Below are 61,405 nucleotides of genomic sequence, written 5' to 3'. Positions count from 1 at the left end.
TTGTATGTCTATGCAACATGTGCCCTTTTGAAATATATATAGGTTTCTTAAAAGGTTATGTAAGAAACCCTAATCGACCTGAAGGTAGTATTGTTGAAGGATATACTTTTGAAGATGTGACTGAGTTCTGCACAGGTAGTAATATCATAACATATATAATATATTATAGTAACATATACTAGTTTTTTTTAAAAAAAAAACTTACAATGTAATAACTAGTTTATTCACAGGTTATTTGGATATTGTCAAAAATATTAGTGTTTCTCAATCTCATCACTCGGGTAAACTTGAAGGGAAATGAGGTGTTGGTATGAAAACAATCCTCACAAACCATGATGATTTAAAACTTGAACATTTTGAGGTCCTAAAACACATGGCTTGTATTGCTCCATGCAAGGGAACAATACGGTCAACAGACTATGATAAGAGCGAAATACAGTATGAAAAGAAGCGTAACAAAGAGTTTGTTGATTGGATTGAACCTAAGGTAACCACATATTATGGGCAAACAAATGTTGATAAAACTATGAAAATCTTGGGGCAGGGTCTAGATGCTAGAGTAAAATTTTATCAAGGGTACAACTTTAAGGGTTATATGTTTTACACAAAAGATCAATACGCAAAAAGTACAATGCAGAATAGTGGAGTTACAATGATAGCATCAAGGACGGAGTTTGATAAGAATAATCATTCTACAAGGATAAGAATCACCAAGGATTCTTATTACAGTGTCATACAAGAAATTTGGGAATTGAATTACCATTCCTTTGAGATACCTATGTTCAAATGTAAGTGGGTGAATAACCATACAGGTGTTACAATTGACAAAAATGGTTTTACACAAGTCGACCTCACAGCTAGGGCTGGCATATCGTGTCAACCCGACCTGTTAAGACCCGAACACGATAAGACACGAACCCAAAACAGGTAAACACGAACACAACACGAAATCTTATCGTGTCAGATTTTCCAAACACGAACACGAACCTGATAATAAACTGGTTACACGAAACGACCAGTTAAGTTAAGACACGAAAAATTTACCAACGTATCATACAACATGTTAAGACACGAACACAACATATTAAGACATGAACACAACCTGTTATACGTATTTGATATTTATCCATTAACAAGTCTTAACATGTATTGTATAATGGTCTTAAGTCTTAACATGTCATAATATGTCTGACATGATCTGGTAAGACACGAACACGATAAGACACGAACACGAAATAGGTAAACACGAACACGACACAAAATTAAACAAGTTTTATCGTGTCAACCTGTTACAGACACGAAACCTGTTAAGGTTAAACACGAATCATGTTATCTTCGTGTAGGTTCGTGTCGTGTTATCGTGTTCATGTCAGAACTGCCAGCCCTACTCACAACAAATGGATATGCATCCAAACCATTCATCCTCGCAAAACTCGTAGTTAATTAGGAAGAGATTTGGCAAATTATTTTGAGCATTTGTTAGTCTATTAAACTCTATTTATTTTATATAATTTTGTGAAAATAATTGAAATAGTAATAATAACAATAATAATAATATGTAGTTATGATCGATAAAATCAAAGCTCCCACCAATACCAGTTAGTCGTCCTCTGAATCGCTTGATTCATCACATTCTTGTACCTTTTGACCACCATTGTCTTCACTTTCCACAACTTTAAGTCTTGCTTCTTCTTTTGCATTTTCTAGAGACTTGATCAACTCGTTCAAGCAACTCTCAGCATCTTCTTCAGCCGACTTTGGCATCAAACATTCCGCAACATCAGCCGGGGTCATCCTCGTCTCCTCCAACATCCGGTCGATGGTAGCAAACAAGTCATGTGATTCAAGATCCAAGTAGTTCTTTGCAAGAACCTTAAACGTTTCAAAACAACAGTATGACATCTCGATATGTTTATCCATCCTTCCTCTTCGAATGAGAGCCGGATCAAGCTTTTCGACATGATTCGTGGTGAATATGATCAATCTCTCACTTCCACAAGCTGACCATAATCCATCAATGAAGTTTAAAAGCCCAGACAAAGTCACTTCAGTTTTCTTTTTGTTTTTATCCTTTTCCTTTTTGCGAATCGGGTCCTTTTGATCCGGTTTCTTATCTTCCTTTTTCTTCTTTCTCTGACCCGTGAGATCTAGTGAACAATCGATGTCCTCGATCACGATTATGGACTTACTTGATGTGTCGATGAGCAGCTTCCTCAAATCCGTGTTATCATTCACTGAAGTTAGTTCAAGATCATAGATATCGTAATCAAGAAGGTTAGCCATGGCCGCGATCATGCTAGACTTCCCGGTTCCTGGTGGACCATAAAGAAGATATCCTCGTTTCCACGACTTGCCCACCTTGAAAGAATTAAGAACACAAAACGAAACGATACTGGTGAATAATATTTTGTGTACTGAATAACTGATCTATAAATAATGTAAAGATAATGATAAAGCTAACATATATAAATATATGTACTTAAACATAACTATTAGGTAAAATAATAATAACTATAGTAGATAATAAACTTGGCTAACACACCTTCTTATAGTAGTCTTTTGACTTGCTGAACGTCAACAGATCGTTCAAAATCTCCTTCTTCTTGTTCGGATCCATCGCAAGCGTATCAAAGGTAGACGGGTGCTCGAACATGATGTGACTCCACATGGTCCTCTTGTTCCCATACCAATTCTCACTTTTGCTATTGGTATAAAGCTTACGTTGTCTAGTTTTTGTAGCAATGGCGTTACCTTCATCAAGCACATGCTGAACATAATCTCCAACAACAATATCCCGGTGCTTTCGATGCGAAGTTAGCTTATAATAACGCTTCTCATCATCCGCATGATACGAAAAGATGGCCCGTTGTTGAGGGATGCTTTTGGTCGATGTCCATGGCCGGCCCTGGGGGTGGGCGGGGAGGACCACCGGCCAGGGCCCGATATTTCGACACTACTAGAAAATTGTGGATTTCCTACCAAAATTACCGACTAAAAAAATTTAGTCGGAAATTTCCGACCGCTTACCGACAAACTTCCGACTAGAATAAAAGTCAAAGATTAGCAACCAATTTCCGACCGCTTACCGACAAAGAAAATAGTCGTCGGAAATTTGAAGGAAAGTTCCGACTAAATTCCGACAAAAAAAACCTATAAAAAAAAAGAAAAACATTGGTTGGAAAGTAGTCGGAAATTTCCGACAATTTTCCGATTAAAACCTTTATTTTTTTTACTTAATTATATTGAGCTATGTATACGCATGTGAATGTATTTGCTTGTGTCTATGTACATGTAGATGTAGGTGTATGTATATGACTCGGAGTATACACACACATATATATCTATATATAATTATAGAATATTAAAAGACAAGTTTAAGTAATTAGTCTTGATAGCGTACACGCACGTATGAATGTGTATAATACGTATAAGTTGGTAAAGTAAGAGCTTTTCATATATAACTAAGGTGTACAAAATACGTAATGAAAAAACCATGTTAGAAGGTTGAAAAAACGAAAAAACGGATACGGATGTCGGAAAATGGTCGGAAATTTCCGACCACTTACCGACGAAACATAACATTTGGTCGGAAATTTGTCGGTAATTTCCGATAAATTTCCGACTAAAACATTTATTTTTTTCATATTTAATTATGCGGTGGTGTATATCTATATATATATATAAACGTATTTCTTGTCTCTATATGTATGTGTGTATAAGTATGTAGTTGTATCAGTGCATACACACGTACATATACATATATACACACTTATACAATAGGAAAAGCTGCGTTTAAGTAATGGGTCCCGACATCGTACACGCACGTATGAGTGATTATAATTATACGTATAAGTTGGTAAAGTAAGAGCTTTTCATGTATAACTAAGGTGTACAAAATACGTAATGAAAAAACCATGTTAGAATGTTGAAAAACCGAAAATACGGATATGGGTGTCGGAAAATGGTCGGAAATTTCCAACCACTTACCGACGAAACATAACATTTGGTCGGAAAGTTATCGGAAATTTCCGACAAATTTCCGACTAAAAACATTTATTTTTTCATATTTAATTATGCGGTGGTGTGTATATATATATATATATATATATATAAACGTATTTCTTGTCTCTATATGTATGTGTATGTGTGTCTAAGTATGTAGTTGTATCGGTGCATACACACACATACATATACACACACTTATAAAATAGGAAAAGCTTCGTTTAAGTAATGAGTCCTAACAGCGTACACGCACATATGAGTGGTTATAATTATACGTATAAGTTGGTAGAGTAAGAGCTTTTCATGTATAACTAAAGTGTACAAAATACGTAATGAAAAAAACCATGTTAGAATGTTGAAAAACCGAAAAAACGGATATGGGTGTCGGAAAATGGTCGGAAAATTTCCGACTAAAACATTTATTTTTTTCATATTTAATTATGCGGTGGTGTATATCTATATATATATAAACGTATTTCTTGTCTCTATATGTATGTGTATGTGTGTATAAGTATGTAGTTGTATCGGTGCATAGACACACATACATATACATATATACACACTTATACAATAGTAAAAGCCTAGTTTACGTAATGGGTCCCGATAGCGTACACGCACGTATGACCGGGTATAATTATACGTATAAGTTGGTAAAGTAAGAGCTTTTCATGTATAACTAAGGTGTACAAAATACGTAACGAAAAAACCATGTTAGAAGGCTGAAAAACCGAAAAAACGGATATGGGTGTCGGAAAATGGTCGGAAATTTCCGACCACTTACCGACGAAATATAACATTTGGTCGGAAAGTTGTCGGTAATTTCCGACCAATTTCCGACTAAAACATCTATTTTTTCATATTTAATTATGCGGAGGTGTATATTTATATATAAATGTGTTTCTTGTCTCTATATGTATGTGTATGTGTGTATTAGTATGTAGTTGTCTCAGCATACGTATACATACATATATATATATACACACACACACACACGCTTATACAATAGTAAAAGCCTAGTTTAAGTAATGGGTCCCGATAGCGTACACGCACGTATGACTGGGTATAATTATACGTATAAGTTGGTAAAGTAAGAGCTTTTCATGTATAACTAAGGTGTACAAAATACGTAACGAAAAAACCATGTTAGAAGGCTGAAAAATCGAAAAAACGGATATGGGTGTCGGAAAATGGTTGGAAATTTCCGACCACTTACCGACGAAACATAACATTTGGTCGGAAAGTTGTCGATAATTTCCGACCAATTTCCGACTAAAACATCTATTTTTTTCATATTTAATTATGCGGAGGCGTATATTTATATATAAATGTGTTTCTTGTCTCTATATGTATGTGTATGTGTGTATTAGTATGTAGTTATCTCAGCATACGTATACATACATACATACATATATATATGTATATACACACACACACGCACGCTTATACAATAGTAAAAGCCTAGTTTAAGTAATGGGTCCCGATAGCGTACACGCACGTATGACTGGGTATAATTATACGTATAAGTTGGTTAAGTAAGAGCTTTGTATGTATAACTAAGGTGTACAAAATACGTAACGAAAAAACCATGTTAGAAGGCTGAAAAATCGAAAAAACGGATATGGGTGTCGGAAAATGGTCGGAAATTTCCGACCACTTACCGACGAAACATAACATTTGGTCGGAAAGTTGTCGGTAATTTCCGACCAATTTCCGACTAAAACATCTATTTTTTTCATATTTAATTATGCGGAGGTGTATATTTATATATAAATGTGTTTCTTGTCTCTATATGTAAATGTGTTTCTTGTTTCTAAACCCACAAACTTTGTCTTAGATTCGTATCGTGTTTTCGGGTTGTGTCAGAAATTCACACATCTAACGAGAAAGAACAGGTTCGTTTACATGACACACACCAACTTACCCACTCAAACCCTATCTATTTAATCAACCTTATCTCTTCCCCTTATTCATCTCCACAAAATTCAAAACCCTAGCCCCCATTTAGTTTTCCCTCAACACACACAATCTGGACATCTAGAGAAAGCTTGAGAGTTGAAAGAAAGAGAGAGAGGCAAGATGCAGTGATGACGTCCGGCCGGCCACCTGGTCACGACGGCGCTGCGGTTGTGGTTTTCCGGTGATGTTTTAGTGGCAGAAGGGTTGTGTGGGTGCGACCGGGGTTTAAGGTGACAACGGGATGGGTGGTAAGGAGCAGGGGAGGCAACTGTGTGGTACTCAGCGGCTCGCGGAGGAGCGACGGCGGCGGTGCCGCCAAACTCGAGGGGATGCACGACCACTGCAGTGGCGGTATTTGGTGCGGTGGTGGATTGAAAACCGATTTGATATCTAAACGCACAAGGTTGGACACCGATTTGAAGAAACCCTAACCTAATTGCAGGTTTGTTGGTATATATGTTCTTGATCTTGTTTAAATTATGCTATAGAATCTGTTATTTTTTTGATCTTGTTTTCTACATTGGAAGTTAATGTTGGTACTTGGATTTGTGGTCTATTTGATAGGAGTTTTAGAATTGTTGTTTTGGTTAGGCGTTTTGGAATAGTTTTAGAATTGTTGTTTTGGTTAGGGTTACATGGATTTGCGATTTATTTGGTGGAGGTTTTAGAATTGGTGTTTGGTTAGGGGTTTTAGAATGGGTCCCTAACTTTCTCATGTAGATAGGAACTACAGGCCACCCTCACCCTCTTATCGACCACTTGATCTAAAGCAAAACTATGTTGCTGCTGCAGGTTTAGAACTTGATATAAAAGTAGTAGGTGAAAAATAATAGTTACTACGTCGAAACCAAACAACATTTTTCTTCTCCTAAAATTAATTATTTTTCTTCTCATTATATATATTGTTTTCTTGATATTTAAAACTAATAGTAATAGTAATTCCACATGAAAGATAGAAAATTATATAAACAAGTTAATTGGTCAACAGTCAACACACGAAGCTAGTTTACATTTCAATATTGTTTTTAAACCTTAATACTTAATTGTAATATTATCGACGCAATAAGTTGTGAATGTAAAAGTTTTCAACATGTCTTTGTGATTGTTCTTGATTCTATTTCTATTAGAAGTGGTGATATTAAAAAGTGATTTTGCATCTCTTATCAAAATAACTTTCAAAACATCGAATTGAGACACAATACCGTACTGATTGAGTTTTCTAACATAGTAGGTATATATGTTTGACAAATATTTGTTAAGTATATATTTGTCATCAGTCAAAATTATATAATGGTTAGTTCTTGATCATATCAAATGTTAAGAATACAAACAATAAGAAATTGGTAATTTGTAGCTTAACTATATTCGGATATAACTAAACGAAGAAACGGTAAAATAAAGGGGTTTCAATGATGATAGATTTGCCAAAAGTGTATCAACGTAAGTGGGAACCGTTGGTAACGAACATATTGACATATCACCGATATAATTTTGAACAAGATTACCAATGGGAGTTACCTCTTCCTCGGTTCCGGTTTTTATTTTGCTCTTTGATTTTGCAATACATGATTATGTGATTCGTTTTATGTGTTGCGTGATGACGTTTAGTTTTTTTAGCGACAATCTCTCGTGATGACGTTTAGTTTTTTTACTAAGACAATGCAGACAGTCTCAAGTTACTGTTAAGTTGTGTTGTTTCTTTTGTTTCAGTTTGGAGACAAGGAGGCATGTTTCAAGGATGACTATTACTCCAAGGAGGAGTTAAATACATCATCTATCTGGTGGGTTAATTACACTTCATTTATGTTTAGTTTCTGTAATATTCTAATGATACGTGGCTTATGATGACATTATCATTGCAGTTCTTTAAAACACTTTCTTGTCATCATAGATGCAATGTGATAATTCTTATTTCTTGACCAGGTGAAGGTGTCCACTGAATTTGAATATGTAGGAGGTATAATATTATCATATTATTAAGGCTATATACAGTAATTTTTATTTAGAAGGTTGAGTGTAATCTAATTATGTGGTCAATAAAAAGGAAAATCGATAAAATGCTCTTTTTCGTTTTACATTATATCAATTAGAAAGTAATCGTGACAAATCATTTTTTTTAAATAAAAGTCATCCTTAGATCCTACAGATAGGTTTGTTAATTATATAATTGGATTAACATATTATGTCAAACGGGTTGCATCGCATGGCTTTCCTACTAGTGTGTATATATATAGCTTTTTTACTAATATTATGTATGCTGTTTAGGTGTGGAACTTGCAATTCCAAGTAGAAAAGTTAAATAAATGATTCAAAGAGGCGCAACAAGCTCACACGGAAGTGTTGCAAAACCGAGTCGAAGAGCTGCAACACAAATGAGAGAAGATATGAAACGACAAATAATCGAGTTGATGAAGCAGTTTGGTAATCCTAGCAATCCTCCACCATAGTTTAGTTTTGTTTGTTGTCTTTTGCGGTTGAACTTGTAATTTAATAACCGTGGCATATTTTGTTGTTGAACCTACAATTTGACAACCGTTTTGTATTTTGTGTATGAACTTTCAGTTCTATAATCGTGTCGCATTTAGGATTTTTATTGGATTTTTTTCTGTATTTTTAGTAGAAAAAATCTGGATCTTTTAGTTTTTTTTATTAAAAAGTTTTTAGTCGGAAATTGGTAGGAAGAGAAATTAGAAAATCTGGTCGGAAAACCGTGGAAAGGTTATGGTCGGAAAACAGTAGGAACATGTTTGTCGGAAAACAGTAGGTACACGGTGGTCGGAAAGCTGTAGGAACCATTTGGTCGGACAAACAGTAGGAACATGTTTGTCGGAAAACAGTAGGTACACGGTGGTCGGAAAGCTGTAGGAACCTTTTGGTCGGAAAATAGTAGGAAAATGGTGGTCGGAAAACAGTAGGAAAACGGCGGTCGGAAAGTTGTAGGAAAATTATGGTCGGAACTTTGTCGGAAATAGTAACTTCTTTTTTTTTTGTCGGAAATTTGTCGCCAATTTAGTCGGATACTTGTCGGAAATCTTTTCCTACAAGGCTTTTTCCGACAAACCTATTTTTGTCGGAAACTGGTCGGAAACGCCGTTTTCCGACAGTTTTCCGACAAAAACCTTGGTCGGAAGCAAGGCAGTTTTTTAGTAGTGCGAGGGGCACGTTTTTTTTAAGGAAAAAACCGATATGTATATGTAAAATATTTGTTTTAATAGGGTACACCCATACAAACACCAACATAGCCCCCTTAAAAAACTATTCTTATGATTTATATTAGTTATTAACCCCTTTGGCATTAGGTTTAGACCTTTAGGAGCCCAATACTCAATTTCGTTAAGGCCTAAGGACACATTTTTTCGAGCTCGAACAGGGTACACAAATTCTCAAGGCCGGCCCTGTCGATGTCCACCACATCTTGATGCCTTTGAACTCATCTATGACCTCTTCATAGTCGTCCATGCTTACGGATTTGCAGTCCTTGATCACGTTGGCCTTGAGCCGTTTAGCGCAGTTGGATGAGTTGGTGCTGAGGTAGCGTTCGATGGCCATGTAGGCCTGGCTTCGCTCGAACTCGTCTCCTTGGTGTTCATGGAAAGTGATGGTGATATAAGGGTAGAAATAGGTTACACGTCTTTGGAAGTATTTTTCTATGTGGTTACCAAGATCTTCTGGAAACCATTGCTTGAATATAGCCCAAATGAACATAGCACTAGCCATCACAGACCCCAACTGAGTCATATGATCCCCCATCGTCATCTTCTTCCCGAACGTATGACACTTATGTACTTATAAAAAGACCTTTGTAAGTTACACTTCAACCTTATTTTGGTTGGGTGATACAATACTAGACTCTAACAAGATCTGTAGCTTGTAGAATGTTATATTTGAACTTTGTTGAGTTCGAAAAATACATGTAATAGATTTCTTTATATAGAGAGGAGTCAACCGACAATGATCTCTAGATCAAGTGGTGGAAGTCTTGCATTTCTCTTGAGAGATGCAGGTTCGACTCCCACTTGGTGCAGAGTGAGGCACTGGTGGGCAATAATAGGAGACCCAAAGAAACCTGGGTTGGATCCTTGAGCTAAACGGGTTTTACCGGTAATTTCACCGTCGTGCCTATGGGCGGATGGGTTACTGGGTTTTCTCCGGAATTGGTGGTGGACTCGGGTTACTCTCGGAGTACTCCGTTTGTCTAGTGGGTGCCCCGAGAGTTCTCGAGATTGATTCTGTTGGCCGTTAAAAAAAAGAGAGGAGTCAACCGGTCAAGCAAAAGGGTCAACTGTGTAGGATCCAAGCAGGGCCCTTCCAACCTTTCTAAAGGCTCTAAGCAAATTATAAAGGTCGGCCCTGTTCGAATTGGTATAAAGAAAACATTGGAAATCTTAATCGCAGGCATAATATTAAAATTCAAAGATTATGTATCAATTAGGGTTTTAGGGCAAACGGTGATTTCTCCCCAATAATTTCTCTTAATTTAACCTCAAATTTTATATAGATATTATTATAGATAAAAATAGCCGCTAACCATTGCGGCACCAATAATTTCTCCAGTGTTAATCTTGCCCGTTGAACATGCCAGGGCCGAAAGACACGGGCACTAAAAAAGGCCCGGGCAAGCTCGGGCCAAACATAGTATATATAAAAAATTTCGATCGAAATGCGGAAAATTAGCATTACGCCCGTAAAACTTGCCCGGGCCGTGGCCCTGCCACGGCTCTTCTAAGAACCGCCCCTGAATTTCTCCTAATTTAACCTCAAATTTCTCCCTAGTCAGTCAGCGACAACATTGAGCGGAGTTAGCATATGCGACGTTATAGTTAGCTATAATGACAATGTCGGCCTAAATTACTTACGAATTACATATTGCTTGAAGTTGGAATTGATTCTCTTTTATTTTAAATTTAGTTTTTCAATTGAGCATTGAAATAAATATTGTTACTAATTAACTCTATAACATTTGTCAACTTGTATGTACAGTAACAGCCTGCTGATTTTCATTTAATTATATTCCTTATCCTTTTACAACTCATTAGGCGTACAGTACAGGTGCAACTATGACATCAGGCAGTTTCACCACCGGAGTCACCTTCGGCAGCCCATCAAAGCCGGCACCACGACAACCATAGCAGCGGTCTCGCCGTCAAACGGCGAGGCATAACATCGGCGGTTTTTCGCTCCAATGGCGTCCTTCTTTTTCGATGTAGGTTTTCCAGCGACTTTGATTTTGATTTCGCTGGATGATACGATATTTCGATGGTTTCCGGCAACTGACAACAGTGGCAGGGAGCCTGTAGTTGGTCGGCTGCCGACCAGAGGAGAGGGTTCCGTATAAGAAAGGAAATAACGAAGAACTTTGTCCGGAGAGAGGCAGACGAGGGATATGTTCGATTCGATTATTTTCGGATGAGTAGAAGGATGCTTGATTCCGCGGCGTTTTCTGCGGACAGTTGTTGAACGAAGAGATTAAATCACAGGCCCATTACAAAGGATTCCTTCCTGACTTTTATTTGTGAGATAGCAAGTGCTTAAAAAAAGATCCAGTAATTAAATTCCTTGGCTGATTTGTAGAAATGGATAGAGATACTTTGAACTTGAATAGGTGATAGAAGGATGAACTAGAGAAGATGAAGGTAAAATTAATACTGATAGATGTACAGTATCACCAGGTGAAAACTTTCCCCCCTTTACTTTTCCTTTTTCCCACGTCTTATTTTTTCCTAATAGCCACGTTGCATACCTAATTTGTGGAAGCTAGGTATAGCTATGACACCTTGCTTCTCCTTCATCGTTCCTTTACTTGAGACTTTTGCTACACTTTGTCCATACTGCCAAAGGTTACGCGAACGACTGCTGCTTACAGGTTGGTCTCCCTTTGATTTTCAATATCTGTTTTCCCCTTGATTATATTTTATGAAATTTGGCTCTTATTTCTCTTGGATTTGTTCCTTCCCCCTTTGATTTTAAGGAGATTTCTCTTGGCTTTACTTGGTCTTAATCTTATACGGTGTAACTGTGGTTTCACAGGAGTGTTTGGGGTTATTTCTAAGGGAATCAGCTGTTAATGTTTTCAGGTAAATGCAACTACCTTTATTCCAATCAGTACATGTTTTGTTTCTTTATTTTCCCATATGATTTATACCAGTAAATATGCTTTCCCAAGGTTTTTTTTGTTGTAGGTTATTGTAATACCAATATGTGAGACAAATCATACCTATTTTTCATATAATAGCATTTTCCTTTAATTAGTAAAGTTAAATTTTACTTTATTGGAAACACTTTTTTTTTCTCCATGGAAAACAAACTACCTATTGTTAACAAGAGAAGAGGTCGTGCCGAAATGATTTCCGATGTTTGCTGTGGATCTCTTTTGCCTTTCACAGATAATATAGAACAGTTACACTCCTAATCTAATAAGCGTTTATCTGTTATTGCTAAAAGATCATGTGCTATGCCTTCTAATAACCACGCATCTACTTCTTCGATTACACCAACAGAGTTGTTAGCTACTACCTCTATGTATTTAGATATCGGTGACTGTAAATATTCCTGTGAATATTGTGGCGCGCGCTTCTGGTATGACGAGCGTCTTAATTGCCCCGTTAATCAAAGGCCTCGATACAACCAGTGTTGTAAGGGCGGTAGTATTACGTTAAAACATCCAACGGAACCTCCTGGTGCTATAAAGTGTCTCTTTCAAACTCATGAATTCCTTGATAACATTCGCGCCTACAATTCCATGTTTGCAATGACATCTTTCGGGGCAAAAATTGACGACTCTATAAATTTAGGTACTGGCCCGTATGTTTTTAAGGTTAGCGGTCAAGTGTGTCATCGACTAGGTGGATTTTGACCGCCTCCTGACACCCCTCCCCGTTTTCTGCAAATGTATATTTTTGACACTAAACACGAGCTTTCAAACAGGCTTCGTTTTTTTGGCGAGCATGGGATGTCCTGTTTAAATTCAGAAATTGTTACGACACTGCTACGCACACTTGACGAAAACAATAAATTAGTCAAACTTTTCCGTACCGCTAGAGATATTTTCCTATCAGTTGATGTTCCTACCTTCACGATCCATTTATATAACACTGCAAATGAGGTCAATTATGACGTGCCAACAGTTGATGCTATCGGTGCCATTGTGTTCGCGGATCAGCCTAGGTCATCTACCTTCGATATAGTTATTCATGCGAAGGCTACTGCTCCTGAACGAGTGAGTAAATTACATCCTCTATACATGGCATTGCAATATCCTTTGTTGTTTATATATGGTGAGCAAGGGTGGACTCCTAAGCTTCACTTCGCCGGTCAACGACATCTTACTATGGATATGTATTATAGATACCTGCTCCATGATCGTCTTAATTTATACACCCTTTTGCTTAGAGGTGGTCGTTTGTTTCAGCAATTTTTAGTTGATGCATACATATGTATTGAACAAAACAGATTAGACTATATATTATCACATCAAGACCTTTTCCGAACTGAGTTTTTGCAAGGAATTCATGACGCATTGTTACGTGGTGACACGAGCGGTCATGATATTGGAAAAAGAACTATTTTGCCTTCGTCGTTTACTGGTGGCCCACGCTATATGTATAAACATTATCAAGATGCTTTAGCCATTTGCCACGTTCATGGAAACCCCCAATTTTTTATAACATTCACTTGCAACGTTAAATGGCCTAAAATTCAAAGGTTTCTAACTGACACACCATGTACTAAGGCCCAAGATCGACCTGACATCATTGCTAGAGTTTTCCAGATTAAGGTTGACGCTTTTATTAAATATCTCAGATCGGGTGTTCCTTTCGGTGAGGTAGCTGCAGGTACTTTCGTTCATGTTCTTTGTAACGCCCTAAACGTACCTTCGCTTCTGTAATGATTTTTCTTCCCGTTCTGTGTCATCTTTTTTCAGATTTGTATACGATAGAATTTCAAAAAAGAGGACTTCCCCATTGTCATACTCTTCTATGGGTGAAGCCGTTTTACAAAATCAAAGTTCCGGCCGACGTCGACATCTATATTTCTGCTCAAATTCCTGATCCAGCATTAGTACCTACTCTTCATAAGATTGTTACTGACCTCATGCTCATGGACCATGTGGCTTACCAAAACCAAATGCTTCTTGCATAGTTAACGGGTGTTGTTCAAAACGGTTTCCCAAAAACTATGAACTCTCTACCCGATTTGACAAAGATGGTTACGTACATTACAAACGGGAAATGAATGGCTTCTCTATCTTAAAAAATGGTATCACTATGGATGATGCATCTGTTGTTCCTTACAATAAAGATCTTTTACTTCGCTTTATGGCACATTTCAACGTTGAATATTGCGGTTGGAGTATGCTCATCAAGTATTTGTTTAAATATATATCTAAGGGTGTCGATCGTATTCGCTTCACAATCACAAAAGCGCCTTCTTCTTCTTCCGAAACCGAACGCCCGTCGTCGTCTTCTATTGATGAAGTAAAAAACTTTGTCGACGGTCGTTTTGTTTGTCCACACGAGGCCGTTTGGAGAATATTTGAATTCCCAATTCATAGTAGAAATCCATCTGTCTTAGTACTTGTTGTTCATTTAGAGAACATGCAAAACATCAGCTTCAAGGATTCCCAACGGTTAGAAAGCGTGCTGCACAATCCTGCTGCTAGGCAAACAACTTTGACGGAATGGTTACACAATAACCAGGTAGATGAAAAAGGCCGACATCTTCAATACGTTGACTACGTCTCTGAATATAGATGGGATCTCTCTGGAAAATGCATCCTGGATTCGTAGGTCTTCAAACAAAACACCTGCAATAGGGAGACTTGCTTATGTTCACCCTTCAAGTGGCGACACTTTCTACTTACGTATGTTATTAGGACACCAAAGAGGTTGCCAAACATTTGCTGATATACGTACCGTTGGTGGCGTATTATTTCCCACATATCGTGCAACATGTGACAAATTAGGCTTGCTTGAAAATGATGACGAATGGACATACACGTTCACCGAAGCATCTACCTGGGCCACTTCCAAAGAGTTGAGATCCTTATTTACGCACATGTTATTGTTTTGCGAAATATCAAATCCGTTAGCTATGTGGCAACAACATTGGCATGCAATGAGTGACGACGTCTCACTTACTTTTGAACGTACAACGGGTTTATCTGCTACTAACATCAGCGCAGCAGGTCTGGAACAATACATCTTATTCGAAATTGAAATTCTTCTTAATTCTAATGCCAGCTCATCATCGCTTCGTACCTACGGACTACCAATGCCACGTTCTGACTTGCTTTCTGTTATAACAAACCGTCTTTTAATGGAAGAGAAGAATTATGAGTTACAAAAATTGGCCTCCGACCATGAGCTTCTCAAAAATGCGCTCAACGCAGAACAGTTAGGCGTCTACAATTTAGTTATTACATCGTTTGAAGAAAAAAAAACAGCTTCTTCTTTTTGTCTACGGACACGGAGATACCGGTAAAACATACCTATGGACCACCCTTATTTGTGCTTTAAGAGCATCGGGAAAAATAGTTTTAGCGGTTGCCGCCTCCGGGATTGCTTCGTTGCTATTACCATCTGGTAGAACTGCACATTCAAGATTCAAGATTCCTTTGAATTTAACAGATGACTCAATTTGCTTTGTAAAAAAAAATACTCACCTTGCTAGGCTACTAACTGAAACCTCTCTTATAATTTGGGACGAGGCTCCCATGAATGATCGTAGATGCTTCGAGTCGCTTGATAAGACCCTTAAAGATATACTTGACAATCAGTCAAAGCCCTTTGGCGGAAAATCAGTATTGTTAGGCGGAGATTTTAGACAAACGCTTCCTATCAAGCCTAAGGCTTTAAAGTCTGAGATTATTAACTCATCTCTTCCTAAGTCAAACCTGTGGGTACATTTCAAGCTCCTAAGATTGACAGAAAATATGCGCTTGCATCGTCCTAACTTAACTAACCAAGAACGAGATGATATCGCATGATTTTCTTCTTGGCTACTTGATTTAGGTGATGGTAAACTTGGCATACCTGCTACAGATGGTGAAACAGATGTGAAAAATATTGAAAACCTATCACAATTTTTGCTACCCTCCACTGAAAAGTCTCTACCTGCTCTTATTAAGTTTTTTATGATGATGACACGCTTAAAAATCCGACAATTGCAAACCTCTCCGACAGAGCCATCATTTGCCCCAAAAATAAAACTGCGGACGAGATTAACAACTTTGTTCTTACAATGTCTGAGGGCGCTACTATAACCTACCTGAGTTCCGATTCAATCGTTCCTTATCCAAATGATAAAAGTGACCTAGAGCTTCTTTATCCGCTTGAGTACCTAAACTCTTTGACCTTTACCGGCTTGCCACCTCATTCTTAAATTCTAAAGGTCAACGTCCCAGTTATATTGCTAAGAAACATTAATCAAATGGCAGGTCTTTGTAACGGAATGAGACTATTAGTTACCCGATTATTGCCAAAGGTTATAGAGGCGCGAATTATAACTGGAACTGCTACTGGCCACTGTGTTTACGTACCTAGCATAACATTTGTTCATAATGATAATAATTTACCTTTTGTTTTTAAAAGAAAGCAATTCCCAGTAAAAATCTGCTATGCCATGACTATAAATAAAAGTCAAGGTCAATCGTTACATAAACTCGGCGTTTATTTACCTAACCCAGTTTTCAGCCATGGTCAACTATATGTCGCTTTCTCACGTGTAACTTCCCCTCACGCTTTAAAAGTCCTCATAATACCACGGGAAGAGAATCCTCCTACACAAACAAAAAATATCGTTTTTTCTACCTTTTTACACGATATACACTTACGTGAGGTATACATAGGGCTACAACTGCATATATGTGTGTAGAATACCATGATAAAAATGACTATTACAAATATAAATATACGAACCGTCTTTCCCCATCTATATATATACACACTCACCCACACACACATACATACATATATATAAACATACATTATATGTTGTCCATTTTACAAATGTGCTTACACATACATTAAGCATGCCTTACGAATTTCTGCTCAATGCAAATGCACTTCTCAGTTACCGTATTTGACAACAGGAAGCCAGACATGACATCTAGAGCTATTTCCACCATTACACATGGGGATTCAGCAGAGCCCATTGAGGTTAGAATAGTAAGAAAATGGATATCGCATGCTTTCAAGCTGATGCGCGGTAAGAGATAGATTTTTCTGGTGTAATGCGGATTTTAGGTAAATAAGTTTCAGGACCCGGCACAAAAACTCTCTATCAATATCGTAATCGGATGTGATCCTTGCTACGAAGACCTCTGCTATCTCTATCAAATCAACATCAAAGAAGGAAGTAGACTCTTGACCAATTCATTTTATTTTGATCTTAGAAGCAATCGTAGCCAGAGAGTCAGCATGACTTTTCTTGGACCGATTCGATCTTCTTCAAGTAAGAGAAGGAAGGGTTACCGGCTCATTGAGCACCTCTGGGCCTTGCTTTTTCGCTCCGTTCTCTTACTCATTATCCGAAAGAAATTGAACCGAACAGGAAGTGTTTTTACTGCACTGCCTTTCTTCTCTTATTCTATTTCTAGTTTGATCGAGAGCGGTACACTTCTCCCCAATATGAGATAGGTTGCAGCTATAGTAAAAAATCTAACTGGGACAATCTAGTTTAAACCATGACCATCTATCTTTTTATCGTTATATATATAGCAGGACCTAAATCGGCAGAAATGGGTGACGATGTTCATTTGAGTTTGTGGAGGACGAACGTCGGGAGAGAGTGAGTGGGTCAGAGGCGGTGTGCTGGTGGTTTTGTTGCTCCCAAATGAACGATGGGGATACGAAGATTTTACTTGACCAGAGATCATGCTCGGTTGTGTCGGTCTTTCCTGGTAGCGGTGGCGGTTGGTTGTAATGTTATATTGTGGGTAGAGCCGTAGAGAGAGCAAGAAATAAGATTCATCCCTTTAACTTTGAGGCCTGCAAAATAAATGCTTATGTTCTCGACGCAGAAGTAATGAATAAAATCGAAGAAAAGTAAAGGAAAATAACCATTTGTAAAAAAACTAAATACATTTGGTTGTTCAGAAAAAATAACCCTACATATATGACTATATATTTTGCTTATCAAAATTTATTAATTTTGATTTTTAACTATATTTTTTCTATTTCTAATGATCAATTTTAATTTCAAACTGAATACAATATTTATCTACAGATGAACATCAACAGAAGACACCAAAATCTCTCGCCCCATAAAAGGAAACAACGATCTCATTTTGGATGAAGCGACATTATAAAGTACAACCTTTTGTAAACGCAGCAACTGTTTTGTAAATAGTTGTGGTAGACACAAGGCAACTTCTTTTGCGTATCCACTGTAAAATAGCAATCTTAGGTGGTTGTCTTAGACAACGTCACTTTTTTTTGGGTTTCCACTGTAAATACCCTGATAATGCTTATTACTTTCAACAGCTGATAGTGTCATATTACGTGAAACAACTCATTTGATTGCATGCGCCCCACTTTCTATACCGATTGGTACCTTGACGGAACAACTTGATAGCGACTGCTTTTCCGCAGCGTAGCGCGGGTTTCTTTTCTAGTACAATAACAATACACATTATATATAAAGACTTTTTAAAAAAGTTTGAGCCCTTACTTTTTTAGGCCCTCCGTGGATCCAAGTTAAGGTTCTGCGAAAGTTCCTACATTTGGTCGACATAAATGCGGCTGGTACGCTGTCTACACATGAACCAATGCCCTTCAACATGTGCGTCTATGTCTACACGTGAAGCTTATGCGTGAACCAAGATACATCATGGAGATCTAGAAATAAATTTTATTTAATAACATTTAAATAATTAACCCATTTCTTCTACCATCTTATTTAAAAGAAATGAGTAAATTACAAAAATCGTCCTTTATGTATGTTATTTATTGCAAATTGGGTCCTTTGTTTTCAGTAATTACAGAAAACGTACTCAATGTTTGCAAACCCTTGCAAATTATGTCATATTTGACCTTGTAGACCCCACATAACGGTATTTAATCATATTTCTCTAATTACTCCCCTGCAAAACCCTAACCAACAAAACACTAACAACTCCTCATCATCCTCATCATCTACCAAATCCCCCAATCTCAAAACCCTAGACCTAGACCTCCTCCTCACTTTCAATCCCCGTCCACCGGATCAATTGGCAGCTAAAACCGACATACCAGACATGAATTACGATGCGAAAGCCACAAAATTATACAATCAGGATGATGCATATGCTTACACGGAAGCTCTTTCGTCTCATCATCAATCACAAACTGATCCTTACAAACCACATAAATAACAATCAGATCAATCTTAAGCAACGCCGCCGTGATCTTCACCGACGGTATAGCTTCAACCGCGGATTTTGCCACCGGCGAGTGGAGGCAAGAGGTGGTAGCCACGGCGGACGGACTGTGAACGTAATCGGAGTGAAAAGGATGGTTAATTACATGGTGAAAGTACGGATTATCGAGCGTATTGGCCGGTAGTTTTGTTAGGGTTTGTGCGAGAAAATTGAAGGGGTTTTGGGGTTATTGTCGGTAAGTAGCGTTTCCGACGGTGGATTTGGGGTTATTTTCGGTGATGATGATGAAGAAGACGATGAGGCGGAAATTAGGGTTTTGTTAGGGTTTGTGTGAGAAAATTGAAGGGGTTTTGAAGAGAAGTGGGATCTTCGGTTCGAAAGAGATGATTGAGGGTCTGGTGGGGGTGAGGTAGGTAGGGTTTTGGAGTATTAGGGTTTGGGAAGCCATTAGAGATCCAAAAGCAGCTGAGGAAGAAGAAGGCCATTGGTGAGAAATAGAGAAATAGGGTAAAATGACCAAAATAACCTCATGTAGGTTTCACTTGGTCAGATTTAACCATAAAAACTAACTGAGTTAAGGCTAAAGGACATAATTTGCAAGAGTTTGTAAACATCGAGTACTTTGTCTGTAATTACTGAAGACAAAGGACACAGTTTGAAATAAGTGACATACATAAAGGACGATTTTTGTAATTTACTCAAAGGGAATTAAACTAGATAAAAAAAAACCCTCACAAAATGTCATTAAACATGGGGAAATTTTTCTTTGTGATACAGTAACGTATATTTATTATATATAAAAGAGTTAAATGTCATTTTAGTCTTCGTGGTTTGAGTCATTTTGCTAGTTTAGTCCAAATATTTCATTATTTTTCATCTCCAAAAAGGTTTTACCGTTGCCATTTTAGTCCATGGGTTAACTTCATCTATTTTTTTTGTTAACGAGAAGCGTAATTCAGTCATTTTATATGTAATTCTGTGAACTAGAAGGACAATTCGGCCATATAAAATAAAATGAACGAATTGTCTTTCTCGTTAACATAAATATGGTTAAGTTCATGTATAAAGTGCATTATCGTACAAACATACGAAAGGCATGAAAAAGCCAAAAAACGTGGTGACATTTTTGTAATTATTTGCTCGTAGGGTAATTATCAAAATTACTCTAAAAATGATCTTATATAGTAATTTTGATCTTGTATGGTAATTATCAAAATTACTCTACAAGTGTATCAAAATTACTCTGCAAGTTTATCAAACAACATATAATTCAAAATTACTCTACAAAATTATTTGTTTTATAATAAATTATGTATTAAAGAAATGTTATTTTATAAGATATAAAATTAGGATGCATAATAATAAGAATAAAAATGTTGGTATACATAAATAAATGTAAACTCTATATGAAATGTGAGCGTGTGTGTATAAATAAAAGTTAGTTGCGATAAAAGTAAAAGTTAAATGCATAATTAAATATTAGATTGTTAGTAGTTCTGTAGTTATGAAATATGTATAATAAAATGTTATTTTGTACTTAGTTTTTGTTTTCAAAGTAAATTATAAAGTTAATGAAATGCTTACATTGCTTATGATGGATATCCTTGTCCTTAAGGTCTTTCTTGCTTAGAATATAACGTGTTATAATATAACAAGAATTAACACAAGATTAGTGCTGAAACTTTAAGAACTTTAGAAAAATTATAAGAGTAAGAAGTAGAGAATTGTATAACTTATGAAAGTGTATACATGAGATGCATTTTCTCTTCTACCTTAAGCTAGTATTTATACTACAAAAAAATAACTATTTGGTAGGCAAGGTTAACTATTTTATGGACAAGTAGTACGATACATTATCCATAAGTTTGACAAAGAGTTCATCTACTTGTTTAGTAGATCTAGAAGTAAATACTAATTTACATGGTAAACTTTATATAATATTCATAACAAAATTCAATTATTGATGTAGATAAAACAAGTAGACTCTTTTAGTCAACTCTTTAAGCTGTTGTATTCTTTTATTCTTGTGAAAATTAAGGAATGATATAGAAGATGACAAAATGTTTTTCTCTGTGATCATCTTAGTTGGCATAGGATCTCTAAATAGTCTTTCTTTTTGCATATTATAATGATACTAACTTTTTTTTATATTGCTGCTCTAGAACTCTAAATAGTCTTTCTTTTTGCATATTATAATGATACTAATTTTTTTATATTGTTGCTCTAGATCTCTAAATAGTCTTTCTTTTTGCATATTATAATGATACTAATTTTTTTATATTGCTGCTCTAGATATCTAAATATTCCTCATGCAAGTGCCTACCTTTGAGAGAGAATGCACAACCTTTCTTTGTAACCGTAACAAAAGAAAGACTTTCAGTTTCAAATGATGAATTTAGGAAGTGAAATATCTGTAATACCTCGCAAAATCATGTCCAATATAGTAATGACACGTGTCATAAACCCTAAATGTGTAATGAATTGTTTATGAGGGACTAAAGTTGACAAACAAAGAAAAGATGTGTGTGGAAGGGCCAAAAGTGTCAACATGTGAAAACTATGCTTTTCATTAACCTTTCACGATGTTGGTATTCTTAAACGAATAAATTATGGAACGTATGAAGCCGTTTGTGAAAGAATTTAAAGTTTACAAGACAAAGGGGTTAAACGTGTCAACAGGTTAATTTTTACGGCTGAGTGACCTTTTAACGATCTCGAGGCTTTTTAATGTATAATTATACTTTCAAGAATAAGTATCAATGAATTCACGAGGTTTCGATATCATTATGTGTTGATTACGCTAACTTTCTTAAATAAGGGATTAAAAAGCGTCAACAAGGTGAAACTAGTGTTTTTCGGTGATCGTTTAATGAAACCGGACCTAACGGTGTTTGATTATATCCTCAAGATCATCCATATACTAACTAGAGGGGTTAATTGTGCCTAAAAAGAAAGTTGTTATGCTTAAAAAGGTACAAGGACCAATTCTGCCATGTTTGAAACTTGAAAATCTGGTCCCTTATAGGGTCGCGCTGCGAGACCTCGAGCCTTGTTTGCCGTCGCGCGACGCGACGGCCTAATGTCAACAGAATGATCTGCACAGGTGCAGGTTTGCATGTATTCTTCTCCAATCCAAGCTCCATACTCACATAAATTCGAATTCTATGGAGTTTGATGGTTTCTAAAACCACTAAGGACACATGTACTCATCAGAAAACATCAATTAACAGCTGTGATGATCTGAAGATGCTCTCATACACTATAGATAGAGCAATTGAGGCAACCACAATACTTGCTCCTTTCAAATATTTCACTCTCATCACTTGCTCAAGCTTTTGGAGCATTCTCTAGAGCATCCTGATCTTAAAAGAAGCTCTCTAAGTTCAAACTTTCGTGCTAAGGACCCTTGTAAGTGTTCTTAGCTCCTGTAGTTCAGTTTTTATGAGAATAAGGACCGAAAGTCAAAGTTAGCGTAATTCTGCTTTGACTTTTAATTTAATCATTAACGGTCCAGCCATGGTTCTAATCAAATGTGGCTATGTGTTGGTAATTAAGTAGGTGTTAATCCCTCAAAAGGGCACCTCCTAATTATCACGTTTACTTAGTCAATTGTCGGGTCAAAGTAATGAACAGAAAAGTCAAACGAATCAGTTTTTAATAAAAATTCATATCTGATAATGTAGAAGCTATAGAATACGTTTTATCACTTTAATAACTTGGTAAATATTATAAGAACATGTTTAGACATGTTTAACCCGACAATTATGAGTTTAGGCTCGGTTCGCAACCAAAAGTCGCAAAAGTTGACTTTTGCTTTTACTTTCAGTTCTGACCCGAACTAGCTTAGTATCTTTATGCCTTAAGGTTCCTTTGTGACCATATTATATGTTAGTATAATCCTCTGAGGTTATACTACATGGTCCCTTAGTAATCAGAGTTCATTTACATGTTTCCGTTAATTGCTTAAATTTGACTATTATGCCCTTATAATGAAAAAAAATGAGATTTTTGGATATATGAGTTTACAAATAGCTATGTTACTGATATATAAGCATGTCAAATTAATTTGACATCATTTTCTGGTCTCAAACTATAGTTATGCAAGATATCGTAAAATTGAACTTTTTATTAATTAAACTACGCTTTTAAGCATAAATCATATTTAAACCCAAATTTTGGCACCAAACTCATTACCTACTGTTATGATATTATTTTTAGGGATTTTTGGAATATTGGGTCAGATTATAAACTGATCATATCATTGAGTTCTTGTATAATTCGATAAATGACGATAATGCCCTTTTTGTTAAAAAATGAGATTTACATATGATTAACATGCCAAACCTTTTCCTACTGATTTTATATGAAAAATAAAATATTTTAAGCATTTAAGGCTGATAAAAATCTCAGAATTTCATAAACATTGCATATATCGTCAATTGTCGACTTTTACAGTAATTAGGTGCATAGTATGATTTAAAACCATATTTAGCACCCAAGACTTGTTACCTACTGAATTTATAAATAAATTTTAATAATTTTACAGTAGGTATAAGTCATGAACTCAGACTTCCAATTTTGTCCTTAAAAGCATATGTGAAATGACCAAAATGCCCCTACGGTGCATAGTTTGGTCATAAATGGTAAACCACACATATGTATGATATCTTACTGATTTAATATCATAAAATAAATGTTTTTACAGAAGGTTTTGGACCAGAACCTCAGTTTACTATTAAACCTCTTTTATAAACTTTAAAATGACCAAAATACCCTTACAGTACTTAAATTGGTTTTAAAATCTTTTTGGGCATAATTAATGATATCCTACTGATGTCATAACATATTTGAAGCATAATAACTTATGGAACTTGTACATGACTCATCTGACTACCCGTTATGCATATACGCGTTCGGTACGTTTTATGTAACTAGTTTGCGTAAATTAGCCGAAACGGGTCAAACCTTATCATTTTTACTTCAAAATCCATAGTGTGTTTAGTTTACCCATTTTATACAAGCCTCCATACTTGTTGGGTCTAAATTACATTCCAATCCGGTCATTGCTTAATCTTGCGTTTCGTACCGTAAGCCTTTCTCTAAACTAACCGGTCTAAGTTTACAACTTAAATAAGACCCGTTAGGAATCTAATAGGTTAATAAAACCTTCGTTCTAGATTAAGAGCCCCGGCAGGAGTTATTTGCACTTGTTTGAGTAGACTATACGACTGAGTATACAAAATTTGCATTTTAAGCTCAGGTAAATACTTTTAACTTATTTTCCCTTATACGGGCTTGGGATACGGTAAAATATTACCGCTTGGTCGGGTGTAGAAACATTTTAATCGAATATGGTTAAATTGCATAATCCCGCTTTAATCAGTGTTGCTTGATAACAAATAACATTGGGAGTTAACAACCGTGTCCTGGATATCCTCGGCTCGTTTAAAAATCGTAAATGGCCACAACTTATTCACGAGGTGTAGGCATACACCTGTCGGTTGCGTATGTAAAAGATATACTCATTTGCTGGGGTGACCCGCCGTGGGTTTATATTTGTAGTGTGTTGTTTAATCTTGTTCGGTTTATTTTATACCGGCCCTAAATGTTGGACAAACATGTAAATCTGATACAAGATTATTTTTAATAATATTGTCCCAAGTTATAAAATATTTGTGCCTTGTGCATTTAAATCAATTTTTCATAAATGCTTTCAAAAGAGTCGGTTAATTGTATTTACCAGTGTAAACTGACGTATTTTTCAAAAAGACTAAGTGAAAGGTACTATACATAATTGGCGGAGCTCTGGGCATTAGTTAAAGAATCTTGCAAGTTCTTAATGCTTAAAGTCTGTTGAACAATATTTTGTATTATGTTTTAGATCCGCCTGTGGATCCTCTTACAACCGTCTGTGTAATATTTTATTCGTACTTTACATTTCGGTTTGTAATAGTATTTTCTATCAAGACTTCCGTTGTGCAATAAATTGTGTATATTTGACTATGATGATATCAACTACGTCATGATACTCCCCGCCGGGCCCACCGGTAATATGTGAAAATATCGGGGTGTGACAATATCTCAAGTAGATTAAGATGTTATATGCTATCTAAAAGAAAATGTCAAAGGTGAACAGGATGACGAAAAATACAAATCCCACCGGCTTGGATTGTCTGAGATTAATTGGAGTATGACCTTAAACGGAGTTGAAGAAGCTAAATGTGATGGACAAATATTCAAGAAAAAGAGACTGATAACATTGATATGTCATCATGTGAGCTTTGTTCTTGATGAATATATGCATGGCATGAAGGGATCAACACAAGTGTAAAATACTATTTTGGACTCCATTATTATAAATAGCATTCAAGCAAGAGTTGATCTTTAATGACATGCCACCAAACGAGAATATCACACCAAAACACATGATGCCACTAACAAGCTTCGTATAAAAAAGACGGCGTTTATGTAGGAAAGTTGACATCTAGCTAAGGTATTCAAAGGTTCAAAACGCCAAAACAAATTCAAGAAGAAGAGGCTGATGACAGTGAAGATTCAGATGAGAAATTAGATTACCATTTTTAATTTTTTTTCTTTTTCATTTTATATTGTTTTGTTATCAAATTATCTGTTGTTTTGTTATCTAATTCTCTACAAATAAAATACATTATTATATAAAACGGCAAAAACTACAAACACCAAAACGCTAGTAGAATGAAAACTGTGAGAACGGGTGCTTGCAAAGCACCCTGTCAATGTATTAAACGCCAATAAAATTGACTAAACGCCATAAAAAACATTTGGTCTTATTGTAATCTTATGAAAAAATATTAATGACTCGTAGTGAATTATTATACAATGCCACAAATCGTCAAAAAATTGACAAGAAAACGCTATAACGCCAAAAACAATTATCTATGTGACACAAAAACAATTAATTCAACATCAAATATTTAATGAATACAATTAACGCCAAAATAATCTTAGACGCAAAAAATGTTATAGCGTGTTGGGAAAATAAAAGAAGATTGAAAAGACAAAAAAACCCCTCACGCCCTGATCATATCCCACGCCACGTGTTGGGCCAGGATGCGTTCTCACCGTTCTCACACTTTTGGGCGTTTTCTCCTGATCGCATACCTATATATATATATATATATATATATATATATATATATATATATATATATATATATATATATATATATATATATATATATATATATATATATATGTGTGTGTGTGTGTGTGTGTGTGTGTGTGTTTATTGATTTCTAATAGTGCACCTTTTGTTTGTCTCGGGCGTGCGTCTTTATGAACAAATGGCTAGGATAGTTTTAGTTTCGAGGTTGAATTTTCATGAAAAGAAACACATCTTCATCGATATGTCTTCTCAAGAAACACATCATCGATATTTAATATATTTTTATTTTTATTTTTTTTGTTGTACCTTTACCATACCTGTATGTTGAATTTTTGAGTTTATGTTGAATTTTTGAGTTTTGCCGTTACTCGTACTCGTATCGTCCTCGTATCCCAGTCCCGTACATATTCCCGTGCTACATAGGTTTTATGTTAATCAACAAAGTACATTTGTTTTTAATTTACACAAAATGGTAAGAAAATAAATACTAGTTCGTTTATTCTCTATTACAAGATGAACTCAATCCCAATATATCAATGTTACCAACAGATACTAACAATAAACATGTAACAAAACATCATTTCATGTTAATATCAAATGATAATACCGATGAAAATTCGTTAAACTAGTCGTTGTGATCGAAAAACTCAAAGCTCCCACCAATAACAGTTAGTCGTCCTCTGAATCGCTTGATCCATCACATTCTTGTACCTTTTGACCACCATTGTCTTCACTTTCCACAACTTTAAGTCTTGCTTCTTCTTTTGCATTTTCTAGAGACTTGATCAACTCGTTCAAGCAACTCTCAGCATCTTCTTCAGCCGATTTTGGCATCAAACATTCTGCAACATCAGCCGGGGTCATCTTCGTCTCCCCCAACATCCGGTCGATGGTTGCAAACAAGTCATGTGATTCAAGATCCAAGTAGTTCTTTGCAAGAACCTTAAACGTTTGAAAACAACAGTACGACATCTCGATATGTTTATCCATCCTTCCTCTTCGAATGAGAGCCGGATCAAGCTTTTCGACATGATTCGTGGTGAATATGATCAATCTCTCACTTCCACAAGCTGACCATAATCCATCAATGAAGTTTAAAAGCCCAGACAAAGTCACTTCAGTTTTCTTTTTGTTTTTATCCTTTTCCTTTTTGCGAATCGGGTCCTTTTGATCCGGTTTCTTATCTTCCTTTTTCTTCTTTCTCTGACCCGTGAGATCTAGTGAACAATCGATGTCCTCGATCACGATTATGGACTTACTTGATGTGTCGATGAGCAGCTTCCTCAAATCCGTGTTATCATTCACTGAAGTTAGTTCAAGATCATAGATATCGTAATCAAGAAGGTTAGCCATGGCCGCGATCATGCTAGACTTCCCGGTTCCTGGTGGACCATAAAGAAGATATCCTCGTTTCCACGACTTGCCCACCTTGAAAGAATTAAGAACACAAAACGAAACGATACTGGTGAATAATATTTTGTGTACTGAATAACTGATCTATAAATAATGTAAAGATAATGATAAAGCTAACATATATAAATATATGTACTTAAACATAACTATTAGGTAAAATAATAATAACTATAGTAGATAATAAACTTGGCTAACACACCTTCTTATAGTAGTCTTTTGACTTGCTGAACGTCAACAGATCGTTCAAAATCTCCTTCTTCTTGTTCGGATCCATCGCAAGCGTATCAAAGGTAGACGGGTGCTCGAACATGATGTGACTCCACATGGTCCTCTTGTTCCCATACCAATTCTCACTTTTGCTATTGGTATAAAGCTTACGTTGTCTAGTTTTTGTAGCAATGGCGTTACCTTCATCAAGCACATGCTGAACATAATCTCCAACAACAATATCCCGGTGCTTTCGATGCGAAGTTAGCTTATAATAACGCTTCTCATCATCCGCATGATACGAAAAGATGGCCCGTTGTTGAGGGATGCTTTTGGTCGATGTCCACCACATCTTGATGCCTTTGAACTCATCTATGACCTCTTCATAGTCGTCCATGCTTAGAACAACAGATTTGCAGTCCTTGATCACGTTGGCCTTGAGCCGTTTAGCGCAGTTGGATGAGTTGGTGCTGAGGTAGCGTTCGATGGCCATGTAGGCCTGGCTTCGCTCGAACTCGTCACCTTGGTATTCATGGAAAGTGATGGTGATATAAGGGTAGAAATAGGTTACAAGTCTTTGGAAGTATTTTTCTATGTGGTTACCAAGATCTTCTGGAAACCATTGCTTGAATATAGCCCAAATGAACATAGCACTAGCCATCACAGACCCCAACTGAGTCATATGATCCCCCACAGTCATCTTCTTCCCGAACTTATGTACTTATAAAAAGACCTTTATAAGTTACACTTCAACCTTATTTTGGTTGGGTGTTACAATACTAGACTCTAACAAGATTTGTGGCTTGTAGAATGTTATATTTGAACTTTGTTGAGTTCGAAAAATACATGTAATAGATTTCTTTATATAGAGAGGAGTCAACCGGTCAAGCAAAAGGGTCAGCCGTGTAGGACCCAAGTTAAGGTTCTGCGAAAGTTCCTACATTTGGTCGTCCGACATAAATGCGGTTGGTACGCCATACGCGTACGTCTGTGTCTACACGTGAAGCTTATGTGTGAACTAAGAAACATCAAGGAAATCAAGAAATAAATTTTATTTACTAACATTTAAATAATTAACCCATTTCTTCTGCAATCTTATTTAAAAGAAATTAAACTAGATAAAAAAAATCTCACAAAATGTCACTAAACTTGGGGAAATTTTTCTTTGTGATACAGTAACATATATTTAGTATATATAAAAAGTTTATTTATAAGTGTATTGGGTTTAATATAATAAAAGTTGTCTCTTAAAAGAAAATAGACAAGAAGTTTAAATCGATCAAAAATCACAAAAATAAATATTAATACCGGTATTGATGTTGTTCTATCTGTATCGATTTAGTTCGTTACGGTATTGTATGGTATCTGTATGATGTACCGTTACTCTCGATATAGCTAATGATACTAAAATATAATTTATTTTGGGTAAAACTTCGTTTCAACAAAATTTCTATGGGAATGTTAACTAAAATTTTTTTGAACTGATACCGAAATTCAGAAACTGAAAATGAGTAGAAACACAACCCAAACAACATGTCAGTTATGGCAGTACATTACATGTCGTGTAAAATTACCAGAAAATACCGAAACGACTTGTATCAAACTATAAAACAGTAAAAATGAATACCGGTACCAATGTTGTTCGTCCAATAGTGGTTCAGTTCAGTAAAAGCTACTTTATGTTGAATATATAACTTTGTTATCAATAAAATTTATATCGGAGTTTTGATTTAAAAAAAGAACATAATCGTGTATTTAGATTCTTAAGAAAAGTTAACGAATGTAAGTTATTAAAGAAAAGTCAAATTCATTGATAAAATTAATATCACCGAACCGAAAAAATGAATATTGGTATCAATATTGTTCAGTTCGTATTGGTTCGGTACAGTCAGGTAAGACAACCCAGGTAGTTGAAATGTTTAGGAGTGTCATGATGGAAATGAATAGGAATAGGGTTGATGTTTCTTTGATATAGGTGGCTTCGGTCTGGATTTGAATATAGCCCAAATGAACATAGCACCAGCCATCACAGACCCCAATTGAGTCATATGATCCCCCATCGTCATCTTCTTCCCGAACTTATGACACTTACACTAGTACAAAAACAGTTTTTTGGTGCTAGACTTATGCCTTTTTGAGAGCTTTTGGAGAGAGCACCAACAAATATACCACCAAATAATGGGATTTATTGGTGCTCAATAAGAGCACCATTAAATCTCTAAACACACCACCAAAAAATCAATAATAGAAATCAAATCAGTCCATCATTAAATCTCTAAACACCATCAAAAAATCAATGATAGAAACCAAATTAATCCACCATTAAATCTCTAAACACACCACTAAAAAATCAATGATTGAAACCATAAGTCTTTAACACGTGTCAATATGCATTTACCACCATTTAATCCACTACTAGAATATGGCGATGGATTTTCTATTATGAACTGGTCAGTAAAAACATTATTTGAACAAATGTTTTTTAGTTTTATTTTATTTATAAAACATCCAAGATCTAATACAAAGGCAAATAAGACAAAAAAACAATGCAAACAACAAATGTATAAAATCTACAAGCATAATGAAATAAAATTACATGTTCATGGGAAGCTACAAAGAATGAGATACAAACATGATTTCTAAAAAGTAATTCCTAAAATAACAATTTAAACACATACAATCAAACCAAATCAACATAGTATATAATTGCACATCCTTGACACTTTAAAGCATAAATGACGTCCATCGCCGTAATAGTTTTCCTCCGAGTATTTTCGGCGTATTTGATGGCGTCACGCATAAAATCATCAAGAAAGATCTTCAAAAATCTCGTGCCTCTTCGTAGATAAGGCCATTGATACGCTTTATGCCACATCTCCGGTTTCTTGATACTGTGGAAGCCGTTCCAGAAAACTTTCTGGTGATGCTTTGCTCCTCTTTAACATTTTTCTCTCTCTAAAAAAGATTTTGATTTTAACATTGTGTTTGTATATATGTGGATATAAAGGTTGTGTTTTTGGAGGCTTAATTTGATCTATTGCTTGAATAGGATGAGAGCAATTGAAAACCGTCGGATTATGATCCATGTAATGCCTAACAAAATGTTTTGATTGGTTCACTTTGTTGGTACTATTAACTTCACCCTCAAAAAATCAATTTAATGGTGCTATTAACAACTTCACCCTTAAAAAATCAATTTAATGGTGATGTATAACTTCTAAATTTAATGGTGCTTTGTAATCTATTTTTTTGGTGATGTGTTTATTTATTAGTGTGGTAATCTTGTTATTTGATGCTTTGTATTCTAAAACACCACCAAAAATTGAATTTGACACCACCAAAAAAATGGTTTTATAAGTTACAATTCAACCTTATTTTGGTTGGGTGTTACAATACTAGACTCCAACAAGAATTGTAGCATGTAGAATGTTATATTTGAACTTTGTTGAGTTCGAAAAATACATGTAATAGATTTCTTTATATAGAGAGGAGTCAACCGGTCAAGCAAAAGGGTCAACCGTGTAGGATCCAAGTTAAGGTTCTGCGAAAGTTCCTACATGTGAAAATATGTGTCGCTTACAAATTTGAAGTCAATATTGAATGGTAGACTTTGCATGATATTGTTAGTCAAAAAAGGATAGGTAAAAAAGTCTTCAACTATGAATTTTGGTGCAAATGTCAGGCAAAATATGAGCCATTATTCACATTTTTTTTTTGCCTATAAATAGGCTTTGAATGATCTCTTCAAAATGTACTATAACACACAAATACATATACATATCAGAGATACAAAAATTCTCTCGTATATATATTTTTTCTTTTCTTTTCTCCAAACTCTGTAAACACTGCAAAATTATAGTGGATTGTTTCTCGGCTTCCACCACCCGTGGTTTTTCCTGATTTGGGTTTTCCACGTAAATCCTCGTGTCACTCTTATTTTATTTTCTACCTTTAGAATTACGCAGTGCTTGATTACGCTTGATATATTAATTTCGTTCCGCATCGAACTAATATTATTAAAACTTGCTCAATTCTTGGGGCGTGTATTACACACATGTTTACAACAATTGGTATCAGAGCTTCGTTTTAATATTAGTTTATCGGAATTAATTTATCAAGTGATAAATCATGTCTACAATGAAATTCAATATTCCGTTGTTAGATCGAAACACCAGGTTTCCTTTATGGCAAGTAAAGATGAGAGATGTTCTAATTCAGATAGATTTACATAAGGCGCTTTTGGGTTTCGAAAAGATGCCCGCGTCATAGACTGAAGAAGAAAAGGAGATGAAAGATCTAAAGGCTCTATCCCATATTCGTTTGCACTTGTCAAACGATGTTTTGCAAGATGTTTTGAAAGAAACTTCAGCGGCTTCTTTATGGCTAAAGTTGGAGCAATTATTGATGACTAAGAGCTTACCAAACAAGTTGCATCTAAAGCAATGGTTGTTCAATCTCAGAATGATTGAAGGTGGTTCTTTAGCTGAACATATTTCCACATTCAAATAGTTAGTTAATAACTTAGAGAATATGGATGTTCAGTATGAAGATAAAGACTTGGTTTTATTTTTGCTGTCATCATTGCCCGAATCCTACAGCCATTTTCGCGATACTATCATCTATAGCCGCGACACTCTTGTCTTAGATGAAGTTTATACAGCTTTGGATTCAAAAGAAAAGAAAAGACGAAGCATATTACTGGTGGTGGTACCGGTGATGAGAAGGCCCAAGGTTTAAATGCCAGAGGAAGAACAATAGATAGGGGTAAAAACCCTCAATCTTCCAACAGAACGAGATCCAAGTCTAAAGGCAAGCAAAAGTTTTGCAATTACTGTCATAAGAAGGGACATACAATTGATGAATGTTTCAAGTTGAAGAATAAAGAGAAAGCCGCAGCCAATGGTAAACAAGCTAGCACTTCGGGTGAAGTTGATGTAGAAGAGGCTTGTTGTTTGGAGAACTCCTGACAGTTTATTCAGATAAACTGGATTCCACTGATGAATGGATACTTGATTCTGGTTGTACTTTTCATATGTGTCACAATAGAAGTTGGTTTTATACATTTGAAAAGGTTAACCAGGGTTATGTCTTAATGGGCAACAATTCTACATGTCCAGTTGTTGGACATCGCTCAGTCAGAATCCGTATGTTTGACGGAGTTATCCGAACAATTGGGAGTGTTAATATGTTCCTGGCCTCAGAAGAAACTTGTTATCTCTCAGCTCATTTGATAAAAAAGGATATGATTTTGCTGGTAAAGGTGGAGTTCTCAGGGTAATCAAAGATGGTTCTGAAAAACTGAGAGCCAAACGAAAAACCTCAGATCTCTACTTTCTAGACGGGCAAACAATTTCAAGTGATGTTGTTGTTGTTTTAAAGTCTCTTTCTGACAAAGATCAGTCCCGTCTTTGGCATCTTCGACTCGGCCACATGAGTTTTCAAGGCATGTCCGAATTAAGTCGAAGAGGATTACTTGGTGAACAAAAAGTAGTTGACTTAGAGTTCTGAGAAGACTGTGTGTATGGCAAGGCAAAACTGGTGAGATTTCTAAGTGGCATTCATACAATGAAAGGACTACTTGACTATGTTCACTCGGATTTATGGGGACCGGCTCGAGTTGCTTCGAAAGGTGGAACTAATTATATACTCACTATCATTGATGATTTCTCCAGGAAGGTGTGGTCTTTCTTCTTAAAACACAAGCGAGACGTTTTTTCTACCTCCAGAAACTGGAAAGTTCAGGTTGAAAAGCAGTCAGGATTGGTGGTAAAGTATCTTGGCATAGATATTGGACTTAAGTTTTGCTCAGAAGAGTTTAATGCCTATTGCCGAAAGGAAGGCATAACTCGATACCGCACGGTGGTCCATACGCCTCAACAAAATGGTGTAGCCGATAGGATGAATCGCACCATTATGGAAATGGTCTGGTGTATGCTTTCTAATTCCAAACTGCCAAAGTCTTTTTGGGCGGAGACTGCTTCGACTGCCTGCTATATTATCAACCGATCACCGTCACGAGAAATTGAAAAGAAAACCCCGTTTGAGTTATGGTCCGGAAAACCCGCTGATTATACAGGTTTAAAACCTTTTGGATGTCCAGCGTATGCACGTGTTGACAATGGGAAGTTAGAACTGAGAGCAATCAAATGCGTTTTTCTTGGGTACAATCTGAGGGTAAAAGGTTAGAAGTTATGGAGCTTTAAACTGAAGAAAGTTATTATCTCAAGAGATGTTACTTTTGATGAGTCTAGTATGATTCAACCAGTTGCAGACTCTTCAAAAGGTACAGATATATCAGACACATCATTCGAAGCAAGAAAAAAGCAATCTCAAGTGGAGGTGGATCTTCCTACTCCACCTACTACTGATCAGAGTACAGTTAAGCATCAAGAGTCTTCCCCGCCAGATGAGCATGTTGTTGTTGAGGATTCAACACCTTCACAGCCACAAGCTACTACTCTAAGCATTGCAAGAGATAGGCCAATAAGACAACTGTTCCTCCAAAGAGGTATGCTGAATCTGATCTTGTTGCTTATGCTCTTACTGTTGCTAATGACATTGAGTCGGGAATCGAGCCTATGAATTATGACGAGGCTATCAAGTCTAAAGAATCAAGTGATTGGATGATTGCTATGCACAATGAGATGGAATCCTTGCATAGAAATGGTACTTGGGATTTAGTTCCTATCCCGAAAAGAAAAAGGCCAGTTAAATGTAAGTGGGTCTACAAGCTCAAAGAACCTGTCAACCCAACTGAGAAACCAAGGTACAAAGCCCGGTTAGTAGCTAAAGGCTACAGTCAGATTCCTGGCATTGATTATACTGACGTTTATTCCCCAGTTGTCAAACATACTTCCATTCGTGTATTGTTGGGGTTGGTTGCTTCTAATGATTATGAGTTAGAGCAACTCGATGTTACTACAACTTTCTTAAATAGTGAACTTGAGGAAGAGATTTTTATGCAAAAGCCGGAAGGCTTTGTAGTTCCTGGCAAGGAGAACTACGTGTGTAAATTAAATAAATCTCTTTATGGCCTCAAGCAGTCTCCTAGACAATGGTATGAAAGGTTTGATTCATTTATGACCAGTCACGAATTCAAAAGGTGCACCTGTGATAGTTGCGTGTATAACAAAAATTGTGACGATGGTTCAATGATCTACTTACTTTTATACGTGGATGACATGTTGATCGCAACAAAAGATATGAAGGAGATTCAGAAATTAAAAGACCAGTTGAAAGCTGACTTTGAAATGAAGGACTTAGGAGCTGCCAAAAAGATTTTAGGTATGGAAATTGTTCGTGATAGGAAGTCTAGGGTCTTGCATCTTTCTCAGAAAAACTATATTGAGAAAGTCCTAAGACGCTTCAATATGCATGAAGCAAAACCTGTCAACACACCTTTTGCAGCTCATTTCAAGCTGTCATCAGCTTTGAGTCCTACTACTGAGACTGATATGGCTTATATGGCACGTGTGCCATACTCTAGTGTTGTTGGATCTTTCATATATGCTATGATTTGCACGCGTTGGATTATGCTGTTAGCACGGTCAGTAGATATATGGCGAACCCGGGGAAAGAACATTGGAAAGCAGTACAGTGGATCTTTCGTTATTTGTGCGGTACGTCTTCTGTGTGTCGACACTATGGTAAATCTAACACTGGGGTTTTTGGATATGTTGATTTAGATTATGGCAAAGATTTGGATAAACGAAGATCAATTACAGGGTATGTGTTTACTTTGCATGGTTGTGCTATTAGCTGGAAAGCACAGTTACAGTTTACGGTTGCACTGTCTTCTACTGAGGCAGAATATATGGTGATTACAAAAGTAGTTAAGGAAGATATCTGCTTGAAGGGATTATTTAAAGAACTCGATGATAGAATAAAAGTTACCACAATTTTCTGTGACAATCAAAGTGCTATCTTCTTGAGTAAAGATCAAATGTTTCATGACCAAACAAAGCACATTGATATTTGTTATAATTTTGTGCGTGATATCATTGAGAAAGGTGATTGTGTCATAGACAATATTGATACAGATTATAATCCCACTGATGTATTCACCAAGAGTCTTCCAATAGTCAAGTTCAAACTATTGGACTTGATGGGTATTTCTAATCGCAACTGAGCCAGATAGGCTCGGGGTGGAGGAAGTATTTTTATCTTTTCGGAAACAATTTTCCCTATATGGAGATTGCAGGTTCTTATGGAAGTTTGGACTTTTGATGAGTTGTTGGATTTTTGACTAATCGTAAAGCATAATGTAGAAATCAGTCTATGACTTGCTGCATTTGAAGTCAAGGTGGAGATTGTGAAAATATGTGTGCCTTACAAATTTGAAGTCAACATTGAATGGTAGACTTTGCATGATATTGTTAGTCAAAAAGGATAGGTGAAGAAATCTTCAACTATGAATTTTGGTGCAAATGTCAGGCAAGAAATATGAGCCATTGTTCACATTCTTTTTTTTTTTTTTTTGCCTATAAATAGGCTTTGAATAATCTCTTCAAAATGTACTGTAACACACAAATACATATACATATCAGAGATACAAAAATTCTCTCGTATATATATTTTTTTCTTTTCTTTTCTTTTCTCCAAACTCTGTAAACACTACAAAATTATAGTGGATTGTTTCTCGGCTTCCGTGTAACGCCCGTTTAAATTTTCAAATGTTATATAATGAAAGATTCTTAATTATATATATATATATATATAGTACCTTGAACTACATAAGTACAAAATAAAAGTTGCAAAGTAACACCTACCAGTCAACTACCGACTAGTTTAAACATTCAAAACATGGTTAACAATTCATTTACATCAAAGTCATTTTCTAGACAAAGTTAAGTTGACGCGGAAGCTTCAAAATGCGTGTTCGGTTCTTGATAACATGCTTGATCACCGTCCGGGAGGATCTCATCCTTACCCAGGGTCAAAATCACTAAAAATGTTAGTTTTGACATTAATATGGGACATATAAACAAGTTCCAACATCGAATCATGGAAAATAAAATAAAATTTCAGAACCGCTCCTGTCGCGTGTCGCGCCAGGAACCTTGTGCTTTGTCGAGTGGCGCGGGTGCCCCGCGTGTCGCGTCAGTTTCCTGTGTCTCCCCCGCGTGGCGCGGGGGAGTACGTTTTCCAGCAGGTCCAGTTTCTGGATCTGCATTTTACCCAGCTCCGGAAATTTCCCAAAATTCAACTTTAAACTATCATAACTTTTTACTCGATTATCCGTTTTAAGTGATTCTTTTTCCTATGAGTCCGTAATAAAATTACGGAGCCAACCATATAAATTTCATATTATAAAACCGAATTATGAATAAACGGTTTATAAATTCCTTGTTTTAAATTATTTGACCCGTTAACTATATGTGCATAACTCCAATTCCTCATTCTAAAACCTTTTAGATGCAATTACCCAAGTCCCCGGCCTTGTACATCTTGGTGCATTTGCGCCATTCATGGCTTTGTAATTCCTTAGAACTAAAAGCTCATTTCCTCGGAATTCAACATTCCATTTTAAATGACTTTTGCAACATACTTCTTGTTATTTGATCCAATATCCCGGATTCACAACTTGAAGTATGATAGCTAGATTCGTAAGCATAGTGCAATCCAAAACTTAACAACTTACGAGACTTTCAAATCGCTACTTTCATGATTCTTTTTATGGCATTGATTCGACCCGTTTGACTATCTAGTGAAAACCATCACTTTATTAACAAGTCAAACCCAATTCCAAATCTTTATTTTGACCCGTTTGATGGCCGAGTGAACTTCGCCACTTTAAAGACACATCAACCGCATCTATTACACTGCGACTTCATTTATACAGTAAACCCAAACATTTATGCATAATTTAACGAGACTACAGTCACGTACCTTCAAAGCACGCCTTTTCCACGCGTATCCCCTCCGGCGTGTCCGCTTGACATTCCGGATTCCTTGCCTAAAGAGTTCAATTCATAACAAGTTTAGAACTCTTTCTTAAGCTTTAACGCATTATTTTCTAACATGGTCAAATCTGCGTTTTCACCCAACTTTTAACATTTTAACCCTCATTTAGGCATTTTATCAAACACCTAACGGTTCAGATTTCTACATGATAAAAACCAAGTTCATGACTTGAAATTATCACCCAAATTGACTTCAATTAAGCAAATACACACATATTTCAACATCAATATTTCAGAGATTATCTCATATATTCGGTTTACACTAAAACAAGAGTCTTAATCTTAGTGTTTATCAAGTTCCACTAACTTATTAATCTCTCACTATGGTGATTATGTACCTTACAACATCATGCAAGATTTTGACAAGAATTCACCTAGGGTTTGTCCCTAAACCTTATATCACTTCCAATTTCATATTTACAACATATAATCAAGCTCAACACTCGATTTCTATCACATGCAAGGAATTCGGGTTGAATCAAAACAAGCTAATTTGACATACCTTATGATTCTCTTGACGAGGTGATCACGAATCTATGTTCGGATTTCGATTTTAACTTGGTTTGAGCCTTCAATTTGAGAGTTTGGTGAATGTTAGCGTTTTGAGAATGGGGGTCGCCCTTCTCCTGCTTCTGATCGAATCGGACATCACAAGGGTGTGTTTGGTTTTTGTTTTATGTAATTAAGTTTCATATTTCACAACATAGGCCCCTCAACTTTCATTTGGTTTATAATTTAGGCTTTTTAATTCATTCATGTGTTACTACAAGACTCCTAACTAACCGGGTTATTTATCCTAGTTAGCTTATTCTTGTTTATTTTAAACTTTATAATTCAAATATAAAGTTTTACATTTTCGGGGTGTTACAAGTCCACCCCCCTAAAAGGGTTTCGTCCCCGAAATCGAAATACGTACCAAATAGTGTAGTGTAGAGCCGTTGCATCTCCTCTTCGGACTCCTAGGTGGTATCCGAACCCTTTCTGTGTTCCCATTTGACCTTTACTTGGTTGATCTCTTTGTTACTCAAAGTCTTCACTTTGCGATCTAAAATCACAATCGGCTTCACCGCGTAATTAAGACTATTATCCACCTCGATGTCCTTGTAATGGATATGAGCATTTTCGTCGGCTAGACATTTTCGGAGATGTGACACGTGGAATGTGCTATGTATCCCACTCAACTCCTCGGGCAGTTCGAGACGGTATGCTACCTTGCCAACCCGTTCTAAGATTCTGAATGGCCCAATAAACCTTGGGCTCAACTTTCCTCTTTTTCTAAACCGAATTATTCCTTTCCACGGCGATACTTTCAACATTACCTTATCGCCCACTTGAAATTCAATCGGTCTTCTTCGTTTATCCGCATACAACTTTTGTCGATCCTGCGCTACTTTCAGATGAGTTCGGACCAAGTCGATTTTCTCATTAGTGCTTCGGATTATATCAGTATGTGCTAGTTCACGTGGACCTACTTCTCCCCAACACACTGGGGTTCGGCACTTTCTACCATATAACATTTCATACGGGGCCATTCCTATGCTCGTGTGATAACTATTGTTATATGAAAATTCGACCAAGGGTAGATGTCACACCCCCAAAATCCACACGCGGAGTACCACCGCATGGAGGCGTGACATGACCAGGATCAAGCCACCAATCATATTGAACATGTAAGTAATGAGTAAAAGTAAATGTAATTCCACCAAACCAATATGAAAGGTGTTCAAAACATAAGTATAATATCAATGTTTAGCGGAAGCATAAAAATAAATCCAACATAAGTATGAGTATGAAATGTCATAGTGTTTAATCAAAGCATTCACGATCCTTGTCCACAACGACCGCGCCTCCCAGTGCAAGCTCCATGTATACCTAACGACCTGCAAGGCATGTAACAGAGAGTCAACAACTAGTTGAGCGAGTTCACAGTGGGTTGTTTAGTAATAATGTTCATTTCGTAAACTGTTTGTTTGTTTAGTAAGCCATGTATCGTTTATAATTACATTGCGGCCCTCCAGGCATGTTTGTGAAGATTAGTGGGAATTTCCCATGTATTGTAGACTAGTTTTATTTGTATCGCGGCCCTCCAGGCATGTGTGCGAAGTTTAGTATCAGTATCGCGGCCATTCCAGGCATGTGTGCGAAGTTTAGTATCAGTATCGCGGCCATTCCAGACATGTGTGCGAAGAGTAGTGGGGGGCTTCCCCATGTATCACTAGTCTAGAAGTAACAATGTAAGTACAAGTAACCATTCTATTCCATTCCCAACCCCAGGGAATCCCATGCCTTGGTAAGAGTGTGAACTCACCTTGGTTTGCTCGGTATGCTAAATTATGTGCTCAAGTTAATCAATCAAGTCCTAAAGTACGCACGTGTACGGAATCAGTATGTATTCATGAAGTTCGCATATAAGTACAATCACAGTGAACAATGCATCAATAATCACCGAGTAGCATATTGCATGTATTCATAATCATACAAGTCATGCACAACATTTAACGGCAGTTAACTAACCAGTTAACTTTTAACCAAATTAACTAAGTTAAGTGTGCTGTTTACCCATTCGGTGAAACACCCTTGTTTCGCCGTGAACCCCTTCGACGAAACACTTCCGTTTCGTCACATTTGTTTGGTCGCAAATGGTCTCGGCGAAACACTTCTGTTTCGCCATATGTGTTTTGTCGTCTGGTGATTCGTCAAAAGAGATGTCAGTTACGTCGTCAACATATCAGTTACAAACATTAACACAGAAACCCTAATTGCCGTCATCATCAAGTAGCAATCATACGTAAATCATTAGCACAGAAATCATCATCTAATCATCATGAAATCATAATCATACTAACGTCTATCATGATCCCTAGTTTATGAGTACCACAAAACGATTACCATACCACATCATATCAACGAATTCTATTAGCATACTATCATGCATTCAGATTACCCTAGCAACACTTAAACATGTCAGTTCCCGGACATCGTACAATCTAGTTCATCATTCAATAGAATCCACGTTTCAATACATAGAACTTGTAACCGATTAACCATACATTACGAATCCAGAATCATCATGCACCTATATTCATATTCGTTCCAGAAATCAAGCATAACCCAACATGTATAAAGAAATCAAAGGATAAAGAAACCGATTTAACGAACACGCACTAAACGAGATATCCGGGACGATAGTTTGATCGCTAGAGAGGGCTTGGGAGAACAAAGAGCTGCCGACACACTTAGGGGTTTCTAGGGTTTCGACTTTTGCCAAAAGGTGTGAAATAAGAAGTCGTTTCACGTTAAATATCCGTCGTTACGTATTGGCCCGAACTGGGCTTTGGCGAAACCGGGCTCGGCGAATCACTCGTTTCGTCGGACATGCTTATGACGAAACAACTCTGTTTCGTCAGCATGGGGTATTGCGAAACACACTTCTGTTTCGTCGTATGGGTTATGGCGAAACACACTTGTGTTTCGTCTAGTTTTTCAAGTCTTAAACAGTTTACAAGTTCACAAACCAAAACACTTTATATAAATCACATAGCATATCAAACAATCATCTGAATTATAATCCAGTGTATAATTACAAAGCAAACAAGTCAAGCAAGTAAACAACTGAACAGTCAACGTGCAATAAATGCGAAAGTGGAATCTCGGAAACTCGAGTGTCACAGTAGATAAATGTCCCAGCTACCTCCGAATTCGATGATGCAAGCCCGCAACATATCCTCTAACGTCTGAATTGTTCTTTCGCTTTGCCCATCCATTTGTGGATGGTAGGCAGTGCTAATGAATAGCTTAGTTCCCATTTGTTCTTGGAATTCACGCCAAAAGTTTGAGGTAAACCGAGTATCCCTGTCAGACACAATGGATATCGGTACTCCATGGCGTGCCACGATTTCATTGGTGTATACCTCTGACATTTTCTCGGATGTATAAGTCTCACGAATCAGAATGAAGTGAGCACTTTTCGTCAACCTATCCACGACTACCCATATAGCATCAAACCCGCGGTTGGTTTTGGGCAGTTTAGTCAGCAAGTCCATGGTGATTTGTTCCCATTTCCAAACTGGGATGTCCAACGATTGCAGCTTACCATATGGCTTCTTGTGTTCTCCTTTGACTTGCAAACAGGTCAGACACTTTTCCACATATTTCACAATATCTCTTTTCATCCCGGGCCACCAATAATTTTGTTTTAAATCATTATACATCTTGGTAGCCCCTGGATGTATCGAATAACGAGATTTATGGGCCTCGTCAAGTAGAAGTGCCTTGGCTCCACACGAATTTGGAACCCAAATCCTCCCAGATCGAGTTCTTAATCCTTGGTTACCGTCCGCCAAGTCTTTTAACTGCCCAACTATTCTTTCCTTTTTCACATTTTCTTCCTTCATTGCTTCAGTTTGCGATTTTCGGATTTGTTCGAGCAAACCCGATGTCACAATTAGTTGCTTCGATCGCACTCGAATAGGCGTATAATCTGTCTTTCGACTCAACGCGTCCGCCACTACATTAGCTTTCCCGGGGTGGTAATGTATATCACAATCAAAGTCTTTGACGGTTTCTAACCATCGCCTCTGCCTCATATTTAATTCCTTCTGATCAAAGAAATACTTCAAGCTTTTGTGGTCGGTAAAGATAGTGCATTTTACCCCATATAAATAATGTCTCCATATTTTCAAGGCAAACACCACTGCCGCCAACTCGAGGTCGTGTGTAGGATATTTCTTTTCATGAGTCTTTAGCTGCCTCGAGGCATAGGCTATAACCTTGCCTCGTTGCATCAAAATGCAGCCAAGCCCCGAATGCGATGCATCCGAGTAAACTACCATATCATCCGTTCCATCCGGTAATGACAATACCGGTGCATGGGTCAGTTTTTTCTTAAGCGTTTGGAACGCTCTTTCTTGATCCTCGCCCGAAATAAACTTTTCATCCTTATGGGTTAGTTTGGTTAATGGCATAGCAATTTTGGAGAAATCCAGTATGAATCTCCGATAATAACCCGCAAGCCCCAAAAAGCTTCGGATTTCCGAAGGATTCTTCGGTGGATTCCATCTTGCCACGTCTTCTATTTTCGACGGGTCTACTAACACCCCGTTTGCACTAATGATGTGCCCGAGAAATTGCACCTTTCGTAACCAGAAGGCACATTTTGAAAACTTAGCATACAATTTCTCTTTTCTGAGCGTCTCTAATACTTCACGCAAATGACTTGTGTGTTCCGCTTCATTCTTCGAATATATCAAGATGTCTTTAATGAACACTATCACCGACTTGTCTAGCATAGGCTTGCAAACCCGGTTCATGAGGTCCATGAAAGCCGCGGGTGCATTAGTTAACCCGAAGGACATCACAAGGAACTCGTAATGTCCATACCGTGTACGGAAAGCCGTCTTCGGTATATCTTCCTCTTTGACTTTCAACTGATGGTATCCCGATCTAAGGTCGATCTTAGAGAACCAACTTGCGCCTTGCAATTGGTCAAATAAGTCGTCGATTCTTGGGAGTGGATATCGATTCTTCACCGTGAGTTTATTTAACTCCCGGTAATCGATACACATCCACATGCTCCCATCCTTCTTTTTCACAAATAGTACCGGTGCGCCCCACGGAGACACACTTGGCCGGATAAACCCTTTGTCTAGCAGATCTTGGATTTGAGACATCAATTCTTGTAATTCTGATGGCGCGAGCCGATACGGCGCCTTGGCCACAGGTTTCACGCCCGGAATCAATTCGATTCCGAACTCTACCTCCTGTTATGGCGGTATTCTCGGTAGATCTTCCGGAAATATGTCGGCATATTCGCATACCACCGGTACGTCTTCAATCTTTAGCGATCCGTTGTCTGATTTGTTTGCGTATATCATGAATGCCCTACAACCGTGCCTCATGAGCTTATGAGCTTTTAGCATTGAGCACATAACGGGATCGCCCCCTTTCTCACCATATATGGTAACCGATTTTCCACTTAGAGATGTTAATTTTATCTCCTTGCGGAAACATACAATTGTAACACCTCGAAAAATTTCGTCCAATAATGTCTTGACACGTGTCATAAGGTTTCGTTATGTGAAAACATACTTTAGAGGGACTAAAGGTGACAAACAGTGAAAACTATGGAACGTAAGGGTCCAAAGTGTCAACAATGGATAAATAGGCTCTATGATAACCCCACATAATGTTTATAACCTTTAACGGATGGTTCATGGATCATACGACGCGGAAATTGCACAAAAGTGAAGTATTGTAAACTATAGGGGCCAAAAGTGTCAACATGTTTAATTTATACCTCTGAGTGAACTTTTGGCAGACCCGAAGCTTTGTATAGCTAAAATATACTCACTAGAATATGTGGTAAAAATTTCATGAAGTTTCGTCAACGTATGAGAAAGTTATGGCCAAAACCGTACTTAAGGGACTAAAAGCGTCAACGTCGAATTTCAGGGCTTTTCGGTTGAGCGCAAAGTTATCCGAGGGCATTACCATGTTGGTAAAAGTCCTAAGGTTCTTAAAAACCAAGTTTGGGGGTTTACGGGTCGAGAAAAGTAGCCGAAACATCGCATACAAGCTCAGGGACCATTTCTGCCAAGTTTAAAACTTGTTTGGCTGAACCAGGGGTCAGGCGACCCGCCTGGGAAAGCCCAAGCAGGCCGCGTGGGTTGCCCAGCGAGCAGAAATTCGAAAATGGTTGATTTGGGTCCGATTTCAAGTGCCATACAGCTCATTTGCACCTCCAATTGAACCAATAACATTCCTTGCATGGCTACTACAACAGTAAACCTCAAAATTTCAGCTTTAAATCCGAATTCATCTCATTTTTGATCACTTACAATTGGGAACAAGAACTCACAAGACTTGCAAAGGCTCTCAAGACTTCCTGGAGCTAATCCGACCATCAAAGCTGATTTCTAGTGTTCATTAAACACCTATAGAACCTTTGTAAGCTTTCAATTCGTTCCTTAATCCATTCTTGTTGTGATTATTGATAAAAGTCAAACTGGGTGTTCATAACCTTTGACTTTCCGATTAAACGGATTTCTTTCAGTCATTTCTCGAATTGAAACTTGTTATAGATTGGTATTTATGTGGGAAACAAACCCTCTAAAGGGTACTACCTGATTCCCACTACATGCATGATAAATGTCGAGTCAAACCTATTTCTAAAAAGTCAACAGAAGCGATTTTTGTGAAAAATGACATGATTAATGATATAGATGACATGCAACCTGATTGATCATCATAAATAACTTGTAATACATATAAGAATGTGTTTTAATCATCATCAACTCGACAATCTATAGTATAGCCACGAATCGGAACCGAAAGTCTTGTAAAACGATTATTCCGTAGACTATCGATTCGGATTCGTACATGCATGTTCGAGATCTGTATTGGAAAGTATTTTTGACTATTTTTATTTTAGTTAAACTTTCTGGAATTTTCTTTGATTGAGTCTATGCTTAGCCTATTCGAATGCATGTTCCCGATTTGTACATAAAGTTGACTATTTTGCCCTTTTCGATTTAAAACGTGATTTTTGGAAAAGTGAAAGGATGGAAATCTTTATTTCTAATATATGAACTTGCACCGAAAATCTCGGATCAGTGGGTGGTCCAGATTGTGAGTTATGGCCATTAGCGTAAAACTATATTATAAATTTACATAAACGGTCCTTTTCGCGTAGAACCCGTTTCTGGCCACGTTTTGATACGAAACTTTTTTACCAACTGATGTATTATAATATTCTGGGAATTTTGATGATTTTTAATTAATTTTTGGCTGAACGGATCCTAGATCGCCTAGTCATTTCGGCTTATGTCGGTTTTGACCGTTTAGGCCATAAAATGAGTTTTACACATCCTTTTGACCCAAAACCTTTTTCTACTGATTTCAAATGTTAAGTAAATTATTTTGAGCCTTCTGGAAATATAAAACTCTCAGCTTTCATATATAAACCCGAAAACGCCCTTAAATCGCATTTTAGCATTTTAAGCGCATAGTAAGCGTTATACTTGTTTTGAACATATAAGACCTATACCTACTGATGTGTTTAGCATATTTTCATATAATAACAGTAAGTATAAGTATATGATCTCAGATTTCCAGTTTTGGCATTTTTAGCCCTTGTGAAATTACTAAAATACCTCTACGGTGCATAGTTTGGTTTTAATTGATAAATTTGGTATATGGGTCATACCCTACTGATATAATATGTTATATTAAGTATATTTACTGTATGAACCAGACCCGAAACTCAGATTTCTAATTTTACTCTTTTATTATCTTTTTAAATGACCAAAATGCCCTTCTAAGGCATAAATTGGGTTTAAAATTATTTCGGGCAATATAGAACATAACTTACTAATGTAATATCATATTTAAAGCCTATTATATCAGGGAACTTGCATTTGAATCATTGGTCTACCCGTATCGCCCTTTTCGCGTTCGGTTCGGTTTACGTAACTAGTTTGCGTAAATTGACCAAAACGGGTCAAACAATATCATTTTTGTCTCAAAATCCAGAGTGTATTTAGTATACCCATATTATACAAGTATTCAAACTTGTCGGGTCTAAATCACGTTCTATCCGGTCTCCGCTTAATCATGCGCTTGAACCGTATATTTCCTTAAAACTAACCGGTCTAAGCTTAGGCTTAAATTAAAGACCCGTTAGTATTCTAATTGGTTATTTATACCATCGTTCCAGACTAGAGCCTTCCGGTAAATTGTACCTACGCTTACTTAAGTGAATACGGCTGAGATATTATAATTCTTGCTATTTAAGACAGGAGCTAGCTCAGGTAAATACTCTTAACTTATTTTCCCTATTACGGGCTTGGGATACGGTAATATAAATACCGCATGGTCAGGTATGGGATTCGAAGACCAATGTGTCGGGAAATCCAAATAACCTGTTTTAATTCGTATTGCTTGACTGAAACATTGGGGGTTAATGCGACCGTGTCCTGGATATCCTTGACTCATTAATTGCAAATGGCCACGACCTAAGCACGGGGTGTAGGCATACACCTGACAGATGCTTTATGCTTATTATTTGATTATACCCAATATGGGATTCCCAATAAGGGAATAGTGGTGTGTCGGTTAATCTTGAACCGGCATAGGACCGGGCCCCGTATGTAGAGCAAGTTATGTAAAACTGATAACATGAGATATAGTTTGTCCCAAGTATAAAAGATTAATATTGCCTTGTGCATTTTAATCAAGTGTCAAAATAGTTTTGTGCCTTGTGCGCCTAAACCAATTTTCATAAACTCTTTTCAAATGAGTCAGTTGAGTGTATTTACCAGTGAAAACTGACGTATTTTCCAAAGTCTAAGTGACAGGTACAAGTACGTAATAGGCTGGAAGCTGCTCAGGGCGTTAGTAAGGAATCTTGCAAGTTCTAGGCGTCTAAAGTCTGTTGAACATTTATCTTATTTTATTTGATCCGCCTGTGGATCCGTTTCAACTACTTGTGATATTAAATATTACGTTTATGTAAAGTTGAAATGAATCTATTTCTGCTTCCGCTGTGCATTTACATATTGTGTTGTTTGACTATGATGTTATCAACTGCGTCACGTTACCCCCACCGGGCCCACCGGTGACACGTGGAAATTCGGGGTGTGACAGGTTGGTATCAGAGCCAACATTGAGTGAATTAAACACTAGCCTTTTGTGTTTAATCTCAATGACACAATAGCACATTCCTTAACCTTCTGAGTCTAGACTTAACATAGGAATACTCCCGATTCTAATCTGGAAATTACTGCTTCCAATAAATTTATATATTGGATACGTCGCCAAGCGAAGGAGCCGTAATAGGAGTTCTCCACACCCGGAGTCCCGAGATGCTGAGCTTCGTACCACGGCTAAAGTGAAATGAACATCCAAGGAGAAAGCATTCAGAAATAAAATGAAGAAGAAGCTCCCTTTTGCTGAAGATCGTTTCCTTATTAGTCCTTATAAGGACATATTTATCTTTCAGTCCCTGCGAGGACAACATTATTCCTTTCAAGTCCCGCTTAGGGCAACTTTATACTTTTACTTTTATATAATGGAATGATTACGTTTGGACTCTCATTCTAAATAAGAAATATTAAATAAATGGAAAATATCAATTTTTATTTGATTTGCCATTTAACAAGAATCTTAGTAAGGTAAAACCTAGCTTGAATGTCTTAATAAAAGGCCTGGCCAATATGGTAAAACCTGGTTGAAAAGATTCAAATCTCTGTTAACATATGTAAACATGTTAACACTCCTGGCTAAGCGTGACCGTAAAATCACACAAGCCACTCTTTTTATAAATTATCTACAGATTATATCTGTATACAAGTCTGATAATGACTTGATGCCTACGGGTAATAAATTTGAAAATTTGGATTTATTTAAAATTCCCTGTAAGTAAAATAATCATCCCTTAAGGATGAAGTGCCACGAGCTATAATACACTGTCCGATTGCGACATCGACAGTTGTGAATCTTTGGAGATTCCCCGTCCTAAGGGGGTGAGCTATGCTCAAAAGCCCTCTAGACGATAATCTGGTCGTCATGTCAATATTATGACCGCTGAACGACAATCGATTCAAATTAAAGTACTATTCCTGTCGTTATGTCATTATTATGACCGCTGAATGACAGATGATTTAAATTAAGTACTAATCCTGTCGTTATGTCATTACTATGACCGTTGAATGACAGTTGATATAAATTAAGTGCTAATCCTGCCGTCATGTCATCATTATGACCACTGAACGACAGTTGATTAAATTAATGACACTGATCATGGCGTCATGTCATTACTTTGACCGCTGAACGTATCATCAGTACAATGACTATATGTCTTAACATCTTACGAGATGTTAATTGATAGGCCCACGGGCCAGAAATTTTAATAAATACAGTGGTAGCTATGACTCCCTGTCAGAAAAAGGTAATGAACTAGGTTCAAACCTCAAGGCTTTGATTCTCTGAAATCCTAGCTTATAATTTATAAATGTCCTTGTGACTAGGCCTTGGTGCCACCTCAATATCCGTAATGATTTATAACTAGGATAAATTGTAATGCCTTGATCCCAGACGATCATGGCTTATAAATTAAACTTGTCCACGTGACTAAGCCTTTTGTGCTATTACTAAATGCCTCAATCCCAGACGATCATGGCTTATAAATTAAACTTGTCTACTCGACTAGGCCATTTGTGCTATCACTCATTTATAAATTAGGATTCATGATAAAAATCCTGAATAAAATAAATATCATTTCTTTCCTGCCAGTATTTATATTAAAAAGAGTCTCAAAGGGGTATAACCTAGCTTGAATGTCGTTAGGGACCTGGCTATGATGGTTAGACCTGTTTAGAAGAGATTCAGATCCTGATTAACACTTGAAAACGTGTTAGCACTCCCGACAACAGTGATGCGATAAAATCACGATGGTCACCTCTATATTAGGAACTTCCAAATTCCTTAATTAGCCTATATGATCGATAGGAATCATGGCTAATAAACGTCGAACATGATATACACATCTAAACATCCACCTGGATGTATACCTACGGGCAAAGATGCATACATGAAAACGATAGTATTATTTCATAACTTCTTGTCAAGACAATGAATTATGAAATTTTCCGATCCAGAGGAATCATTGATTGTGTATTAAAAATTTCCCTAGTGACAAGGCTTCTGTGCCATCGAAAAGTCCTATGGGACAAGCCGTTGTGCTATATAAGATGTCGCTATGACATTGACAGTCGTGACTTATGTCCCCTGTCTAGTAAGTATAAAGGATTTATTCCATTTAAACGCCAAAGATGGTTTATTTAAAAATCTAGGCAAGACATGATCAAATAAACTAAATACTATCTATTGGCCTATATGGTTTGCTTGCACCATGGTTATTTAAATTATCAAGTTCGACAATTCCTTATAGTTAAGTAAGCTATTACTTCATGGTTAGTTGGCCTTCAAGGCTTCACCATGGCTGACTCCTCTGGGGCTCACAATCATCTAGTTAGTCAGAATGATGTACATTGACTAGCCTTTGTAGCAAAATAAATTATCTTCCACAAGATGACGGTTGTAGTCTTTGACTCTCTGTCCAAAGGTGAAGAACTATGTTCGAACCTTAAGATCTCTGATCCAATAGGATTGCAGCTTATATATTGATGCCTTAAGTGCCATATTTTGTATGTCCTTTGTGACAAGGCCTTCGGGCCTATAATTATTAATGTCCGTCATGACAAGCCTTCCAACTATCTAAAGATTGTCGTTATGACAAAGACAGTTGTGACATTGTGACCCCAGTCAAAAGGTGATGGACTCGGTCCAAACCATAAACTCAATTGATGGTCCTTTTGACCTAGGCTAAATATAATTGACATACTTTCTAGTAGCATACTATAAGGAAGTTATAAACCAAACAACCATTATGGTTTAGTAATACCATGACTTTATAAATCATCCATTACGATGATCTCATAATAACTTGCATCTAAGCATACGTTATTTTTGGTGTTAGTACCAAGGCTCCAGAATGGAGGTTTCCGACGAAGCGCACAGCAGTGCAGCGGCTAAAAACAAGAATGCAAGTATAAATATAAATGTTAATGGCACTACTCTTCAGGCCTTGATTAGCGCAGCAATTAGTGAAGTTGTGGAAAAGGTCCTTGAGAACAAAAAGGAACCGAGTGTCACTCACTCAAAGATCCATACGGAAACGCATACATCGGCTCGTAAGGAGAGCTCCGTTCACTCTTCAGATGAAAAGAGCGAACCTCAGGAGTTAGTACTCTATGATAAGCCCTGTTCAACTGAGGGCGGGTGCACTTACAAATATTTCGTCTCATGCAAACCCAGAGATTTCAATGGCGAAAAAGGAGCAATTGATGCTATGGAATGGCTTGAGGAAATGGAAACGGTTGTGGACATCAGCGATTGTGCTGATAAGGACGTAGTAAAATTTGTTTCACAATCTTTTAAAGGAGAGGCTCTAGTATGGTGGAAGACCATGATGCAGTCCACGGGGAAAATTCCCCTATACCTTATGGGATGGTCCAAGTTTGCGGACCTTATCAAAGAGAACTACTGTCCACAGCACGAAGTGGAAAAGGTGGAGACAGATTTTCTGAATCTCACAATGAAAAACCTAAATTGTCAGCAGTATGTTACCGACTTCAACTCCCTATCTAGACTAGTACCCTATTTAATCACCCCGGAACCAAAACGCATTGCGCGTTTCATCGGTGGTTTGGCACCAGAAATAAAAGGGGATGTTAAGGCTTCGAGGCCAACCAACTACAGATCAGCTGTAGATCTATCCTTGTCTCTCACTCTAGATGTAGTGAGGCAAAAGTCGTTCATGGAGGAAACTAATGACAAAAGACAAAGGGAGGAGGATGACTCTCAGAATCCTAAGAAGAGCAAATCCAAGCTCAACAATAACCAACAGGATTCCAACAAAAAGCCTACATGCAAAGCCTGCAAGAGAAGACATTGGGGGCAGTGTCGATTAAACCAAAAGATAAGGCAATGTGGCATCTGTAAAAGAACTGGCCACCAGTCCCACGAATGCAGGGACATGAAAGATGCAAACTGTTTCAGCTGTGGTGAAAAGGGGCACATCAGTACTAATTGCCCTAAGGCTGCCAAGAAAGGAGCAGCTAGGTCTGGAAAGAATAAGAAAGGAACCGCCTAGACTACCGGTTGAATACCTGAGACAGTGCACATCGATAATAGCAATAGGTACGTCCTTTGCCATTTAGCATTGATAATGTCTGCCAAGTATATTTTTTACATTAAGGCAAGGGATAATAAACCTTTAGCGAACCATAAGCTTAGCAAACTCTGGATTACATTCATAAGGACTTCATATATTAAATATGAGGTATAATTTGCCAGTGGAATCTTTGATGACCTCTCTCCCATCCTCGGAGATAATCCTTTCATAAGAATCTGGAGTACTCTTCCCCAGAAAGAGTACGACAATATATTAATTATTCTATTTATTTTATTATTTTCTCATTGTTTTCTATCGTCTGCGAATGCCAAACTATGTTTGATAAGAGTGCCATATGAGGAATTGCGTATCCTAGTGTGTCCCATAGATTACTTCCATGCCTGATCAGTATGGAGGTTTAATGCATGGGATCCCCGAAGATATCCCAATGATCATATTGTACTAAAGTCGACTAGTAGTATTCAAAGGAGATATCCAATATAAAAATGTCCTTATAAGTATCTCTACTTAGGGCATCTTTGCAATGGTAAAGGGAATGTGTCACTTATCTGACACCGAAAGCGATAGATGAGCCAAAGCCTGAGAATACAGAAATCTCTGACACCTCTATGTGTCATAAATAGCTTCTTTATAAGAATTACCATGTTTACCTTCCGAGAGGCAAGAGGATGTTAGGACAAACATCCCGCGTAGGGCTGCAGTTATTGTAAAGATCTTATATCTGTTATTACCAGCGAAACAGGAAGAACTAAGAGCCAAATCCATAAGTTTTGGATAAGGTTTCGTAAAGCCAAAATTCAAAGTTCTAAGAACTCCGATTTTAGTAAATAAGAAAGACGGTTCATCTTGCTTATGCATTGATTACCGCAACCCTATTTAGGCAATATCTAGGAATCCCCAATTGCCGCCCAGGATCGTCGATTTATTCGACTGACTTAAAAGATTAGCTACCCCTTAAGGTTAGTTTTAAGCAGTGATTGGAATAACCATCTCACCTTAAGATTAGCTTGTCTATAACAGTTGTTATATAAGTATCAAGGCTGCTCCTTTGGGAGACCTTGTATAGATAAGATGTTAAACATCTATTGCTAGACAGAAAATTGGTAAGTCCAATTATCGGGATCTATAAGTTGCCAGTATTCGGAAGAGAATCAAGGATTCATGGAAATAGCAAACCTTCTAGGTTCTTGCTAAGAAATAAGGTTCAACAAAAGATATCACCCTGGAAAGGTGTGCCAATCTGTTAATTGGCAGGCTAGTAAGCTCTGAATATATGAAATCATTCGAAGTAATCGAATATATCAAGATCAAATAACTTATGAGCTAAAACCTGTTGAAGGAGCTTGGTGGAGCTCGCAATGTATTACACCCTAAGGATTTAAGGATATGTTTCCCCAATGAGTCAAGGAGCATCATCACATAACGGTTGGCAGACGGACGGACAGAGTGAGCGTACCATCCAAACATTGGAAGACACGCTTCGAGCATGTGTGATTAATTTAGGTGGCAGTTGGGATAACCGCCTACCCTTGATAGAATTCTCCTATAACAATAGCTACCATACTAGTATTAAGGCCGCGCCTTTGGAGGCCTTATACGGTAGAAAGTATAGATCGCCCATTTGTTGGGCAGAAGTTGGAGATGTCCAATTGTCAGGACCAGATATCGTCTTTGAGACGACAGACAAGATCGTTCAGATTCGCGATCGTTTGAAAGCTGCCAGGGATAGGCAGAAAAGTTATGCGGATCCAAAGCGCAAAGATATTCACTTCGATGTAAGTGATAAAGTGTTACTTAAGGTATCACCCTGGGAGGGGGTGATGCGATTTGGTAAGAAAGGCAAAGCTAAGCCCGAGGTACATAAGACCCTTCGAGATCATCGAACGTGTCAGGGCAGTTGCTTATAAGCTAAACTTGCCTGAAGAACTTAACGCTATTCATAATGCGTTCCACATCTGTAATTTGAAGAAGTGTTTCGCTGACGAATCACTGGTTATACCGCACACAGATACACATAGACGAAAGTCAAAAAAATTTTGGAAAAAACCTTTGTCGATTGAGGATCGACAGGTAAAGAAGCTTCGAGGGAAGCACGTGCCTATTGTTAAGGTCAAGCGGGATGCCCGTAGAGGACCCGAATACACGTGGGAAGTGGAATCCACGATGAAAGAAAAATATCCCCATTTGTTTGAATAAATCTCGGGGTCGAGATTTCTTTTAAGGGGGTGAGGATGTAACACCTCGAAAAATTTCGTCCAATAATGTCTTGACACGTGTCATAAGGTTCCGTTATGTGAAAACATACTTTAGAGGGACTAAAGGTGACAAACAGTGAAAACTATGGAACGTAAGGGTCCAAAGTGTCAACAATGGATAAATAGGCTCTATGATAACCCCACATAATGTTTATAACCTTTAACGGATGGTTCATGGATCATACGACGCGGAAATTGCACAAAAGTGAAGTATTGTAAACTATAGGGGCCAAAAGTGTCAACATGTTTAATTTATACCTCTGAGTGAACTTTTGGCAGACCCGAAGCTTTGTATAGCTAAAATATACTCACTAGAATATGTGGTAAAAATTTCATGAAGTTTCGTCAACGTATGAGAAAGTTATGGCCAAAACCGTACTTAAGGGACTAAAAGCGTCAACGTCGAATTTCAGGGCTTTTCGGTTGAGCGCAAAGTTATCCGAGGGCATTACCATGTTGGTAAAAGTCCTAAGGTTCTTAAAAACCAAGTTTGGGGGTTTACGGGTCGAGAAAAGTAGCCGAAACATCGCATACAAGCTCAGGGACCATTTCTGCCAAGTTTAAAACTTGTTTGGCTGAACCAGGGGTCAGGCGACCCGCCTGGGAAAGCCCAAGCGGGCCGCGTGGGTTGCCCAGCGAGCAGAAATTCGAAAATGGTTGATTTGGGTCCGATTTCAAGTGCCATACAGCTCATTTGCACCTCCAATTGAACCAATAACATTCCTTGCATGGCTACTACAACAGTAAACCTCAAAATTTCAGCTTTAAATCCGAATTCATCTCATTTTTGATCACTTACAATTGGGAACAAGAACTCACAAGACTTGCAAAGGCTCTCAAGACTTCCTGGAGCTAATCCGACCATCAAAGCTGATTTCTAGTGTTCATTAAACACCTATAGAACCTTTGTAAGCTTTCAATTCGTTCCTTAATCCATTCTTGTTGTGATTATTGATAAAAGTCAAACTGGGTGTTCATAACCTTTGACTTTCCGATTAAACGGATTTCTTTCAGTCATTTCTCGAATTGAAACTTGTTATAGATTGGTATTTATGTGGGAAACAAACCCTCTAAAGGGTACTACCTGATTCCCACTACATGCATGATAAATGTCGAGTCAAACCTATTTCTAAAAAGTCAACAGAAGCGATTTTTGTGAAAAATGACATGATTAATGATATAGATGACATGCAACCTGATTGATCATCATAAATAACTTGTAATACATATAAGAATGTGTTTTAATCATCATCAACTCGACAATCTATAGTATAGCCACGAATCGGAACCGAAAGTCTTGTAAAACGATTATTCCGTAGACTATCGATTCGGATTCGTACATGCATGTTCGAGATCTGTATTGGAAAGTATTTTTGACTATTTTTATTTTAGTTAAACTTTCTGGAATTTTCTTTGATTGAGTCTATGCTTAGCCTATTCGAATGCATGTTCCCGATTTGTACATAAAGTTGACTATTTTGCCCTTTTCGATTTAAAACGTGATTTTTGGAAAAGTGAAAGGATGGAAATCTTTATTTCTAATATATGAACTTGCACCGAAAATCTCGGATCAGTGGGTGGTCCAGATTGTGAGTTATGGCCATTAGCGTAAAACTATATTATAAATTTACATAAACGGTCCTTTTCGCGTAGAACCCGTTTCTGGCCACGTTTTGATACGAAACTTTTTTACCAACTGATGTATTATAATATTCTGGGAATTTTGATGATTTTTAATTAATTTTTGGCTGAACGGATCCTAGATCGCCTAGTCATTTCGGCTTATGTCGGTTTTGACCGTTTAGGCCATAAAATGAGTTTTACACATCCTTTTGACCCGAAACCTTTTTCTACTGATTTCAAATGTTAAGTAAATTATTTTGAGCCTTCTGGAAATATAAAAATCTCAGCTTTCATATATAAACCCGAAAACGCCCTTAAATCGCATTTTAGCATTTTAAGCGCATAGTAAGCGTTATACTTGTTTTGAACATATAAGACCTATACCTACTGATGTGTTTAGCATATTTTCATATAATAACAGTAAGTATAAGTATATGATCTCAGATTTCCAGTTTTGGCATTTTTAGCCCTTGTGAAATTACTAAAATACCTCTACGGTGCATAGTTTGGTTTTAATTGATAAATTTGGTATATGGGTCATACCCTACTGATATAATATGTTATATTAAGTATATTTACTGTATGAACCAGACCCGAAACTCAGATTTCTAATTTTACTCTTTTATTATCTTTTTAAATGACCAAAATGCCCTTCTAAGGCATAAATTGGGTTTAAAATTATTTCGGGCAATATAGAACATAACTTACTAATGTAATATCATATTTAAAGCCTATTATATCAGGGAACTTGCATTTGAATCATTGGTCTACCCGTATCGCCCTTTTCGCGTTCGGTTCGGTTTACGTAACTAGTTTGCGTAAATTGACCAAAACGGGTCAAACAATATCATTTTTGTCTCAAAATCCAGAGTGTATTTAGTATACCCATATTATACAAGTATTCAAACTTGTCGGGTCTAAATCACGTTCTATCCGGTCTCCGCTTAATCATGCGCTTGAACCGTATATTTCCTTAAAACTAACCGGTCTAAGCTTAGGCTTAAATTAAAGACCCGTTAGTATTCTAATTGGTTATTTATACCATCGTTCCAGACTAGAGCCTTCCGGTAAATTGTACCTACGCTTACTTAAGTGAATACGGCTGAGATATTATAATTCTTGCTATTTAAGACAGGAGCTAGCTCAGGTAAATACTCTTAACTTATTTTCCCTATTACGGGCTTGGGATACGGTAATATAAATACCGCATGGTCAGGTATGGGATTCGAAGACCAATGTGTCGGGAAATCCAAATAACCTGTTTTAATTCGTATTGCTTGACTGAAACATTGGGGGTTAATGCGACCGTGTCCTGGATATCCTTGACTCATTAATTGCAAATGGCCACGACCTAAGCACGGGGTGTAGGCATACACCTGACAGATGCTTTATGCTTATTATTTGATTATACCCAATATGGGATTCCCAATAAGGGAATAGTGGTGTGTCGGTTAATCTTGAACCGGCATAGGACCGGGCCCCGTATGTAGAGCAAGTTATGTAAAACTGATAACATGAGATATAGTTTGTCCCAAGTATAAAAGATTAATATTGCCTTGTGCATTTTAATCAAGTGTCAAAATAGTTTTGTGCCTTGTGCGCCTAAACCAATTTTCATAAACTCTTTTCAAATGAGTCAGTTGAGTGTATTTACCAGTTAAAACTGACGTATTTTCCAAAGTCTAAGTGACAGGTACAAGTACGTAATAGGCTGGAAGCTGCTCAGGGCGTTAGTAAGGAATCTTGCAAGTTCTAGGCGTCTAAAGTCTGTTGAACATTTATCTTATTTTATTTGATCCGCCTGTGGATCCGTTTCAACTACTTGTGATATTAAATATTACGTTTATGTAAAGTTGAAATGAATCTATTTCTGCTTCCGCTGTGCATTTACATATTGTGTTGTTTGACTATGATGTTATCAACTGCGTCACGTTACCCCCACCGGGCCCACCGGTGACACGTGGAAATTCGGGGTGTGACAACAATTTTCGCGTGATGTCGGGATAGCCAATCCATCCCGACCACTACTTGGAATTCTCCCATCGACATAGGAATTAGGTCTATTGAATATTCCTCATCGTCAATACTCATCTTACAATTTCGACATATATCACATACAAGGAAACTTTTGTTATCACCTATTTCTACCTCTAATGGCATAGGCAATTTTGTTAGTACAAAAGAAGGATGCCGAATAAATCCATGTGAAACAAAGGATTTATTCGCACCCGTATCAAATAACACATGTGCGGGAATTGAATTTATAGCAAATATACCTGAAACAACATCAGGTTCCCTTTTTGCCTCTGCTGCTGTTAATTGGAAAGATCTAGCTTTTGCTCTTGGTGTCTCTATAGGTGTATTATTGCTTTCTTTCTTTCCAGTCAACTCCGGGCACTCAGACTTCTTGTAACCCGGTTGATAACATTTGTAACACACTGACACCTTCCCTGGGCACAACGCAGTCGTGTGCCCTGTCTTCCCACAAATAGGACACGACTTGTCCTTAAACCGGCACTCACCCTTGTGCCCTTTTCCGCATACCTTGCAGTTTGGTGACCCGCCTTTTCCTTCTTGTTTCTTTGATGATTCGGTCGTGCGCGCCTTTTTCGTCGGGCTTGGATTGACTACCTGTGCCCTTCTTTCGCCTCTTTCGATCTGTTTCTTCAACTCTATCTCCCGTTCCCGAGCAACGTTTATAATCTCGGTGAGAGTCTCGTACTTTGAAGGAGTCATAAACTCCTTATACTCGGCGCTCAACATATTATAATAATAATATATTTTCTGCTCTTCATTCGTTATCATTTCATCACAAAACTTCATCTTATCCATGAATATTCCCGTGATTTTATCAATAGATTCACCCTTGTGTCGAAGCTGCATGAATTCTTCCTTGATTTTGTTAATGACTGCCTTGGGACTATGATGTTTAAGAAACGGCATCTTAAACTCGTCCCATGTCATAGCTTTAGCCGCTTCACTTCCGATCTCTTTCTTCTTGTTATCCCACTAATCTTTCGCCTGACCCCTTAACTGACCCGTGCAATAGGCTACGTAGTTATCCATATCGCAATGGGTCCTTTAGAATACTCCCACCATATCACTTAGCCACCGTTGGCATAATCGGGTCAACCTCCCCATTGTAAATTGGCGGTTTGCACGCCATGAACTCTTTATAAGAACAAGGTTTTCGTCCTCCCGACTTCTCCTTTGCTAAATTGGTATTATCCTCCAATTTCTTAATTCTTTCCTCCACCACTGATAATACCGTGTTTTGGATTTTGTCGATGAAACCCGACAAACTGTTTTCGATTGCTTTTCCTACCTCTTCAGCAATCACTTCTCTCATTTGCTCGGTGATTCTTGGCACCGCATCATCATTACCTTTATCCGTCATCTTTAACTGAAATGTTTACATCGAGCGTTAAACATTTCATCTATAGCATATGGTTTATTTACTTCGGTTTAATCAAGTTCATAACTTGTTTTCACCGCTTTTATTTAATGCACTTTACGGGTTTGAGTGTATTAACACGCTCTTCCCATGCATATCTATTCATTATTCCCTTTTTATACTTAGTAACTCTACTTAGAACAATTAACTCTTACCGGATGCTTGATCAAGCTTGAACCGAACACACTTTGTTAACAACCTTAAGCTCTGATTACCAACTTGTAACGCCCGTTTAAATTTTCAAATGTTATATAAGGAAAGATACTTAATTATATATATATATATATAGTACCTTGAACTACATAAGTACAAAATAAAAGTTTCAAAGTAACACCTACTAGTCAACTAGCGACTAGTTTACACATTCAAAACATGGTTAACAATTCATTTACATCAAAGTCATTTTCTAGACAAAGTTAAGTTGACGCGGAAGCTTCAAAATGCGTGTTCGGTTCTTGATAACATGCTTGATCACCGTCCGGGAGGATCTCATCCTTACCTAGGGTCAAAACCACCAAAAATGTTAGTTTTGACGTTAATATGGGACATATAAACAAGTTCCGACATCGAATCATGGAAAATAAAATAAAATTTCAGAACCGCTCCTGTCGCGTGTCGCGCCAGGAACCTTGTGCTTTGTCGCGTGGCACGGGTGCCCCCGCGTGTCACGCCAGTTTCCTGTGTCTCCCCCGCGTGGCGCGGGGGATTACGTTTTCCAGCAGGTCCAGTTTCTGGATCTGCATTTTACCCAGCTCCGGAAATTTCCCAAAATTCAAATTTAAACTATCATAACTTTTTACTCGATTATCCGTTTTAAGTGATTCTTTTTCCTATGAGACCGTAATAAAATTACGGAGCCAACCATGTAAATTTCGTATTATAAAACCGAATTATGAATAAACGGTTTACAAATTCCTTGTTTTAAATTATTCGACCCGTTAACTATATGTGCATAACTCCAATTCCTCATTCTAAAACCTTTTAGATGCAATTACCCAAGTCCCCGAGCTTGTACATCTTGGTGTATTTGCGCCATTCATGGCTTTGTAATTCCTTAGAACTAAAAGCTCATTTCCTCAGAATTCAACATTCCGTTTTAAACGACCTTTGCAACATACTTCTTGTTATTTGATCCAATATCCCGGATTCACAACTTGAAGTATGATATCTAGATTTGTAAGCATAGTGCAATCCAACACTTAACAACTTACGAGACTTTCAAATCGCTACTTTCATGATTCTTTTTATGGCATCGATTCGACCCGTTTGACTATCTAGTGAAAACCATCACTTTATTAACAAGTCAAACCCAATTCCAAATCTTTATTTTGACCCGTTTGTTGGTCGAGTGAACTTCGCCACTTTAATGACACATCAAACGCATCTATTACACTACGACTTCATTTATACACTAAACCCAAACATTTATGCATAATTTAACGAGACTACAGTCACGTACCTTCAAAGCACACCTTTTCCACGCGTATCCCCTCCGGCGTGTCCGCTTAAAGCGTTCCGGATTCCTTGCCTAAAGAGTTCAATTCATAACAAGTTTAGAACTCTTTCGTAAGCTTTAACGCATTATTTTCTAACATGGTCAAATCTGCGTTTTCACCCAACTTTTAATATTTTAACCCTCATTTAGGCGTTTTATCAAACACCTAACGGTTCAGATTTCTACATGATAAAAACCAAGTTCATAACTTGAAATTATCACCCAAATTGACTTCAATTAAGCAAATACACACATATTTCAACATCAATATTTTAGAGATTATCTCATATATTCGGTTTACACTAAAACAAGAGTCTTAATCTTAGTGTTTATCAAGTTCCACTAACTTATTAATCTCTCACTATGGTGATTATGAACCTTACAACATCATGCAAGATTTTGACAAGAATTCACCTAGGGTTTGTCCCTAAACCTTATATCACTTCCAATTTCATATTCACAACACATAATCAAGCTCAACACTCGATTTCTATCACATGCAAGGAATTCGGGTTGAATAAAAACAACCTAATTTGACATACCTTATGATTCTCTTGACGAGGTGATCATGAATCTATGTTCGGATTTCGATTTTAACTTGGTTTGAGCCTTCAATTTGAGAGTTTGGTGAATGTTAGGGTTTTGAGAATGGGGGTCGCCCTTCTCCTGCTTCTGATCAAACCAGACATCACAAGGGTGTGTTTGGTTTTTGTTTTATGTAATTAAGTTTCATATTTCACAACATAGGCCCCTCAACATTCATTTGGTTTATAATTTAGGCTTT

The 61,405-nt window shown here is 37.2% G+C and overlaps 4 protein-coding genes and 1 long non-coding RNA gene across 6 annotated transcripts; 3 read left to right on the top strand and 2 right to left on the bottom strand.

The window, feature by feature from the left end:
- Window positions 1–1,557: 1,557 nt before the first annotated feature.
- On the bottom strand, window positions 1,558–9,732 carry LOC110898716 (AAA-ATPase At3g28580). The gene is made up of 3 exons (XM_022145547.2): window positions 9,362–9,732; window positions 2,543–2,891; window positions 1,558–2,358 (listed from the first exon to the last, which is right to left on the bottom strand). Exons 1-3 carry the CDS (start codon window positions 9,712–9,714, stop codon window positions 1,600–1,602), a joined length of 1,461 nt encoding a protein of 486 aa, XP_022001239.1. The 5' UTR covers window positions 9,715–9,732; the 3' UTR covers window positions 1,558–1,599.
- LOC110898717 lies at window positions 5,858–8,549 on the top strand. 2 transcript variants are annotated; one of them, XR_004877721.1, is made up of 3 exons: window positions 5,858–6,400; window positions 7,669–7,915; window positions 8,224–8,549. It is a non-coding gene; the product is annotated as an uncharacterized LOC110898717 (long non-coding RNA). The 2 variants fall into 2 exon arrangements; XR_002569577.2 differs by having other exon boundaries at window positions 5,869–6,400; window positions 7,669–7,739.
- A 4,490-nt stretch (window positions 9,733–14,222) lies between the features above and the next one.
- Window positions 14,223–14,744, top strand: LOC110901335. The gene has a single exon (XM_022148168.1). It carries the CDS (start codon window positions 14,223–14,225, stop codon window positions 14,742–14,744), a length of 522 nt encoding a protein of 173 aa, XP_022003860.1.
- A 304-nt stretch (window positions 14,745–15,048) lies between these two features.
- Window positions 15,049–15,943, top strand: LOC110901334. Its single transcript, XM_022148167.1, has 2 exons — window positions 15,049–15,380; window positions 15,475–15,943. Exons 1-2 carry the CDS (start codon window positions 15,049–15,051, stop codon window positions 15,941–15,943), a joined length of 801 nt encoding a protein of 266 aa, XP_022003859.1.
- A 10,986-nt stretch (window positions 15,944–26,929) lies between these two features.
- On the bottom strand, window positions 26,930–28,927 carry LOC110898714 (AAA-ATPase At3g28580). The gene is made up of 2 exons (XM_022145546.2): window positions 28,072–28,927; window positions 26,930–27,887 (listed from the first exon to the last, which is right to left on the bottom strand). The coding sequence occupies exons 1-2, from the start codon at window positions 28,777–28,779 to the stop codon at window positions 27,129–27,131; spliced, it is 1,467 nt and encodes a 488-aa protein (XP_022001238.1). The 5' UTR covers window positions 28,780–28,927; the 3' UTR covers window positions 26,930–27,128.
- Window positions 28,928–61,405: the final 32,478 nt, after the last annotated feature.

The sequence above is a fragment of the Helianthus annuus genome, chromosome 13 (genome assembly GCF_002127325.2).
Source record: "Helianthus annuus cultivar XRQ/B chromosome 13, HanXRQr2.0-SUNRISE, whole genome shotgun sequence".
NCBI lineage: Eukaryota > Viridiplantae > Streptophyta > Magnoliopsida > Asterales > Asteraceae > Helianthus > Helianthus annuus.
This window is presented reverse-complemented; position numbering and strand designations above follow the sequence as displayed.

What these genes read in the sequence shown, in the direction of transcription:
- LOC110898716 (XM_022145547.2), bottom strand. Translation starts at nt 9,714, where the DNA reads ATGACGATGGGGGATCATATGACTCAGTTGGGGTCTGTGATGGCTAGT. An exon ending in GGCATCAAGATGTGGTGGAC is followed by an intron (nt 2,892 to 9,361) that starts ATCGACAGGGCC and finishes CCGGCCATGGAC; the next exon opens with ATCGACCAAAAGCATCCCTC. An exon ending in CAAAAGACTACTATAAGAAG is followed by an intron (nt 2,359 to 2,542) that starts GTGTGTTAGCCA and finishes AATTCTTTCAAG; the next exon opens with GTGGGCAAGTCGTGGAAACG.
- LOC110901335 (XM_022148168.1), top strand. Translation starts at nt 14,223, where the DNA reads ATGGATGATGCATCTGTTGTTCCTTACAATAAAGATCTTTTACTTCGC.
- LOC110901334 (XM_022148167.1), top strand. Translation starts at nt 15,049, where the DNA reads ATGTGGCAACAACATTGGCATGCAATGAGTGACGACGTCTCACTTACT. An exon ending in TACAATTTAGTTATTACATC is followed by an intron (nt 15,381 to 15,474) that starts GTTTGAAGAAAA and finishes TTGTGCTTTAAG; the next exon opens with AGCATCGGGAAAAATAGTTT.
- LOC110898714 (XM_022145546.2), bottom strand. Translation starts at nt 28,779, where the DNA reads ATGACTGTGGGGGATCATATGACTCAGTTGGGGTCTGTGATGGCTAGT. An exon ending in CAAAAGACTACTATAAGAAG is followed by an intron (nt 27,888 to 28,071) that starts GTGTGTTAGCCA and finishes AATTCTTTCAAG; the next exon opens with GTGGGCAAGTCGTGGAAACG.